The sequence below is a fragment of the Orbicella franksi genome, chromosome 14 (assembly GCF_964199315.1).
Source record: "Orbicella franksi chromosome 14, jaOrbFran1.1, whole genome shotgun sequence".
NCBI lineage: Eukaryota > Metazoa > Cnidaria > Anthozoa > Scleractinia > Merulinidae > Orbicella > Orbicella franksi.
The window spans coordinates 21,666,883-21,738,606 of record NC_138158.1 but is presented as its reverse complement, the minus strand read 5'-3'; the positions used below and the strand labels follow the sequence as shown (position 1 = coordinate 21,738,606).

Genomic DNA, 71,724 nt, shown 5'->3' with positions numbered 1-71,724 from the left:
ATTACAAGCTTGGAAGGATTGTCGATTTGGTAAGTCTGTGGTATACCCTGATACCTTGTCTTTCTTTCTTTAAATACGGTAAGGGCAGAGAACACGGGACGGGCAAAGAAGTCACAAGGTCCCGACCCTCATAATTTTTTTCCAGTTGGCAGGATAAGCCTTGTATGACCTCCGTAGTTCGGTTCACACGAGAAGTGAATACCACAACAACATGTTGCCGCGACTAATTCACGTGCTGTTCACACGAACATATGGCCATTTAAGTTATCTCCCACGTCAATGTTACCCTTGGCCATTTTTCACTGTAACCTTTCTGATACATTCAATCACAAGTGGACCAGTTCTCATCCTCTTTCTTTTTGTTTTAGGACATCAAAAATCAGGTCCTCACTACAGATGCTTGGATAATTCAGGTAACTCAGTACAGTCAAAAGAGGACAAGAACGACTTCTAACTTTTAAGCTGTAAATAAAACATATTGCTAAACTGATCATAGCTTAAATGTTATGATCAGTTTAGTAATACGTTTTATTCATAACGCTTTTCGTGAGCTTGCGAGTCGTATCACTAACAACATGAATATAGGGCGTTTTCACATCGTCATGGCAGCCATATTATGAAACGGCGGCCAATTTGGTGTACCAAACCAATCCTGTGGGAGTTGAACTCTTTTCTTATGTAAACACTTCCTTTTGTGTCAATAAATTTGCATGTGTATAGGCCATGTGAGTGAAAACGCTCAATAGGCACCAGGATGCTCTAATGCTGAACTACTTTAAAATTAAGCCATTATTTCTGTCAATATTTCTGTGGAAAGTGTAAGTCTTATCTCCACTTTTAAAAATTAAGAGAACTTAATAATAACACAGTAGCCACCATACCCCAGATTATTCCTTCTTCTCTACCCTCCCCTCCCTTCCCTCCCCTTCCCTCCCCCTCCCTCCCCACCCTGCGATCTCAACACGGCGCGTTGCACTAACACTCATCTTGTTTTCATTACAGTCGTGGGAAAACCCGTACCTTGGATGGAATGAGACTGAATACGAAGGTTTACACACACTGCATATGTCGCCTAACGACGTTTGGGTACCGGATATTGTCCTTTACAATAAGTAAGCTCCTTGAATCACTTGTTTTTGTTGTTGTTGAGGTTAAGTGTCATGACTTACATATGAGATTTACACAAGGTAAGAATGATCAAGACACCGCTTATGTGTGAAGCGATTACGTCTCCTCTATCCTTTAAAAAACGCGTTGCTGTTCCCCCTTCCCACACAATCACAATGTTGAAACTCAGGAGAAATTGCAGGTACTAGTTTTCAACATTGTACGTGGGGTGCGGGGAGAGGCTAGGTAGGGGTGAAGTTGTATTCGCGTCTGGCGTGTGTGCAAAAGCGCTAAAAGTGCAAATTTGTCCCAATAATTTTCTCCACGATTGTGGTTATCATCTGCTGTCTCTTATCGATCAATCTGTGAAATCTCCTTCCATCAGCGCCGACGAGGATGTGACGTTGGCGGGGTTTAAAGAGAAATTCAAGACGTATGTGATAGTGGATAGTTCAGGAGTGAACAAGTGGATGTCACCCGCCACATTCAAGAGTTCTTGTGACATGGTGGTCACATTTTATCCGTTTGACAAACAGAGGTGCGAAATGACGTTTGGTTCATGGACTTTTGACAACAGGCTACTAAAGATGGTCAGCAAGAGCAGTAAACATACACATGCAGGTTGGTGTGATTAACACCTACTTTCTCTTTACTTTATGGATATGTTCTAACCAGACAGCCGATGAGACGTAAGACACTGATCAACAAGAGGATATTGTTTTCATGTATCACGACATCAGAGAAAACTTACAGTTAAAGTAAACTATGGCAATCAATTGGCAATCAATTAGCAGAGGCGGGTCCGGGGGGTGGGGTTGAGTAGGGGGGGGCTGCAATCTCCCTTTGAGCAGCAAGTTTTTTTATTTGTTTTACTCATCATAAAAATACTAGAATAAAACAGTTTTATTCGTAGCTAGTTTCCCCCTCATCAACTGACTGATTGTCAAGTTAGGAAAAGATAATGAACATTTCGCGACTACCTTATTATCTTTGGTTTTCTGGCTAATGAAAGGGAAACTCCCGATTTTTTTATCATGCCTTCACAAACGTTTTCGAAGTGTCGGAAATGCATGAAATGGCGTTTTAGAAGTAAAATCGAAAACTTTTCTGGGGGACATGGCCCCGGATCCCCCCTAGAACCTTAGAAGTTTGCGCGCCTGCGGCGCTTGCCATTCGCACCCATGATGTCCAAAGATATTACGGTGTACAACCCCCATTTCAAGAATTCTAGGATCCGTCCCTGATTAGAGTGTTAAGAAGCGGAGCTTTAGAGAGAGCATGGAGTTCAAATGTAAAGTTAGTTGTCTATTTCGTTTTGACAAAAACTTGTAAATTAAAGCAAGCAGTCAGGCAGACAAAGTCGACCTGAAACATTCTTTACTTCAAAAGCTTCTTTAGGAAAAACTTTTCTGAAGAGGGTGTAGCTTTAAATCACTGATTGGTTCATTCAAATATTTATCGCTGATTATTTACCACTTTAAGATACCGAGGTTAACAAAAGCATGTCAGCTAAAATGTCGGACACTGTTAGTTGTTTAATTTGTAAGCATAAAGATATTCACTCTTTCATACTATTAAATTGAGTTGAAATGGTAGAAGAAGAGATAGCAGACTCCCTTTAATAATAATAATGATAATGATAATGATAATGATAATAATAATAACATTTATAATGCGCAAATTTCATAAAATGTGCAAATGCGCATGACAAGATTAAAAACGGAATAAAAAGGATAAAAAGCTAAAATTACAATTAAAAGTAAACTTACAACGATTTTAAAAAGCTTAAGGTTACCGTAAACCTTCGCGGGTGTCCTTAGCGAAAAAAATATTACCGCGCTGTCTTAAAGACAACCACTACAAATTATATATCAATGCAAAGGTTATAGAATGCTCTATTCGATAAAAATGTTTTGCCTCAGTTTTTTTTAATCATAAGGCGAGCGCGACCTAAAAGCGCGAAACGACCGACGTTCCATTGAGCGAATTTATCGGGTATCAAACTCGACCGCATCAACAAAGCTACTGCATTATATCATTCACGAGGCATCAATCATCAAAACCGTGTGGGGGATTTGCGTTTTTCACAATTGATCTCCTGCAATGGCCTTCGTCGTAAAACGTGTCGCGACATCAAATATTCCAAAACAACCAATAGGAATATCGACAAACCCTCACACGGTTTTGGCGCTTCTTATGTCAAATGGTAGCGCATTCCAAAGTTTCGGTGCAGCACAGGTAAAAGAACGGTCACCTAGTGTGGCTTTTGATTTAAAACGCGGATAACTGAGTAAAAGTTATCGCTAGAATTCCTGAGATTATGCTTGGATGGGAGCCTAAGAGAAATAAGAGACGATAAACAAGTAGGCGCTAAAAAAATTAAGAATCTTAAAAGTAATTAAAAGTATTTTAAACTCGATTTTGTATCCAATCGGTAACTAGTGTAATTCATAAATAACAGGTGTTACATGGCAAAAGTTCTGTTCTTTAAAAATCAGTCTTTAATCAGTAATTAATTTTCAACTCTTTTTTACTTTGAGTAATAAATTTTCAACTCTTTCCGCCAGAAAATTTTATAGCGAGTGGGGACTGGACCTTAGAAGATGTGACAATTGAGACTGTGGACAAAGTATACGACTGCTGCAATCATCCCTTCTCTGACGTCACATACACGTTCCATTTTGAACGGAAATCGTTATATCACGTGCTGTACCAGATGCTGCCTTGTGTTGTGATAGCACTTCTCGTCATCCTCAACTTCATCACCCCCCCTGACAGTGGGGAACGAATCAGCTTCTGTATAACAATCCTCCTGTCCATGAGTGTGTATCTGTTAATTCTGGCCGACTCCTTGCCGGTCACGTCAGATAACGTGGCTATACTCGGCATGTATTACATGGCGACCATATTTCTTATCGGGTTCAGCCTGGTGGGCACGGTTGTGGTGCTGCGATGTCACTTCGCAGAGAGCAAACCGTCTGCTTCTCTGGTTAAGTTCGCCAAGTTTGTGCTCAGGCGTCGAGATAGAAAGAAAACGAGCAACACAGTGTTCGCACGCTCAGCGTCGCTACCAGAAAACGAGCAAACAGAGGAGATTGAAATTAAAAAGATTGAAGACTTTGGCAGCGAACGCACGCTGCAATTTATTGCCAACAGTATACAGGAACAGAAGGAACTGAACGAATGGAGGGACTCGTGGAAAGAGATCGGGGAAGCGACAGATAGATTGCTTCTTGTTATTTTCATCATCGTTACTCTCATAGCTACAATAGCCATCTGGTTTCAAAGACCGTGATTGACTTATCGGATCCGAATTTGATCTTTTGAAGGCTAGTCACGCCATCTTTATAGAGGATATTGCGTGACAAGCATAGAGGGTTCCCTACTTGCCCCAGTCCTACGCTTTGTAAACTCGCCCCCACCCAGCATGTCGAGATAGAACTGGGTCTTAGGGATTATAGCTTTAGTACAAAACTTACAAAGTTTGTCTGAGATAAATAAGCTAAAATTGGCAAGAACTGCCAATTAAACTGATGTACGTTTTACTATTTTACGTCTAAACGAAACAGATATAGTTTACAAGCACTTAATGACTGATCCCAAGGGAAAAAGTGAGTTTTGTTTCCGGGAGGCGAAGCCGAGGAGAACATTGAGGGTCGAAGGGAAACAAAACTCGCTGTTTCCCTTGGGGCCTGGACTACGAGTAGTCCCTCTTTCGCTTAGTCTGTCGTGCGTGACGCGAAAGAAAACCGTGAGAAAAAAATGGCCGCGCGAAATCCTGGGGGGCGAGAAGCGCGCGAAAGGAAGAACTACTATTTCTTCCCCGTCACGCACGACGGACTATATAAAGCATAAAAGGAATCGAACTACTCGTAGTCTACGTGGGCCGGACATTAAGTGTTAAATATTCCAACTAAAAAATCATGTGGGACAAACTGCGAAAAACATAATTATTTGCCTGACACCGGATGGCAAACAAATTTCCCGCGGTTTGAATGTGGACGACATGATCACGTGCCAGTCGAAAGTTCAAGCCGTAGGAGAATTAGCGAGTTCTGACACATGACACCTTTTATCCTCCAATTGGAAAACATATTTGAACTGGGAGGTATAGCAAACATATTTTATCTTGTTTTCATGTCTTTTTTGCCTTTATTGGTTGAATTTCAATTTAGTTTTCCATTTTACTGAACTGAATCACGTAAAAAAATTCCTCTAACTTGCAAGGTGTAAACAAATAAGAAATAAACTTGAACAGTTCCTATTAAGAACAAATATCTGCCATGTACATAATTTATGTAGCATCTAAATCAAATTGTTTGAACTTGCACTTCCAGTTACATCGTTACATGCATCTTCACTTGATAAGATTCCTCGTAGAATCAACAGAACCATAATTTTTTTTAGACTTGATTACCAGCCGCAGTTCGGAAATCGAGCCTGTTTTTTTATGTGCAGCAGCTGGTTTTCAATTAAACTTCTTGTTTGTCTTTGTGACTCACCCAAAACGCCGCTAAAACGATATTGTGAAGTTACCATAGCTGTACTGTGATACCAAGGATATCGAATACGATACCTATAATGTCAGAAAACGCATGTGTTCGCTAGTATCTCGAACTTCGCATGTTATTTCACAGGGCGATACAGTTAATTTGATACTAGATATTTGGTAGTACTTTGAAAACAAATGCAACGCCAGCAACAATGATTTATTTTGCTCTTTTTTGCTTAACATTGATTCTCGTCAACGGCGGCAAACGTCAAATCTCTTTTGTGTCCTCACGCACCGTTCAAACGGCACTGAGGGCGAATTTTCTGGTCGTAAAATTCCCTATGTATTGACTATTCGGATCAAACATTGCTGCACCGCTTGTTAAAATGCCATTTTTTTAACCATATTTGCTAAAATTTACTGTTAGCGATTTGATATTTATTCAGTCTTTTCGATGATATGCTGCAAGTTTATTTGGTTAATTATTTTCGGAGTAATGCCGCTAATTGTGCGCGCATACACGGGCTTAGAAGCGAATTCCTCTTTCCACATTTATTGATATTTTTCCTCTGATTTCTCAGCAAAAAAATTATAATTTTTCTTATTCTACTCAATCAAATTAGAAAAGTGTGTTCATTTTGCATGTTAACAGCAAAAAACGATGAATTCTGCGTGAAATTCAGTGCCGGAGCAATTATGGAACTGATCAAAGCTTTGAAAAGGCGGTCTTTTTACAAAGCAACAATATTTTTCCTTCGTTTAAAGTTTTAAAATTTACTGTTAATTCCGTGTCAGTGATCGATATACACCAGTTTAAACTTTGCAGAAAATAATTTTTTCCATGTCTTATTAGTATCCGGAATTCCTATCACTGTAGAATCTTGCAACCGCGACCTAAAACTTTGATAACTCTTGGCAATGTACTAATTACTGTATATCCTTATCGCTTTAATTTATACTCATTTTAGTTTCGTTCATAATTTTGAAACTACAGCACTGACAGGTGTTCACGGTTTGGGATTTGCACGCTTCATCAAGACACAATTGACTTTTTGTGACTACGAAGGTGGCGCCGAAAGAAAATGATTTCTATTTTACCCACGAATCTCGCGACACTCTAACGTCATTTAGTTTGTTTCTTTTTGAATATGAATTTAGATGCAAATATAAAATAAAAGTTAAGATAAATATTTTTTTAATACTATCCGTCGTTGGTTCACGTTCTCAAGTCAACGCAGAATTGGGTCATTTCACGTTGTTGTTTTGCAGAGGACGGCAAAGAAATGTACCATGATTTATAACGCACGTGCACGGCCATTGTACTGCTCATTAAACCATTTGTTTAATTAGCTAGGTAACCTACGTTCTCATTGCTGTTACCGTTGTAGTTTTCTTAAACTCCCCACAGTTACTTTGTTCGAAATGTTTACGGCTAATTTGTAGTTGATTTGCTATCAACTTGATATTTGTTACTTCAAGAAAATATGTTGCTTTTTGATGATCTTCTATATCCTGTGCTATACTCTTGTTAACTGTCGGCTTTGCAATGTATAGAAAATATAACTTGAAAATAAATTTTCATGTTGATCACACACTTACAGTATTGAGAATCGCGCGGCACCTGCACAGCTTAAACCGCTTTAAGCCGAAAGTAATTATATATGAAGTCACTCACAAATTAGCATTTCTTGTTCGGACAATCGTTGCATATTGATTTTGCAATTTCCCTACAAAATCGGAGTGATTAACTGAACGTCGGAACAAAAACAAAAAATACTGATAACGTAACGATAGTCAATCTTTAACTACACACAACTAAAATCAACCGGCTCTATGACTCGGAGCCGAGGCGGAAAATTGAATTTTGAGGATTTGTTCCAAGACACATCCTGTCCGACTTCAGAAACAGTGGTTGCTGCAATTTCTAACTTTGTACTAATCCAGGGCTAATTTCTTACAGAGAGTGCTAATTAGGGGAAAAGTAACAGTGATTAACAGGATTAAGTAATCATGGTAACACGAGGTTTCATCACAGTCGAACCCCTACTAGTAAAAAACGGCCACCCTCGGGGAAATGGGAGGTGGCCGCCGCTTGATAGGGGTTGGCCGCTTAATAGGGGTTAGTGTATCTTGAATATTTTTCACCATCGGGTTAATTTCTTAGTGAACATGGAATCACTTCAAGACAATCATGACAAACATGTGTTCGAATGTTTTTATCACTCGTCACCTTCTATTTCGGACTCTTATCTGCCATTGCCTTTTCCAGAACAAAGTTTTTAAAGTATAGTAGGAGTAAAGAAAATAGAAAAACTATCATCGGGACAACCAAAAGGTGGCCGCAACCGGTTAATAGAGGTGGCCGGTTAAAAGGGGTTTTATTTACAGTATTTTACTGACAATAATTTCGGGACTTTGATAACTGGTCGCTTAGTAATAAGAGATGGCCGCTTAATAGAGGTTCGACTGTATTCAGATGTGATGGATAAAATGTTGCAGTTTATTAATCATTTTTCTACTGACGTCGCAATACATTCGTGATTTCCAGCAAATCTTTTCGTGAATGAGGTAAAATGATCTTTTTCCGACAGGCAGAAAATGAACGTAACTAATTTAACAATTGATGGTTCATCGTCAAAAACAAAAGGCTACTGCGTGCTTGTCGAACACCGAAAAACTGCTTCGCTCACGAAAACACAGCAATTGATTATTATCATTTGGGATTTTTTTTTTTTTTTGAAAAAAGTAAAAAAAAAAAAAAGAAAGAAAGAGAAATATTGTAGCATATTACAAAGACAGATCGCAATTTAGTTTCAAATTAAAGCTTGCAATCGCATTTTAGATTACTGGATGCAAGATCTTGCAAGTGAGTATAAACTACGACGTTTTTTTTTTTTTTTGTATTTTGCTGCTAAGTCCGGCAGATTTTGTAGCATTGTAAAACGATCGGGTCGTTAATTTTTACGTAAAGCTGTTTCTTACTCATAAAAGATAAGTTTTTAGGCGGCATTAACGTCTCTCTTGACTCATTGTTTTTTTTTTTCTTTCAGTTTGCGTCGCCACTTGTTTCTTTTTTCCTGAAAAAAGCGCAAAACACCGTGTGCGGAAACTTCCAAGATGGTGGAAAGAAATCAAAGACTGCCTTTGTGAAATGCGCTTGCGAGAAATAAATAAAAAGCACGGCATTAATTCCGAGAATTCAATCGCAAAAGAGTGCACAGCTTTGATCATATCAGCAAGAAAAAACGCTTTGAAACAAGGAAACCATCAGGTTCGTTTTATTAGTTTTTAGCGTATATTAACTTCAATATCTATAATGTCTGTCATAGTGGAAGCCACCGACTTTTGTAAGATGTGTCCGCGAGAAGTATTTTAAATTCGTCGCATTCATTGCAAAACTGGAAAAAAAAAAAAAAACCTGAACTTTTACCGGCTTGGTGAGAAACAACGCATTGAAGGAAGAAGTCGATATGGCTTGCTGACATTACTGTCAGCCTCACTGACTAACCGTTCTGGTTTTTAAGAGTGATTTTCTGAATGTGTCGAGAATCGGAAGACACTCACGAAAAATCGATTTTTCTTTTATTTCGCCAAAACATACCTTTGGGTGAACTTATTCATGGAAAAATAGTTTAAAGTTCCAACAATTTATTTTACGGCCAAAATTTAAGAAAGTTGGACATTTGCATATAATGGCGGTTTCCGCGGCTTAAAATGTTCAGAATTTCACGCTTCTTTACCAAAACAGCGGGGGCGTAAAAACAATCCTATGAAAACAAAACTTGGCACAAATATTATTTCATTCTTATACTTAAAAATCGTGTAATAAGTTTCTTGAAGTTTTGTTTGTAGCTTTGCAACGAAGGGTATTTTGTACAGCCGCCATATATGTCTCTTGGCAAGGAAGAAATAAAGGCCAACTTTGACTAGTATAAATGGCCTCTGGTATATATCATTTGGTCAAAATACCTACATTTTAGGAAACCTTGGTTATTGTTTTTTTCACCCGAAAAGGTATAGCTCTGGGAATTAAAATGTTCTCCGTCAGTAAAATAAAATGTTACGGCATGTAAGCGAGTTCAAATTTATGCAAATCACAAGGTTATTCTTTGGAAGTCAACGGTTTAAAACAGGAAACAACGACTCATCGTTACTTACGTTCCTTCTGCTGCTATACAAACGATTTTAACTTCCCAGTGTCCTTGTGAGCTGTTCTGTAAAATATTTCCAGTAAAACAGCGAGCATAAACGGCCATAAAATTCGACAAGGTCGACAATGTTTATATTTGAGATGAGACACTGAGTGGCACACACAGTCCTGGCTGTTTTCATCGTCTTGCTCAGTCGAGAGTCCTTTAAAAATGTGATAGAATATTCGCTTCAAACCGTAGCAAATTAGTTTCTCATATCCATATGCCTCATGTCGACTCATGAGTAACTAAATCAGTCCCCGTACAGTGAATTAACAACTCGACTGACCACTGAGGTCAGGAGGTCACCTGATATGTCATTATGTTACTTTTCCCCGGTTTCACATTACACGCGTAACGCCGTATTGAACATTACGGTATTTAGTTGAATTACGGTATTTCAAAATTGAAAAAGCAACATTTAGACATGATTGTTAGCTTCTAACATATCGTTCATAGATGCATGATACCCTGACATAATTTCAACACTGGATTGATTTCTCTGATGTCGACGTGATTCATAGTTTTGCGCTTAGTAACATTTGGCACACATCTAAACGTGCGCAAAGATAAATACTAAAAAATAAGAAACCGTTTATCTGCAGGAAAAGCTGGACCGCCGAAGATAATAATGTTTTAAATTCTGCATATTATTTATTCGAGTAACGCAAGCTACTTGCTTTCAGTAACGCTTCGTGTCGCTTAGCAAAAGTGACAAACTTACTATATGAAAATAAAGGTAAGGTAAGTTCAAGTCTGCATGCGAGCCAAGTGGCCCATCAGGCCGGAGCTTATCCCGGTTTCTGTAGCATGAAGCGACTAGGAGTATTTCTACTCCCCCCTGGATGGGATGCTAGTCCATCGCAGGGTCATCCCAGCATTAAGTTCGCGGTACCCATTTATACACCTGGGTGGAGAGAGGCACTGTGAGAGTAAAGTGTCTTGCCCAAGAACACAACACAATGTCCCCGGCCAGGGCTCGAACCCGGACCGCTCGATCCGGAGACGAGCACACTAACCATGAGGCCACCGCGCCTCCCTATGGAAATAAAGGCTTACTTACATTTGTTTCATTCTTTTATTTTTCTAATCTGAAATTTATGTTATATAGGCTTAAGATTTTCTTTCCAAAGTTACCGTTCAATTTCCTATTCCGGCCATATTTGAAGACATTCCTTCTCATTTGATTACTGTAAAACTTTACAATCACATATCTTGCGGAGGTTCAATATTTGGCTGTGTCGTTGAAGGCGTCAAAAAAGTGTCAGACATTTATTACTGACTTGTTAAAGTTGTACTCTTGATAGTTTTAAGTTGCGCTTGTTAATGCAAATCAAACATGTTCACTTCCTTATAAAGTTATTGCGATATCTGTCAAGAGCAGCATGACATTTTGTGTGAAAAATTATACAAACATTTAACACATGATCCTCAGTTACAGCAGCACAGAGTTAATCCGTTTTAATGGTAATATGGCTTTTTTAAGTATGTCCAGGTAGATTCGTTTAAGGCGAGTTCACAGGCTTGGGTGGCACTTCTAATTCCCTTTTTCCGTTCCTATTTTCTCTTCCCCAATATATGCCTGTTCGCAGGCTAGTGCCTCTCAATACAATTCATGCAGATTACACTCTGCTTTCGGGAGTATTAACCGTCACGATCGACTTTTGAAATTATTTTTCTTGGAAGTGGGGTGGGGGTGGATTAGCGCCACTTCTAAAACCTAATCATAACAGCAAAATTGAGCGTCATAAGTGACTGAAATGACTAAAACACAGAAACAAAGGCTGTTCCGTTTTAGTTAGCAAAGGCTGGTGATATACGAACAGCGAGAGCAAAGCTTATTTTTTTCGCGTGAGATTTGCGTATTCAGCTCGTTCCTTCCGTGCCTCTAAATAACGCATTCACTGCCAAGGGCATTATTCATCTCCACTTATTAGTCCGTGTAACTAACGATTTCTGGAGATCTGACCCGGATAGTCACTGCTTTAAAAACCACAGGCGGTGGTGCTATCCAGTAAGATCGTTTGCCTCCTTTGACTCACATTCGATATTTTTAACTATAAACCCCTGTAGACCATGCTGAATTTTCAAAATCAGGTCGTTTTCTACACGCTTTATCTCTGAAACGAAGTCGGTGACCCCCATTTCTTTTTCTTTCTTTTTTTTTTTTTTTGCATTTCTGACGCAAGTAACTCATTATCTGACTGCCGTAAAAATTAAGAAAAAATCTATCGACTGGAAAATTTGCGCGCGAGCGTCCTCAAATACGGCGTTACGCGTGTAATGTGAAACCGGGGAAAAATAACATAATGACATATCAGGTGACCTCCTGACCTCAGAGGTCAGTCGAGTAGTTAATTCAATGTACGGGGACTGATTTATTTACTCATGAGTCGACATGAGACATATGGATATGAGAAACTAATTTGCTTCGGTTTGAAGCGAATATTCTATAATATTTTTTAAGGACTCTCGACTGAGCAAGACGATGAAAACAGCCAGGACTGTGTGTGCCACTCAATGTCTCATCTCAAATATAAACATTGTCGACCTTGTCGAATTTTATGGCCGTTTATGCTCGCTGTTTTACTGGAAATATTTTACAGAACAGCTCACAAGGACACTGGGAAGTTAAAATCGTTTGTATAGCAGCAGAAGGAACGTAAGTAACGATGAGTCGTTGTTTCCTGTTTTAAACCGTTGACTTCCAAAGAATAACCTTGTGATTTGCATAAATTTGAACTCGCTTACATGCCGTAACATTTTATTTTACTGACGGAGAACATTTTAATTCCCAGAGCTATACCTTTTCGGGTGAAAAAAACAATAACCAAGGTTTCCTAAAATGTAGGTATTTTGACCAAATGATATATACCAGAGGCCATTTATACTAGTCAAAGTTGGCCTTTATTTCTTCCTTGCCAAGAGACATATATGGCGGCTGTACAAAATACCCTTCGTTGCAAAGCTACAAACAAAACTTCAAGAAACTTATTACACGATTTTTAAGTATAAGAATGAAATAATATTTGTGCCAAGTTTTGTTTTCATAGGATTGTTTTTACGCCCCCGCTGTTTTGGTAAAGAAGCGTGAAATTCTGAACATTTTAAGCCGCGGAAACCGCCATTATATGCAAATGTCCAACTTTCTTAAATTTTGGCCGTAAAATAAATTGTTGGAACTTTAAACTATTTTTCCATGAATAAGTTCACCCAAAGGTATGTTTTGGCGAAATAAAAGAAAAATCGATTTTTCGTGAGTGTCTTCGTATTCTCGACACTCTCAGAAAATCACTCTTAATTATTTGTATTTTTCCTAGTTGGCATGCCCTCGATGTGGTTTTGGATTTGTGGATGGCTTCTAGTTGTTTTAACAGTGATTGGAAATGGACTGGTAATTTACCTGGTCGCCACCAGGTCTCGCCTTCACACCACAGCAAACTGGTTTATCCTGTCCCTAGCCGCGGCTGATTTATGCTGTGGACTATCCTTCTTTCCCCCGTTGTTTGGAGCCAAGTTCGGTTTTTACACGATTGATCTCACCCACGCTGGCGTCTTTTTCAAAGTCAGCTTCACCTTCTCTTATTGCTCGAACGCCAGTGTCTGCGCAATGACGGTTGATCGTCTCCTTGCAATCACAAAGCCCCTCAGGTATGTCTCTCTGATGACGACAGAAACCATCCGGATTTTGATTCTCGCTGCGTGGATAACTCCACTTCTGCTCTTTGGCTTCCCCGCCATTTTTATGTACAGAGGCAACCCAGGGTACACCATGTTCGTGGAGTTTTCCAGAGTGATAATCTTTCAGATCTCTCCCCTCGTGATGTTTCTCATAGCCACATGTCACCTGCTACACCTTGCCCTGAAATCCCACCGCCAAACGAAAGCCTTGGTCGCGCAGGTTCAGTTCAATCACGCCTCTGGTGAAGCTAACATCCAAGTGCCTTCTCCAAGAACAAACGCCAGAGCTTCTATCGTTCTCATCGTCCTGATCATGACGTTCTTTAACGTCACCTACCTTGGAGGGAATTACCGGTGCATTTGTCTACTCACCGACATTTGCCCTTTCACTGGCACTCTGAGGGATATCATCTACCTTGTCCTGATCGCTAACAGCGCGGTCAACCCAATCTTCTATGCATTTCTCAAGAGGGACATTCGGCGGGAACTTCGTTGCATGTTCTCAAGTTAATTAAGTCATTAAAGGAGCTCAGTAATAGTTTACTAAGACAAACAAACAAAAAAACAAAACAAAAACAAACAGAAAAAGAAAAGAAAAGAGATAATAATAAACCATAAAGGAACAGGGATGGTTAAGGATGGAGCAGATTAACACGGATTACAAACGACGAACTTCAAAAATTTATACGAAACTTTTCAAGATGCGGAAACCGTGACGTAGCTTCTAAAAGCCGACTTTCTTGTGTTCAAACGAGATGTAATAGCACTAGAAGACTTTATCGGAGAGGGTAACATTCGACAGTAACAAAACTGATAAACTAATGGCCCTCGAAATAAACACTAAAAGGAAATTAATTAAAATCACTATGTACAACCTGAGCACTTAGCCGTTGATAGGGCCTCTCACATCTTCAAACATCTTCAAACATCTTCAGAATTCTGAACGTTGTCACTCATTGTGTTCAGTAGACTGCTTTCATATTTTAGATCACGCCACTACCAGCTTTCAACTCAAGATAAAGGAGGCTATTCATATTCAAAAAGAACTACCTTGCCTCAATCAGCAATTACACCATGTAAATCTAAAATTATCCTTTTAATGTACACCTTTTCACGTTCTGTTGTTACTATTTGTCTTAATTAGCATTTTTGCCTACTTATTATTCAACTTGCTTTGTAATCATTCATTCAACTGAAGATGACAGAAGTTCTGTCGAAACATGTCTTTCAAACTTAAAAAATCGGTCGTTTTCCTTAAAATCTTTAAATATCTAAGTAGTAAAAATGTAAAACTGCTAGATACTAATAAATGATTGAGTAGTAGATTGATTTTTTAAAATTGATTTGAGTGATCCTTTAAAATGTTTTGTGCTTAGACTACGCTTAAGATCGACATTTAGCTTGTTCCATGCTTGGATTGCTCTTACAGTGAACGTCCGGCCATCTTCCGTGCATCTCTTGTAGCGAGGAGAGCTTAAATTTAGATTGCAGTATCCAGTTATTATGGATATCAGAGTTTTTTATTAGTTGATTAGATCAAGGCTTTAAGATGCTCAAAAGATAGAAGTTTGTGTGCTGTAGTTCTAGAGCGCAGAATTGACTGCTGAACTAAAAACTGCTCCTGGCTCTTTACTCAGTAATAAGGTTTAGTTTGTAGTGAATATTTTGTAGTCAAGGTAGCTAAAAACCACGAGAAATCGTTTTTTTTCCGTTTATGTATGATTAGCGCAAGAACTAAAAGTAGAATACTTCAATAAAAGATAGCTATAGCTCCAAACCTTGTGAGAACCTACTGAAACCTTTAACGTTTATAACTCGTTTAACTGGATCGTGTAAAGATCACTTCATGTAATAAATAAACTGTACTGTATGTTAAACGAGTTGACCCTGCTGAACAGGGACTGTCAGTAACCGGGACAGAATACATTCTTACAGTGGGCTTATCCTTTTATTTTATTTTATTTTACTTTATTTTGTTTCAAGATTCTAAAAAGTAGCTGTACAACACCATATAATTTGGCAGTCTATGGTGCACTGAAAAAAGATTTGACGTTGAGATATATAATTGAACTCCGGAGGCTGGAAGCGCTTTGGGAGAACGAAGAATGGGTGGAAAGGGAAAGAATTTCTACGTACATACAATTGAAGGTTTGCGCACGCTATTAAGTGCCTACATATAATTAGATTCTTTCAGGGGTGCGGCGCATGTGCAAGCTATGATGTAGTCCACCCAATTTCATTGTTTATACACCAATCAGATGCAATTAGATAACTCCTGCATCCTCTCCAGAATAAAACGTCGGGCGAAATAACAAATTCCATGTTCAATACTGAGTTCGACATTTTCTGCGAAAATCCGTTGACATCTTCAGTGAATTTGGCGCATCAATAATTCTACTAGCCTTCGTGTAACCGAATGGCTCTAAAAATACTATCATATTCTATTTCAAGAAATTATAGTCTTTGATTACTGAAATACATGTGATTAACACGAAAACGAAGATGTCGGAAAATACGAAAGGAATGCTAATGAGAACTATCACCTATATCGTCAAGTTTTCGCGAGTGACCGAGAAATTTTCAAAGGCAAATTTCCCGCAAGAGTCATCCGCACGCTTCCAGTTGTTTTATAAACAATGGAATTGAATGATCAACGCTGTACCTTGCACATGCGTCGAGCCATGAAACCCTCCCTTTGAGCAATATATATCATTCAACATTCATCGCTAGGGTTGTGAAGATCTGACAGCATTTCCGGGGCAGGGAAGTTTTCTCAGTCTGCGTGGAAAAATTTCTTTTAATTCTCCACTCTTTTTTTTTAATTCGCGTGAATTTACTATTATTAATTCCACACGTGTACATTTTGTATAATCTTCTTGGATGTTATATAAAGGCAATAGACCCTTTTCGATATTTTAGAGTTCTAATTTGGCTTGAGGGAATAAAACAAAAATAATCGCAAGTCAGAATTAGCCAAGTTAGATTTTTAGTTTTCAGACTAAATCAGCGCAAAACTATAACCTTTAGGGCCACACACACCTTTTTAGCTCATATATGGGAGCACCCCACCCCAGGGGATTCAACTTTCAGTAAAATTTAAATTTTCTAAGTCAGAGTTAACGGAAGCATAACCAAGGAGAAAATAACTTTTCATCAAATGATTTCTTCATGTTGTCAATCTGTATTCTCCCGAGATCCAGGCCCGCCTTAGATTACCAATCTAGAGATCATCCTATTGGCTCGCGAAGAACTGTGGTAAACTGAATAATAGAACTCGACAATAAGGAGCTATAAAAAGATCATAAATAAATTATTTCTCTGTCGCTTTGGCTCAGACGCTGCACGGAGGCATTGAGGTAAGAATTATTCTTTATGTTCCTGCAAACTAAGTGCGGTCTCAATTTTATTTTTACCAAGAACGTTCATTTTAAATTAAACTAAAACTTGCTCAACCTGAATGATATCGAGCGAGCTGCAGTAGGTGTCCAGGGTTTGTTAAATTCTCGCCTTATTGCAACTGTACATTAATAATTACATGTACATGAATGCTTCGCTTTTCTTCTCCGTTCTCGAATCCTGTTGAATGACCTGTTTTCATATTTTTATGCATCTTTCTTGAAGTTATTATACGTAATTACCGCATGGACAAATATATCTATTATTATCACATTTGAAGAAATTTTCAAGATAGCTTCGAGCCACACCCAAATAAGTCTTGACTTAATTAGCATTCAAGCCGGCCTCGCAGAATTAACTGGACCTAACCGGTTTCAGCCGCCAGCTCTTCTCCCGAAAGCTCGGAGGGAGGGAATCTGTATTTTAGAGTTTTACCGTTGACATATGTATTCGTGTTCATACAGCCGCATGATTTTTCCCCAAATGTGTGGAAAACGACCTGGTTTGTTCATCGACCGATTACAGTGCAACAACGATTACTAAAATTTTGTTAATATTGTTTAACTTGGTACTTTGCATTTCATCGGTAGTACAAATGAATTAATAACTTTAGAGTTGGACCAAGAAAACACAATGGAAATTTGCTGCATTTTATTACCGAGATTTGCATGAGAATTTTGTCAAACGATTAACGAAGGCAAACAGCAATTTACGACGACAACATGATAGCTCGTGTACGTATGTGCAGTTGCCCGTGCTCCACGTGTTTTAAGGCTGAAATGGTGCTAAGTAATACATGGGTCTATAATTTAAGAGACAGGATTATCCACATTAGAGCACAGACGCCCCTTCCCCGAATTTCTCAGACGTCTGTAAAGAGGACACGAAGAATTAAATGTCTACGCGAGGGTCTCCAGCGTCGCAGTGTTTCGATAGCTTAGAATATGTTTACTTATAAGCAAAAAATCAGTTTTTTTGGCGGAGAGCCCATAAACAGTCTAGAATACATCTTACGCGAAAACCAGACTTAATTCATTGGTGTCTAGATGGGATTAAGGTAAACAATTGAAAGCGTTGTGCCAATTTATATTCGTCATGTCAGCATGGTATCGCCCACATAACAGATCGACAACATTGTTTTTTAAATTTATAGCCAAAACCAACCCAGTAGACCAGATTACAGCCAAGAAGAACCATTGTCGATGTAAAAATTTACATTCAGAGGAAGAAGCATATCACGTGATCTTTTGGCCGCGCGCTACTGAGTCGCACTTTTTCGGCCAAAATAGCGCGCATTTTGAAAGAAAAACACGGCACTTGAAACTGGAGTCAAAATTTAAGCTCTGAATCCGTTTATAATACATATAGAGCTAATATAAAGCAAAACAAAAACTTCGTGTCACATGCACTTTAATGATAATTCAGACATCGTTCGCGTCTATTGTTTCAAGACGTTTTGACACGTCTAGACCACAAAACATTCGTATCTTCTGAAGGTCCAACATAGGTTTTTCAATCGCGCACCCAGCACTATTTTTAGTTCAATCCCGCCATCTCATACCGCATCCCGCCGTCAATTTTAAAACTATCTCATCCTGCTCACCCCCATTGTCAAAATCAGCTTCCTACGCAGACACTCTTTGGGCTGGTCACGCAATGAAGATTGCGTGACGAGCCCAAAGAGCGTCTGTCAATATGAGCCAATCTCTCTCCCTCCAAAGTACTTTTATCCCGCCCACCATTTGAACCCCATTCCGCACCCCGATGCACGAGACGATGGTTTAAAAGTATGTGGCTCAATCATTAAGCTTGCAAGCAAAGCCGGTTGTGAAATGTAACTAAATTAGTTAGGGGCTTATAAATTATAATGCACTTAATTTTTTATTCTCAATTTTTGAATGTTAAGGAAACAAGACACGAGGATGAGTTCTGAGGTGAGTCCTGTTATGTTTAATTTTCCTACACAGACATTATGAATTTCACGATGATTTGAATTCCAACCTTAACGCAGTAAATTTCGCATAGAAACTGAAGAAATTTATCCCATGTATTTAAAGTGCCACTATGATCAAATTCTCCATACCCATTTTTTTAAATTTTCGCACACAATAGGTCTTTCCTAGATTTTTTTGCCAAATTTCAATCTATTACGAGCATTAGAACTCATGTCGTTTGGACCTTTATTGCCGAGAATTTACGGCCGCCATTAATTTTCCTTGTTCCAAGTCTCTGTTGAGAATTTGAGAAAATGACGTCATTTTCTCAAAAATACCACACGGGTTGAAATTATAATAACAATTAGCACAGCAATTCGCATAAAGAACAACAAAAACTTTGGCTCATATATTCGTGCAATTTTTTTACATTAATTGTCATCATAATTTCAACCCGTGCGGTATTTTTGAGAAAATGACGTCATTTTCTCAAATTTTCAACCAAGACTTGGAACAAGGAAAATTAATGGCGGCCGTAAATTCTCGGAAATTAAGGTCCAAAAACCAGGAGTTTTAATGTTCGTAGAAAATTGAAATTTGGCAAGATATCCAGGAAAGACCTGATGTGTACGAAAATGTAAAGAAATGGATATCGTGAATTTCATCATAGTGGCACTTTAAGTGAAATTCTCCAAAGTTTTGAGCGACGACCGCGGGATAGAGCGATTGTACGTGACGTCGCGGCAGCCATATTTGTGTTCTAAAACAATGAAACGGCGGCCATGTTTGTGTACCAAACCAAACCTGTGATAGTTGAACTCTTTTCTTATGTAAACACTTCCTTTTGTTCAATAAATATGCATGTTGTCGGCCACGTGACCATTCTAGTCCCCAGAGGCCGCTCTCCTCTTGGTCAGCGGCCAAGAGGAGTACGGCCTCTGGGGAGAGACAATATGGGATAAGTGACATTGGGTTGCTGTGATTTCAAGGTCTCGAAAGTAATCATACTTATCGCTTTTTTGCTTCAAGGATATCGTCGAGGACGAAGTCCTTCGCAAGGCTCAACGTGGTTTACTATTCGGTAAACCAAAGTTTGGAATTTTTGTGACGGCCTTCTACAAGGAAAGCCTAAATTTAGACGACCCCTCAGTGCACAGTGGAATTCTGGAAGCAGTCTGTGACGTCATCAAGTTCGCGCTAGAATTGGAGAAAGCCGAAGGAATCGGTAAGGAATTCTGCTTGTGCTAAGGGTTGTTTCATTAAGAATGGTCTGATCACAAGGTTCTAGCTCGAGGTAGGCGCGAGGAAATCCGCGGGGAAGGAGGTGCAGCGTGAAAGACGGTAGAGAACATTTTCGGTTCCAGGAAAATCTTTGGTCACGGGGAAATGGAATTGGTCCCCTGTGTCTTGCAATAGTTTCCTTTTCATATCGCAGTTCCACACGGCGTTATAAAACGCATATTTAGCGCCTTTTCAGTTTTTTGAAGGCTTGCAGAGTTTTAAGGCTAATTTGCAAGAACTTGATACTAAATAACTAAGTTCTGCGTATTTTAAAGAACGCTAACAAGGACGGTTAATTTTCCGCATTTTAATTTGGAATTGAACGCTGGCGTTACAGATTTAGCTTGAGCCAGTTTTGTGACCAATAGGCGCACTGAACAGAGTTAGGCAATTGTGAATTTGGAAGATAAAATATACATTCATTTTTTATTAGGCGTTGTTCTCGGGGTCGCCGTCGTTATTTTTGCTTGAGCCCCTATTGACGACGTACCAATAACTCATACATATGTGTGTTATTACAGGCTCGCGCACCAGAGCAATCGTCGCATTTAACCCAGACCAGTGGAGCAAGTGGTACAAAGATGATCCAAAACTGGCAAATCTTGACCTTCGAGATCCAGGAAGACGCCTAATTCCTGACTCTCAGAAGTTTCTGGACACTGGTGGAGATGTGTTCTTCTTACTCAAATCGGACGTGCAGGGTGAACTGGAGAAAGTTTTTACTCACCTTCACGATAAAATGAAAGATTATTGCAGGGAGCTTGATGTGACAAGATCCCAGCCCCCTAGTAAGGTAAGGGAATGATTCACTAGGGAAGGCCGGTGTTGGGTGTCGTTAGCTCAGTAGTGAAAACTACTCGTTCATTTAGTATTTACATAAAAATGTAAACGTTTGCTCTCTCTTGCATCGCTGACATTAATCACGTTGGCGTTTGATGACAAAACGCTCACTTCATTCTGTGAGCATTCAAAACCGTTCAGTTTAAGCAAGTGAACTCTCGATTCATAGTTACATTTAAAAGTAGTCAACCCTCTTTTCAACCGTTTGCATTACCTCTCTATTCGGGGGATTTGAACTTACTTTAGAGAGGCCCTGCTCTTACCAGCTATAGCTACTTGCCTTTACGAAGACGTATCGCATTTTTAAATGCGTCCCTTTATGGGTTGGCTCGATTACCAGCCGCTGTTCGGGAAAGGGGCCCGCACACCGGACTCTAGAGGGCGGCGGGAAATAAAGGGAAATTATGGTATGTGAAATGTTACCTTATTACCAGAGGTTACAGATATAGGTATTTGTAAGCAACCTGAATCATGACTCCAATTTTCGGATCTAGGAATGTTACGATGCAGCCCGACGTTTCGACATGTTTCATGCTTTCTCTTTGCTTATCTCTCTCAGCGGATCCTCCAAAATTCCTTTACGGATGGAGTGGCAAATCCTGGTGATGCGGCAAGTATCAAGAGTTACATTGTAAAGAATGAAGGGGCTACGTCAGGTTGCCCTGGCTCAACATACCTACTGTCGCAGAAGTTCGAGTTCAACTGGATGGTCCTTGGAAACATGGACAAGGTACAGTGACGTTTTTTTCTCTCTCTTCATTTACCACTTTTTAAAGTAATATATCGAACAACTCTCCCCGGGAGGGGGGAGGGCTCCTTATAATGGCCTTTACGAGGCTCCACTCAAAAGAAGTACCTTTTTCAGGCTTCATGCAGGTATATGAAAGGGTGGGGATTTAACAAGTTGAAGTGTATGAAAGGATAAGGAAATCTGTCATTTAGAACATTTCAAATAGACGCACCTTGGCTGTATCATATCATTTTAAAATTATCATATCATTTTTAGATTTAAATTAAAATTTATTAAACACTATATGGAAATGACCAGAAGATTTCCTTTTTAAGCGATTTATTCAAATTCATAAAGCACGTGAAAGGGGAACCTAGAACCTTTTTCCAATTAAAGGTATAGCAAAGTGGTACCTTTTCCGTCAAAATTGTATACAAAAGGGTAAGGCGTTGGACTTTGGGACGGAGCCTTCCCGTGTAAAACTTTGAAGACCCCGGGGCGAACACCCCACCCGGCTCCTGATATAGTAAACACGAAAGGCTGTGTTTTACTACATTTTAAAACACCGAGAAGGGAGTTAAGGACGCGCAGTGAAGTAACGTTTTAGACGAACTTTATGGTATTTAGAAATGTGGTTAACACTGTTTCGAATGTGTGCTCTCGATTGAAGTCAAAACTAAGGAGATAATGGAGAAACAAACTTGGTACGATCTACGCTAATTAAATCAATTTGTCCGATGCAAATTTAAACTTCTCAAAAACGTAAAATTTACCATTACAGATCCAAAAAGAAGATATGATTGGAAGAAAATCTGCCACGGACACTTTCATTCCTCACAAAGACAAGCGTGCCCACATCGCCCGTGTGCATGTGGTGCCGGAAGTTCCACCAGTGAACGGTCTTCTCAGGCATCCCCGCGTATTCCGTGTTTCAATGCCGTACGGTCACATAGAGAACCAACCAGGTCGAGAGGAGGGACTTATGTACATGCACATGTGTAACACCACAGAGGTGTTCAAGACGATTCTGAAAAACATCGCTGGAAGTGACAAAGAGTCTAAGCTAGGTGAGGTAACCCCCGATACCTTGATCAGTGCTGTGCAGCCTCTCCAGGGAACCTACTGGTATGTGCCCAGTGCTGAGGAATTGAAGTTACCCACCCTCAAGGAACGAAGGTAAAAGTTCTTTATATGTAACTCGCTGCTTAGAGCGTTGCGTGTCGCTTTGCTCAAGAAGAATTGCATAACGGCCTAAAAAGCGATTGAGAAAGATTTGACCTTTATAGATATAATTTCATACTATGGCTTAAGACTGAGGTAGTTTAGAGCATGAATACTCCTGGTCATTTTCCCTATATTTTCCCATCTGATCGGCTTGCTAAAATATAATTACACTAGAAGGAAGGACATAAGCGATAATTTTGCATTTTAGCCAGTTTATTTGTAGTGATTTTCATTTCATCGGCAGGAAAGGGACATTCCAAAAGTGATACAAATTTTGAACAGCCCGAGTTATCCATTTTTCAACTGATTTCATTCCACAATTTCCACAGGTTTGACATCTTAGATTTCTGGAACGTACGAAGTCCTACAAACGACTACTTGTTTTACAATCAGAAGGAATACCTCCACCGTATGACAACTGGTGGATACAGCGCTGGGGATCCGCCGAGTGACCGAGTACTCCGCCTGTTGGACTACGCCTTCCAACAGTGGAATGACCAATGGTTCAAACGGCGAGAGATGCCCAAATTTCCTCATCTCCTCAAAGTCGTATCGGTCAAAAAAACGAGCCGTTTACTGCAGAATGCTTCCATCATCCGGAAGGGATGGGCAATGAAGGTCTCTCTGGGACGATTGTTCACCACAAACAAAACCGCTAAGCTGGAAGATCCAACCTTCTTTGGTAGAAAAGCTGACACATTCAACCTTCATCCGGATGAGCTCATTGTGGGAAGGATGCCGCCGTGCTTCTCCCTTGGACTTGGAAAGGCCGTTATGCCTTACCTCCGCGAAGACGAAACGATGCCAGCTTTCTTCAAGGGACTGAGTGAAGCTGCAGGAATGGGGCACGTGATACCAGATTTTGAAACGCTACTGCAGAAGGGTCTCGGCAAAATGATTGAAGAAATGAAAGCCAACATGGGCGAAACCGAAAAGCAGAAAGAATTTGTCCGTTCCTGTATTCTAGCTGTGGAAGGAGTTCAGAAGTACATCAAGAACTTCGGTTACCTGGCGGGTACTGTGCACAGAAAAGCGACTTTGCACTCGCTGAAGCGCAGCGGTCAAACTTGAAGAAGGTGAGACTTAAGGAGCTCAAAAAGGTCAGCACTACAACGTTACTGATTACTTTGCATATCCAGGTTGTTTTAACATTTAAAGTAGCTTCGTCGTTTTCTATTCTTAAAAAATTTGGCCTAGTTTCCTCAGATTCTTCGTTTGTAATGCGTGATCAATCTTTTCCATCTTTTTTCATCCTTGCTCCTCAATGGTTTATTGTTATCTCCTTGGTGTTTGACTATCTTGATAAACTAATGTTTTAAAGTTTCCTTCAATTTAAAAGTATTTTTTTTACGTTTCCAAAATACGTAACTCAAAATACCGTGGCCGAGCTCCTTTAAATTGTAATGTTTCTGTCCGCAACGGCAGATTGAAGCTAGAATGAACAAGATCTCTACTGATCGTCCAGAGACGTTCATTGAAGCTGTTCAACTGCTGTTCTCGTTCCACTGCTGCCTGCACCTGTCAGGGGAACCCACGTCTATCGGGCGACTTGATCAGCTCCTGGAGCCATTCCTCAAGGGGACCCCTACTGAGGAGGCCCAGGAAATCATTGACTGCCTCTTTGTCAAGCTGTGTGAACACGTGCATCTCAACTCGAGGCTTTTGAATGATCTGGGTGCTTGGGGAATGACCGCTGTGGTGTATTGCAGCACGGGAATGTTTCCTAATGGTGATACTATCAACCAGTGGGTTCAGCAGGTGAGGATAATTCGAGTTTGCTTATATACGAGGGGTAGACTACCATTATGGAACCAACTCTCTTGCGCGCACGTTAATATATTTTTGTCCAGATTTTCAAAAAACACTGATTTTAATTGATATACTTGGTTAATGTAAGAAAGCTTGAGGCCCCTAACTGGTCCGAAACAAAATTTTTGCCACTAGATGTGAAGGTTTTTTTCAAAAAGACAAATTTTAGAAAACTTTGCAATCAGCCTTTGATGATGCGTTGTCTTCATAGTTTGTTTGAAAGATACGTAGTTCACCTCTGGCCCTCTCTCAACCTCGATCCCAAGTTCTCACTCATTTGCCTCCCTTGTCGTTGAGAAAAAAGATTATTTTTCTTTCTCTTCAATGACAAGGAAGGCAAAGAAGAGAGAGTCTGGCCCTCGAGTTTAGCCCTCTCTCATACAAACGCTTCACGTCATCAAAGATATAGGCGGAAATATACAGACGTCCGAAAAGCAAGACGGTGCTAATGTTTTGGGGAAATATTGGTAATGAACTTGTCATAAATGCGTTTGTTTCTGTTCAGATCACTGTGGGCGGATACAAGGCAAACGATGCAGAGGTTCCACAAGATGCCTGCAACGCCATCACTATCATGTGCTTGAAGGCCTCACGCAGGCTTCCGCTTAATGCTCCATGTTTGTCCCTGCGAATGCATTTGAATATGCCCCAAGAGGTAAACTTAACTAATACTTGTTAACTAAAGAAAGACTTAGGAATCTAGAAGTTCGCCAGCCTTAATGTACCCTGAGCTGACAGTTTTTGTCTAGTTACTGATCTGAAAGCTTGGTTTCTTATTTTCTTGTGTCACAGTGTGTAATTTAAATTTGTAATCTTCCAGTAAGCACTTAATAACCGGCTCCAAGACTCTCAATGTTTCCCAACGCGAAGTTTTGTTATACCTCCCAACTCAAAAATGGAAAAAATCTGCGAAGAAATCGCTTGCTTGACGTCGGCTGGCTCACAAATTTGCCGCGGTTTCAAGGAGCACGACCTGATCACGTGCGAGTCGAAAGTTTAAGTTTTGTTTCCCTGGGGAGTTAGTGAGTTTTGTTCGCCCTAGGGAGTAAGTGAATTTTGACCCACGACATGTGACACGTTCTCCTCCAATCGGAAAACGTATTTGAGTTGAGAAGTATAACAATGACGTTTAATGACCTAAACCTTTCCCTTTAGAGGCGGTATTATTTTATCTTCTCAGTTTAAAGTAAGATAATGTTTTGTTATACTCTTCCAAAAATAGAAAGAAAATGTTCGATGGGACTGTGTACATAAATTTTCCGCCGTAAATATAAAGCTAAGGCACTCAAATTGATCAAAAACCATTTGATTCTATACAGGTTCTTCAGGAAGCCGCTAAGACTGTTCTCAGCGGAGGGGCCCATCCGGTCCTTCCCCATGATGACCACCTTGTACAGGGCATTACTGAAGCCGGAACGCCGGACCTCCCAGTGAGTCTGAAAACCGCGCGAAACTACGCCTGTGACGGGTGCTATGAACCTATCATTCCCGGCGAGACAGACTTCTCATTGGCTTATGTGGCTCTGTTGCAAGTGCTTGAGATGTCAATCAACCATGGGTCTACATTTTCTCTCGCTGGGCCTGGATTCTTGGAGGGGGTACCTCAGTCTCTGCCTACACCTCATCCTGAGGAAATCGTCAGCTTTGAACAGGTATTGGTTAATGTCCTCGCTGAGCATCTTTAGTGATATTAGTTTAAGTATATTTTGCCTAAAATCAAACTGATTAGAATGCAATCTTGTCTCCGTAAAATTTTCTAAATATTAGGGTAAATTTTCAGAAAATTATTTTGTATTCATAGAAGGTGTACTCTTAATTTCTTGATAACTAGTTAAAAGTTGCTAACCAACGTATTGGTAAAATATCGCCGTTCAGTCTTTTCTTTTACGGAGTTATCGAGCTGGATCCGTTCTGTCAAAACTTATAGGAAATGAATGATAATCCGAGAATGTTCATTTTGTCGACATTCAGAAAAACAATTGGCAAACCTAGAGGTTATGTTTCGGTAAAAGCTATAACATCAAAATACCATGTACCATGTATCATCAAAACCCTATAAGAGCAATATTCTTACAGCATGTCCATTTTGTTGGTTGACATCATGTACGAACCTAACAGCTGCCAAACTATAGAACGTCTCTCGTCAAATATATGTTCATAATGTCGATCGAAGGGATATAGCGAGAACTATTGACTAACTCAACCCACAACATTTAGCAATTATTGGGAATATGTTCTAATCCTCAGTAAGATAAAAGATGGCGACTGGTATATTTACTATGCATGATTCATAGGGCACGAAAATGTGAAAAACGCTCATAAAACCACGCAGAAATGTTCTACCATCTTCAAACCTGGCGTACACAATGTCTATAGCACAGAGAAAAATATTGCAAGAATATGACTAGTAAAATATACAGCCGCCATCGTTTTTTCTACGGAGAATCGCATCCAGTCTCACTCCTTGGAGGCGTGGGCTTATCAACAGGCCACTTTCGACATATTAAAATTCAGTTTGATAGTGAGGCCTGGAGGACACAAACAAAAGAAATGAATAAACATGGTCATTCAATTTTCTTTGTTTTCGTCCTCTAAGACTCACTGCCAAGATGAATTTTAATCTATCGAAAACAGTCTATTGCATCATCTGTTGTGTTATCTCTCTTTTTTCCTTTCTCAGCTCAAAGAGCTCTTTGCTCTTCATCTCCGTGTGCGGACAGAATACAGTATTTTCCTTCTGCTCCTCAACTATGGCAACATTGTCGAGTATTGCCCCAGTCCTCTGCTCTCTTCCCTCATCCGTGGCTGCCTGGAAACTAAGCGGGATATTTATGACGGCGGTGCCAACTACACTTTGATTGGTGTCCAGTTCATCTCGTTCGCCAACACCGTGGACGCTCTGTACGCCATCAAACGGCTTTGTTTTGATCACGACTCGGCCGTTATTTCCCTGGCCGAGCTTGTCCGCTGTCTCAAGTGTGACTGGGGATACAACATGCAAGAGCCCTTTCATGACGAAATCGCAGGAACCACGCGTGGTCAGCGCCTGTCTGACACGTACAAGAAAGTACGCGAGAGGGCGCTGAGCCTGCCGAAGTTTGGAACTAGCGTGGGCGCAGAAAACAAAGACATTCAAAATATCACCAGGTTAGTTGAATCAGGAGTTAACCCAGACGAGACAGTTGTCAGAATTTGCTTTTTTATGACCTTTGATTTTATTACCCAACTAGGCTATTTAGTTTTCCCTTTGGTTAAATTATCACTCTTGGTGGTCATATGCACTTTCCTGTTCTTTCCCAGTTAACGTTCCTCTTCCCATCAAAAGGTATAAATGGGTTATTGACCGAGTGTGAGGTCAAGATGGCTGGATATTGGTCAAGTTCTTTTTTTTGCGTGTTTATGGACCGAGACGGAGTCGGTCCATAAACTCGCAAAAAATGAACAAGGCCAATATCAAGCCATCTTGACCGAACAAGCTTGGTCAATAAAGGATTTATTATATGGCTTTCGTGGAAATTCTTTTTGCAGGACACGGCGGGTAGTCCCGAGCGGGCGAGACGGCACCATCTTCCCCGCTCGGGTAGCCAATCACAGCGCAGGATTTGATTCATCTTGCCCGGTCACGGAGCTGGTCATATAATAATACCAGTTATTAGTGAATTTTTAGGGAATTACCTGGTGGTACGGTTAAGAGTAACCTGCCACGAGCATCCCACCTTAGAAGAGTGGGAAAACTTTTGGTCGCTTCATTCTGCAGAAATTTTTGATGACTAATTGATCTGGCTCGTCGCTGAGATTCTCCTTTTCCACCGATTGGAACATAAATACGTTTTCTTTATAGTCTATTCATTGAGTGAACTTCCCATTGTGAGGTAGCGTGGCCCAGTGGTTAGTTCGCCGGACTTGAAATACGGAGGTCGCGGGTCTAGTCTTGCTTTGACCACTAAGATGGAGTTGTTTCTCGGTAGACCTTAGTTCAACTCAGTTCAACTCCTCGGTCATGTTTGTAAAGAGCCAACTGGTCTCTCTCCAGCCAGTTGGAATTTATAAGCCTATTATGTTTAGTTGATATATTTGTTTCTTTCAGTTTAAGTGGAATGCCTACGAGCTAGCTAAGTGTAGCTAAGCGCATCAACCAGGCACTATAAACAACATCATTTAAAAACATTTTTGCAAACGCGTCTTTCTTGCAGTTGGTTAGCTGAGGAAGTTTCAACGGTCACCAAGAAAGTGACCCGCGATGCTCCAGATGGACAACCGCTGAAGGGACTGATTGACGGCTTGAAGAAGAAGTACTCGGTTCCCGGAGCACCATGGGACGTACTTCTGCCTACAGGATCCGGGACATTTGAAGGATACGTTGGTTGGGGAGGAGGATGCGCGGCATCCGCTGATGGTCGACGCGCATGCTCACCAATTGCTTCTGACTTCGGAGCCGCTCCAACTCCACTGGATAAACCTGCCACACCTCAGAGCTTCGATATCTACAAGTACGTATAGGAAGAACGTCCCTGCAGTGAAATCCCCTCAATTCACGGGAGAACCCCCTCCCCCCTCCCCCAAATATAGAAGGCTCTTCAAAATGTGGTGCTTTAATGCTGAATTTGAATCCACGTGATATGTTTCATGGTTGAGTCACTTGATTGCGTTTTCATTCGTACTTAGGTCTCTTAAAAACTGGGATATGCGCTCGATCAACGTTGGCTTCTCCAACGGTGCGGAGCTTGGTTTGAAGATTGACGAAAACTTCAAAGAAAGTGACATGGTGACATTTTTGAAGAATTATGCTGACCACAACGGCGTTGGAGGGAATATCTTGACAAGTAAGTTGTGAGGCACTGGTCAATACTGCACTGAAAGGCCTTGCTAGGAAAAAAGTTCTTAGCCTACTTGAATTTAGAAAGCTGACTTTTTGAGAGAGAACTCGTCGTTAGTGCCTCATCAGACCAAGATTCACATTGCTAACCCTAAAACGCTAAGGTGATTAATTACCCTATAAAAAAAACTTTATAGAAACGTTTCTTCAAAAAAATGTATTGTTTTGTTCAAAAGCTACCTGAAAGTTCCTTGGTGGTTATAGTTTATTGACGTAGACACTTGTTCTTATATTTTAAAGCTGTACAACTATTTTCTTTATGGTATTTGTCCATTTTTAGTTTACCGTTTTGTTTATTTCCAAAACTTACTTACCTCTTCATTACCACCCGCAACGGAGCTTACGCTCATCCTCTAAACTTCTTTTCACTGTCCCTACTGTGAACTCTGTGACATACGGTCAACGTGCCTTCTCTTTCTCCGCACCTATATTATGGAACAGTCTACCGGATTATGTTAAAAATACAACATCTCTTTCGTCTTTTAAATCTGCCCTCAAAAAATTCTTGTTTCGGAAATCCGACTTCTGATTTATTTTATTTTATGAGAAACTGTATTTTAATTAATTATTTCATTTATTTTATTTACTGTTATTAGAAATATTTTATAGGATTAAACTAATTTATCTTTTATAGTAATGTAAGCGCATTGAGTTTTTTTAAATGCGCCCAAAAAACTTTTGTTATTATTATTATTATTATTATTATTAACTTAATTAATTCGCATTTGAAAGTAAATGAAAAATGAAGGGTGAGAAATATATCACTACAAATTACAAAAATTTTACTATCTGCCACCCAATCTCCGATGAGTGAAACTAAATCAAAAACACTCTTGTTGAAATTATCATATATCTATTTTGTTTATTTTTTCTAAACCAGTCACCTGCGCCAACCCTGACACCCTTGCTAAAGCTCAGCGGCATCCAGAGCAGTATGATCTCATCCGAGTACGCACAGGGGGCTGGAGCGAGTTTTACATTGCTTTCTTCACCGCCCATCAGAAACATCAGGAGAGGAGAATTTACTACCACACCACATGAAGTACAGAACTCTCGGTTCTTAGGTTCATGGGTTGCGTCAGACTATAGTTCACGTCGATGAGAAATGTATTCTGTGTGATGCAAAAGACAAAATAAACACAGTCACAACCTACTGTGTTCTCCAGCTATTTTTTTATATCCCAGGGGTATAGGCCTCGGGGGAAGGGGTAGAATTCTCGAGAATTGATGGCTGCAGTGTGATGCCTTATTCTAAGAAATATTCGCGATACCGGCGGACCTGTTAAGGGCTTTCTGAATACGGGATACTTACATGGATATTTAGCTAAAAAATTAAGGAATATTTAGAACCCTATATCCTGCGATATCGAGTGGCAAAATTGCTGATTTTGAAACTGGAATTAACGGAATACGAGATGACTTAGGCTCAATTACCAGCCGCTGTTCGGGAAAGGAGCCCGCGCTCCTCTCCTGAAGCTCCTCCCTTCTCAAGGAGTAAAAGATCCCGGACTCGAGAGATAGCGGCGGAAATTGAGCCTAGGGATATGAGGGCCAAACAATAGTTATGGAATACTCGGACCCCCTAAGAGACAGACCATTATTTTTTGTGTGGAGGGAGGGGGGGGGGGGGGGTGGTGAGAACCCACATATTACACCGAGCTGGAACCCGGGCCACATTGGTGAGAAGCGAGCGCTCTCACCACTGCGCCATCCCTGATGTCCAGGGGGCAACAATAATAGACCATTTTACAGTTGTCTGCTCAGTTACCTGGCCTTTGTATGGCAGCGAGGCTAGATTGACCTTGTTTTGATACAGACCTCACTGCTTTTGTTGTGTAAAACAAGTTGTTCTGATGCTAACTAGGTGCATTTACATGACAAAAGCAGTGAGGTCTGTATCAAAACAAGGTCAACGCTAGCCTCGCTGCCATACAAAGGCCAGGTCACTGAGCAGACAACTGTAAAATGGTCTATTGACGGATAGTAGTAATTTTATCTATCCTTTGAGCGCGACTTAAAATACCACACCCAACTAGGCCAAGATCCCATCAGGATCTTACGAGGACACTCGCGTGGGAACACTCAAGGAACACACAGTTTGCCGTGCTAGGACAGACAGAAAAACGTACAAAGAAAACAACACAATTTTAGCACGATCTTACAACGAGTAAGAAATAGAAACCCTATGTTGAAGAGAAGTGCCGTGGCGCGAACATGGACAGAATCCATGCTGCTTTCTAAGGGGTGCATGAAATGGTAATAATCATTGTATTCCGCACTAGCATCAAAACCCGGACAACACTTTTCGGCTTAGGATGAACCCTTTAAACTAAACCGGAGACTTTTTTTCGCATGAATTCTACAAAATCGCAAAATTGTCTTGGAATCAGCAAAAAAAAAAAAAGCAAAACAAAACAAAACAGGCGATTGTATGATTTATTCAGTCAAAAGGTACATTTTCCAACCACTTAAACTATGACTCTAATTTAAAAAACATCTACAATTTGTGGTTAACTTTTACTTTTATAGACTACCAAAGGGTTTGATAGTTTGCAGCTTATTAAGTCGGGTATTAAAAAGACAAAATGAGAAAAATGCTAAATATCTAAATTTGAAAATTACAATGAAAATTAGAATGAATTACTTAGCCACAATGTGACTTGAGTTTTAGATATGCTTGATGTCTCGAGAATTCACAATATCAGATTTAATGAAATCAGCGAAATCGAAATCAGGAGTAATAATTTACACCTGACAGAAAGAGGTCTCAGTTTTTGCTTTTTAGGTCTTCAAGAAAGACTATCGTTGAACAGAAGTGAACTTGCATAAGTTGACAAGGTTAACTAAATACTAATTACTGCCCAACTTGCAGTTTAAGTTGCTAAACTAAACAAGAAATGGAGGGAAGGGGAAAAATTAGTCGTGTGAGTATTGCAAGTATAGTTAGTAGCCATATAAGTATTGTAAGTAGTGTAAGTAGATGAATATTATCAGCATCGTAAGTAGCGTTATCAAGTAGTGTCTGTAAGTAGTACTGTAAGTAGTTAAAGTAGCTATAGAGCGGCTTTCAATTGACTGTGCCGTAAAACCAAAACCCAACCAATTACTTACCAATTAGACTACTCGGCTAATTTCAAACCGTAGTAAAATCAAAACCAAAGTAATTTAAAGATATATAGAGAATTGCCTGATTACTTTCGACTCTCAATTGAAAACTGCATGCTCTCTTAGTATTGAAAGTATTTCATTTATGTAGCCATATTATCATTGTAACTATATACGTGGTGTAAGCAGCGTTATTTGTACGTATTCTAAGTGTGTGTTAATTAATGTGTGTGGTAATCACTTAACAATTAGAGTGCAATCATTGCTTTAGTTTTAAAACTGCCATACCTTAAGAGATGACAAAATTTCAAAATTCGTGAAATTGGTATGTCATTACTAACTGTACGTGTTTATTTTATTTTATCCTTTAAAAAAAACCAGTAACTTGTTCGGAAGAGACTGTATACATGCACACCTATTCCTAGAGTTAAAAAAATTATTTAAAAACTTCCGAAGTGCTATCGTAAGTAATGTGTTGACGGTAGTTTTGTTTTCCTTCATGGCCCTAAGAGGCAAACGTTTTGTACTTCATGTAGTGTGGTAGTACATTCTCCTCTCCTGATGTTTCTGATGGGCGGTGAAGAAAGCAATGTAAAACTCGCTCCAGCCCCCTGTGCGTACTCGGATGAGATCATACTGCTCTGGATTCCGCTGAGCTTTACCGAAGGTGTCAGGGTTGGCGCAGGTGACTAACGTAGGAGAAATAACAATCATAAACATAGGAGAATCAGACTTTGTTGAATGCGATTTTTGTAGTTCGCGATGCTTTACAATTTGCATACAACTTATGATATTTAACATTGTTGATGGACTCGATTGATGTCATGATTGTCAGGGTGGATCCAAAGTAGTACAAGTGATTTCCAGAAATCACTTAAATGTTTCCAAACCTCTAAGAATGCAGGAAAAATGCATTTTGAGAGCACTAAATTTCAAATTTTCTTGGGGGAGCATTCCCCCCACCCCCACCCCATTATTAAGTTGGCGCAAGTCACTCATGTAAATTCCTGGATCCACCCCTGAATTTGTTGTTGGGTTTTAAACATGTACCGAGGTCATACGACATGTTTCACGTCGTACGCGACAGTCACAACTAATTGAGTTCTAGGTTTACTTTACACGAAACAATTCGAGCCACAGACTTCTTGTATTCCTGTAACTTGCAACAATGCCGTCCTGTCGGCTATTCAACGTACATTTTGCAGCATTAAAATTCCACAACATGTTATTTCTATCATCTCTGTCACTCAGTTCGATTCAAACTAAATTTCATCTAATAAAAAGAAAATCTTCCGCTTCATCTAATAAAAAGAAAAGATCCACTCAGATCTTTCGTTAACTTTGTCCGTTTTTCAGTATAAACCAAAACACAAACTTTGATTCGTTTTACACGTAACAGAACTACCTAAGAAGGCTGAACATTTGATAAAGCGTCAAGCTTGTTTACTCACGTGTCAAGATATTTCCTCCAATGCCCTCCTTTTGTTCAGCATAATTTTGCAGGAATTTTACCAAGTCGTCTTCTTGGAAAGTTTCGTCAATTTTCAGATCAATCTCCGCACCGTTAGCAAAACCAACGTTTATGGACTTCATATTCCAGCTTTTAAGCGACCTTGAACACAAATGCATGGAAACAGATGGTATCTTAAATCAGGGCGGGGAACAAGAGAAGGATATGGGATAGGGGGGCGGTTAACTCCTGTATCTGCTATTTGCAGTATGAAGTCAGCAGCAACCAATACAGATCATTTGTATTTTAGTATAAGTGTACTAGCGTTCTACCACTATCACGAATGCCTTTCTATCCTTTTGTAGATAGTTAGTAGCCTAGCAGTGTGTGGTTGTTGACAAAATGGTGGGCCCTTCTTTGCATTTGAACGACTAGTAGATTTATACCATAACAACATTTCTCTCACGCTTACTTGTAGATATCGAAGCTCTTCGGTATGGCAGGTTTATCCAATGAAGTTGGAGCAGCGCTGAAGTCTGAAGCAATCGGCGACCCAGAGCGTCGACCATCAGCAGATGCCGCACATCCTCCTCCCCAACCAACGTATCCTTCAAATGTCCCGGATCCTGTAGGCAGCATTACATCCCATGGTGCTCCGGGAACAGAATACTTTTTCTTCAAGCCGTCAATCAGTCCTTTCAGCGGTTGTCCATCTGGAGCATCGCGGGCCACTTTTTTGGTGACCGTTGAAACTTGCTCAGCTAACCAACTGAAAGAAAGATACATTGTAAATTAGAATTTTAAAGACTAGATTTGGGCACAGGCTAGCTGTCATAGGATAACCTTGGTAACAGTTTATAACAGATCAGTTAACCTACGAAAATCTAATATCGCAACCATCGTGAGGAGGTCACTTCATATGGTCACTTCATGTTTCAGAAACTGAAGTTTATCGTATGCGCATGCGCCCAAACTATGGGGAAAGTAAGCTCGTCTATCCTTTTCAGAACAAAACGTTTAGCTTAATTTTGAATCTCTTGGAGCGCTGAAAAATCCACTCTGAAAACTGTCTCGTTACAAAGTTTATTGTTTAACTAACCTGGTAATGTTTTGAACGTCTTCGTTTTCTGCACCTGCGCTGGTTCCAAACTTCGGTAGGCTCAGCGCCCTCTCACGTACTTCCTTGTACGTGTCAGACAGCCGCTGACCACGCGTGGTTCCCGCGACCGCATCGTGGAAGGGCTCTTGCATGTTGTATCCCCAGTCACACTTGAGACAACGGACAAGTTCGGCCAAGGAAATAACAGCCGAGTCATGATCAAAACAAAGCCGCTTAATGGCGTACAGAGCGTCCACGGTGTTGGCGAAGGATATGAACTGGATACCAATCAAAGTGTAGTTAGCGCCGCCGTCGTAAATATCCCGTTTGGTTTCCAGGCAGCCACGAATGAGGGAAGAGAGCAGAGGACTGGGACAAAACTCGACGATGTTGCCATAGTTGAGGAGTAGAAGGAAAATGGAATATTCTGTCCGCACACGAAGATGAAGAGCAAAAAGCTCTTTGAGCTGAGAAAGGAACAACGTGATAACGTGAGCGACATAACTTGCTGATGATGAAGGAATGGTGTAATTAGTAGACCCTCGCCTTCAAGGAGTTTGACAGGGTGCGATTAAGTAAGGTATAATTACTTAATTGCATGCTCAATGTTGTAAGTTGAGTTTGTTAATGGTTCTATATTTTCCCTGATTTTCCTTCCATTCTGGATCTTCAAAACCAGCAGTACTAGATTTTAATTAAATCTTATTATTGTTATCTTATGTCAGTCAATTTCTTACGCATGAAAAATAAAGCAACTTTAAAAAAACGTACAGCTAAATCATGAGAAGTTCTTAACATTTGGCAGTCCAGTACATAAATCTTGACAGCAAAAAAAAAAAAAAAAAAAAAAGACGCAAACTGGAAAAATATTGAAAGGCGGTATTTCCTAATACTTTGCTTAGCAGGCTTTAACTTGTTAGCATGCAAGATATCAGCAGTACACCTTTATGATTACAAAATAACTTTAGAAAGCTTATTATGTCTAATATCTGGAAACTATTGGGCATACCATGGTTGGCTTGATTTTAGATATCATAAACTTAAGATATCGAGGTAAGCTAATACCTGTTCAAAACTGACGATTTCCTCAGGATGAGCTGTAGGCAGAGACTGAGGTACCCCCTCCAAAAATCCAGGCCCAGCGAGTGAATATGTAGACCCATGGTTGATTGACATCTCAAGCACTTGCAACAGAGGCACGTAAGCCAATGAGAAGTCTGTCTCGCCGGGAATGATTGGTTCATAGCAACCGTCACAGGCGTAGTTTCGCGCGGTTTTTAGGCTCACTGGCACGTCTGATGTTCCCGCTTCAACAAGGCCCTGTATCAAGTGGTCGTCGTGAGGAAGGACGGGATGGGCCCCTCCGCTGAGAAGAGCCTTAGCGGCCTCTTGAAGAACCTGTTTGTATCAAAGGTAATGGTTACATTCCGTAGCTGTAAGGTTCGGTGTCTCCTACCAGGCGCCAGAATAAGCTACCTCTCCAGAAACAACGGCTGTGTAACTCTTTTTTTCCTACGCTTAACGAGGCATTAACACAAAGCAAGAAAATAAGGATAATTAACGGCTCCAATTCATATAACACTATGTAAATAAATTAACTCTGTCATTAAACTTTCTTTTGAAACTAGAACTGTGTTTCGATCGTAGAGCGAAATTGAATCCAGTGCGAGACCTTAGGTCAGAACTCCCTTAAATTAGGCGTACCAAGAGAAATCGAGGGAAGTGAGCAGGTTCCCGTGCATGATGGTAAACATTTAAATTCTAATAGCTTGTCCTGAGTTATTTTCAGTCCGTTTCCTTGTATGTGTCTTCACTTACATTAAAGTAACGGTCTAACAAACTAATGACGTAAATAGCAAAACAATATGAGAGAAAACTAATAAAAGATTTCAAAAAAAAATTAGATTTGAAAGGGTTTATTAATGAGGGACCTGTCTTTCTTATTTTCTCTTAAACTCACCTCTTGGGGCATATTCTTATGCATTCGCAGGGACAAACATGGAGCACTAAGGGGAAGCCTGCGTGAGGCCTTTAAGCACATTTTCGTGATGGCGTTGCAGGCATCTTGTGGAACCTCCGCATCGTTGGCCTTGTAACCTCCCACAGTGATCTAAGCCGATGAAATACATACTGTCACCAATATATTAATGAATTTCAGTATAAGTAAGTGGTCTTGTTATTTCGCCGCTCATGTATAGGGAGTTTTAGCAATGACGACGGTGACGCCGAGGACGACGCCTTGTTAAAAAAAAGCAATGATTACTTTTTACGTTCGAATGTAGCGACTGTGTGTACCTGTTCAGTAAGCTTAGCGGTCTAAAAACTTGCTCAGGCTAAATATGATATGGCAACGTTCAATTCCGCAAGAAGATACGAAAAATTAGCCATTGCGGTTCAGGTTCTCCAAAATACACAGAACGCGGTCACATCACGTTGCTCTTTTGCAGATGGCGGATAAAGCCCCGGCAAAATGATTGCAACATTACAACGCAACATATCGCAACACTGTTAGGCGCAACATGTTACGCGCGTTTGCACACTCTGTTGCGACATGTTGCCACATGTTGGCCAGGGTGTTGATGGCTCAAATTTGACCATTTTCAAACTTGAGACAACAACACCCAACATGTCGATATGTTGCGTTAGAATATTGCAATCGTTCGGGTGGGGCTTTAGAAATATGCAGAGATTCAAAATTCACGTGCAGAACCGTTACTTTGTTCATCATACCCTCTGTTTGGAGCCGTTTCCGTTAGCGCCGCCGTCATAGTTTGCTAAAGCTCTCTAATATCTATCCGGTAAGCGTTTATACTTTAACTGTGTATCAGGTACATTCCAGTAAATCTCCCTTTATATATTTGTGTCAGAATTTTTGGCATTTAATTTGCAAAACAACGTGGGCCTTCAGACGGTTTTTGAATAATGAAACGGAATCAAACATTATGTATGTTAGAACGTAAAAGTGACCGCTGCCCAGAAAAAGTTTGCGTCAAAACTCTAAAAGACCGACATTTTATACCCTATGCAAAACCGATAGCTAATTTTTTTTAAATATAGCAAAGCAGTGGCTCAATCAATGTCAATATTTGGAAACGATTTATTCTTGGCAACTGTATATAAAATTATGGAACTGTCCTCACCTGCTGAACCCACTGGTTGATAGTATCGCCATTGGGAAACATTCCCGTGCTGGCATACGGTACAGCGGTCATTCCCCAAGCACCCAGATCATTCAACAGCCGTGAGTTGAGATGCACGTGTTCACACAGCTTGACAAAGAGACAGTCGATAATCTCCTGGGCCTCCTCAGTAGGGGGTCCCTGGTGAAAAGGTTCCAGGAGCTGATCAAGTCGTCCGATAGATGTGGGTTCCCCCGACAGGTGCAGGCAGCAGTGGAAGGAGAACAGCAGTTGAACAGCCTCAATGAAGGTTTCTGGTCGGTCGGTAGAGATCTTGTTCATTCTATCTTTAATCTGTTGTGGAAAGAAAACATTTTTTCGTCAATAGCTAGTTCTCCTAAAGGCGAGGTCTGTCTATTAGGCGGCTTACTAAGGTCAGTGCTTAACTACAACTAAAGAAAATACTAGCTCTCCACGGATTGTCGAGACACTGAGACATCACTGATTAGGCGTAGGCTACCCCTTTCGGAAAATTTGTGTCCGATTGTAGTTTGACAGACGTGCCCATTTTGACTAACATGTAGCACGGTGAGAGTCAAGCGTCTTGTCTAATAGCAATAAGCAGTGGCCCTGACCAAGACTTAAACTTGGACCTCCTGATCCTAAAACTTCATCTACCATGGTACACTGACTATTAACCCTCGTAACCTCTCTCACTTCAGTAATCAAATTATATTACTGGGAATTGTTACATGACTCACAACACTAGATTATCCACCAATAAGACACGCGAAGTAACCATGAAGGTGTTTCCATTCAGTTGAAGGCCCCCAGCGGTGTAATTCTCTAGGATTTTCTTTCTTGACTTTGGGGTCAAATAAGAAAGATCTAAAGACACCACTTGTCCGCGCTTAACGCTGTCCTCTCCAAGATATTCCTATAGCTTAGAAATACTTATCAATAATAAAATATTGCACCTCATCCCGAGAGATACAGGCCCTTGCGAGAAAGGAGAGCTCTTGGAAGAGTGTACCTGGATGAATGCATGCAGATGATGTCTAATGCAAGTAGTCATACTTCAAGTGAAGATAAACAGTAACACATTTCCCCCCAAATAAAAATGATGTCAACATAGGGCTGTCCAAAAACGCCATTAACTACCTTAATAAATGGCACCATATACTATTTAAGTCTTACCTTCTTCAAGTGTGATCGTTGCGCTTCAGATAAAGCAAAGTCGCTGTTGTGAGCAAAGTATTCTGCCAGGAAACCGAAGTTCTTGATGTACTTCTGAACTCCTTCCAAAGCGAGAATACAGGAACGGACAAATTCTTGCTGCTTTTCGGTTTCGCCCATGTTGGCGTTCATTTCGTCAATCATTTTGCCGAGACCCTTCTGCAGTAGCGTTTCAAAATCTGGTATCACGTGGCCCATTCCTGCAGCTTCACTCAGTCCCTTGAAGAAAGCTGGCATCGTTTCGTTTTCGCGGAGGTAAGGCATGACGGCCTTTCCAAGCCCAAGGGAGAAGCACGGCGGCATCCTTCCCACAATGAGCTCATCCGGATGAAGGTTAAATGTGTCAGCTTTTCTGCCAAAGAAGGTTGGATTTTCCAGCTCGGCGGTTTTGTTTGTGGTGAACAACCGTCCCAGGGAAACCTTCGTTGCCCATCCCTTCCGGATCATGATGGAAGCATTCTGTAGTAAACGGCTCGTTTCTGGGTCCGATACGAATTCGAGGAGATGAGGAAATTTGGGCATCTCTCGCCGTTTGAACCATTGGTCATTCCACTGTTGGAAGGCGTAGTCCAACAGGCGGAGTACTCTGTCACTGGGCGGATCCCCTGGGCTATAACCACCAGTTGTCATACGGTGGAGGTATTCCTTCTGATTGTAAAACAAGTAGTCGTTTGTAGGACTTCTCACATTCCAAAAATCTATGATTTCAAACCTGTAAAATACAAAAAGGTATTGCTTTAAAATAACTGAACCCGTCGTCGAGAAATTCACACGTGCAGCCAGATTCTTACAAATTGATATAACTAAGATAGAAAGCAACCGAAAATACTTAAGCATTAAAGACATAAAACGAATCTCACTAGATAAAAATTAAGTTACCTTCGTTCCTTGAGGGTGGGTAACTTCAATTCCTCAGCACTGGGCACATACCAATAGGTTCCCTGGAGAGGTTGCACAGCACTGATCAAGGTATCGGGGGTTACCTCACCTAGCTTAGACTCTTTGTCACTTCCAGCGATGTTCTTCAGTATCGTCTTAAAAACCTCCGTGGTGTTACACATGTGCATGTACATTAGCCCCTCCTCTCGACCAGGTTGGTTCTCTATGTGACCGTACGGCATTGACACACGGAATATACGGGAATGTCTGCGGAGGCCGTTCACTGGTGGCACGTCTGGTACCACATGCACACGTGCAATGTGGGCTCGCTTGTCCGTGTGAGGAATGAAAGTGTCGGTGGCAGATTTTCGTCCAACCATGTCTTCCTTTTGGATCTGTAATAATTAAATCGAAAAGTTTGTATTTTTCGAACGTTTAATTTCTCTTGACAAAACTTGGTTTCAATATCAGTCAGTTAATTTCAGCCCACAGTTTTCAGTATCATGTTATAATTACACTGAAAATTCCAAGAAGTTAGTTTCTTAACGCCTTTCTTTCGTTCCCTTTCAATGTGTTTGCTAATAGCCACGGCGAGAATTAACACCGAAATTAGCTTTTAACTTCTGGAACTTTTTCAAACTAAACCGGGTCAGGTCGCAGCTCTCGTAAGATCTCACATGAATGCCTTGAAACCCTTTGAGAGGACAATAGAACAAACAACAGAAACAATGCCCCCCTAGCCCCAAAACAATAACAGCTGCTAACAGTGAAGAGAATTACAAGCTTACGAGAGCTGCTACACTACTGACTAAACCCGCCATGGGATAAAGGAGGTGAGTCACTTAAACTGATAATGGCGCGGTGCGAAAGTGCGATTCTCTTATTTCTTTATCGTTCAGATTTGAAAAGTATCTAGCAACTTTCCAAGAATGCAAATGCTGCGTGCCCGTTTTTTGTTTGCAAATCCTATCGATAGAGACATACAAAAACTCATAGACGGTGTTTAACTTCGATTTTGGCTCCCAAAGCCTTGACATCAATCTCTGCATGCCATCCTGATTTTCTTCCCTCAGGAAAGCTAGCCAAAAACAAGCCCCTCATGCACTCCACCCCATTGCAATTGAATGTCAATTTTGTCACGTTAATGCATGTAACCTCGACCTAGGAGACCAATCCTAGATCAGTGGTAAGAGCGGTAAGAGACAGTCTTTCGTCTCCCAAGAGGGAGGAATGATGAGCACAAATCTGTGTAGAAGGCTACAGTGAAAATAAGCTCGTGGAGGCGGCTAACATCTATCTTATTTCCTGTTTCTAAACCTGGGCGCGGTTGTTCAAAACCGCGATTAAACTAACCTCCGATTAAGCATAATCGTCGATTAAATTTCCTAATCGTGGGTTAGAAAACAGTTGTTCAAAAGGAGATTAATCCGCCGATTAACCATTCCGCGATTAAGCGTAAAGTGGATTATTTTAATTGATTATAATGTATTCTTACGCTATTTTACGTCATAGAATTGCGCGACATTTTTGTTTTCAAATGGTTTTCCTGGCGAAAAAACTGCCCGTGAAACTCTGGCCTTGTTTACTCCAACTGTATAGCTGATAACTTGAAGAAAGTTGTCATTAGCATAAAATCTTACTTCTAGCAAGAGCATGGCCATCCTTCGTTTTTCTCCGCAAATCCGCCTCTATGAGGTTTGTGGTGTTCAATGTACGCTCTCCCGAATCGCTAACGAGTCCGAAGCTGTTTCTGGATATGAACCAGTATGTTATGATTATATCGATAACATTTGTCTTACGCGAGGGAGATGAAACAACAAACCGGACATTTTTCTTCAAGTTTAATCGGCAGATTAGGGAGTTAATCCTCCTCCGGAGGTGTATTAAATTTAACCCGCCGATTAGAGTTTGATTAGCGCTAATCGGGCTTTGAGCAACGCAATCTAATCGCAGATTAAATTTTAATCGTCGGTTAAGAAATTTAATCCCCGATTAGCGCTAATCGAGGTTTTGAACAACCGGGTCCTGGAGATTAAATTGGGCGTACGACTTTCATTTACCTTGTCCATGTTTCCAATGACAGTCCAGTTGAACTCAAACTTTTGCGACAGTAGGTATGTTGAGCCAGGGTGACCCGACAGGGCGCCATCGTTCTTCACAATATAAGTTTTGATGCTCTCCGCATCACAGGGATTAGCTACTCCATCAGTGAAGGAATTTTGCAGGACCCTCTGAGGGAAACAATGCAAAAGGAAAGAACAAAACATCGGAAAAAGTCCAGAAATAGTCTGTTCTCTTTACACTGTCAGAATTTTAAGAAAGAAAAAGACAATGCATTTGATTTTAACGTTTGATTTTTAAAGACGGCGATTCGATGTGCGTGGTTATAACCGGATGTGCAAGTTTCCTTGGTGGTGCATTCAACAGTTGGTATGTTACATCTGCGCTTAAAGAGCACTGGGCTTCGCCAAGGTTGAATGTATCAGTATGGTTGTTCTAATTTTCCATATTAGAAGAGGTTGGTAATCAATTATAACCGACAAAAAATAAGAGTTTGGTTGCTTTTTGCTGCTTTGAAATGGTTCTGCTTTCCGAAAGGAGAGTGACTTTGGGTCATGCACCACTCGCGTTTTACTCTACGATATGTAAAATCGTTGTTTTCTTCTGCTGCCAAATATGAAAGTATATATGCTTCACCGTTGTGTGTTAGTACGTTACCGTGGAGAGATTCTAATGTAGAAAGGTTGAGGTTGCTCGTCGTCTCGCTTAAAGGTGTAAATTATGGATTTTAGTCTCTCTTAGGGTGTTCAGGGCAATATGCCATAGTTCTTAGCTTTTACGGCACTTTAGGGATGCATTAGAGGAAACTAGAGGAAACGTTCTCTGTCCGTTTCAAAGTGGGGTCTTTTAGGGTTCAGTAAAACTCAAGCCTTATTTTTGAGCTTCATTAAAACATTCATAGCCTTACCTTACTGGGGGGCTGGGATCTTGTCACATCAAAGCACCTGCAATAATCTTTCATTTTGTCCTGAAGGTGAGTAAGAACTTTCTCCAGTTCACCCTGCGCGTCTGATTTGAGTAAGAAGAATACATCTCCACCGGTGTCCAGGAACTTCTGAGAGTCAGGAATAAGGCGACGTCCCGGATCTCGAAGGTCTAGATTTGCCAGTTTTGGATCATCTTTGTACCACTTGCTCCACTGGTTTGGGTCAAAGGCGACGATTGCTCTGGTCCGGGATTCTGTAACAATGAATTAACGCCAATATATTTCACTGATTTTGCAGGCTTACTTGCTGGCAATAGTTGTTTTTGTCAACCCTTCTGCCAAAACTCTCTCTACTAGAAAATCTCTACTTCTCATTTACCACTCCTGGACTGAATTTGTTCCTGAAATTAAATCCGCCACTTTCAAGTCACAACGTAAATTAAAGACATTTGTTGGAAATGCAAACTTAGAAACTTCGTAGTTAGAATCCATTAGTTTACTCAACTCACGTCATATGGCTTGCCAGTTTAGTTGTTGGAACATTTTTGTCGTAATAAGATCATATTGTTCGCTAAATTATCCTCGAACTTCTCGCAAATTCCAAGGCATCGAAAATCGGAAGTGGTGCTAATTTTTTTCGATTATTTTTTTTCAATGTTTCACGGCTGAACTCTGTGAAGGAAACTATTGAAGGCCACACAGCAGTCCAACGCAAAATTCAAAATGGAAAAGGAAAGCATGCTTGTCAGCCTTTCCGCTTTGTCATCTCTCCTTGCGCCTTCCTTCCCCACTTCCACCCCCCTTCCCCCCCCCTCCGCCCCCCTCCGCCCCCCTCCGCCCCCACATCTCAATTTATCGCACACCTCCTGCCTTTTAAAAGCCTCTGCGATATTTAAGATCCACAAGAGAAGTAAATAACTCTTTACCATTTCCTTCGGCTTTCTCCAATTCTAGCGCGTACTTTATGACGTCACAGGCTGCTCCCAGAATTCCACTGTGCACTGAAGGGTCGTCTACATCCAGGTCTTCTTTGTACAAGGCCGTCACAAAAATTCCAAACTTTGGTTTACCAAAGAGTAAGCCACGTTGAGCCTTGCGAAGGACTTGGTCCTCGACAATATCCATCTAACAAAGAATAAGTTTTTAAAGCTTGATTGATTGATTGATTGATTTATCGATTGAAGCTTGCTTGCTAATATTAATACAGTAACGTGACTCGCGTTGTTTTTTTGATTTGGCTCCAGCCACGATAAATCCTGATGTTTACTGACATTATTCTATGTAGAACTAATCATGAGAGTAAATGGCCCAGCCTTACAAGATCAGCAAATTTTTACCGGATCTTTTCTGTATACGAATAGACAAATTTATGATCAGGGGAACAGTTATTTTACCTCTAGCCTGTGCATAAACTGATGAAATGAATAAGTAAAACACAAATTGTTTGGTAACAGGACAGACTGTCTTACCTCAGAACTCATCTTGCCGTCTAGTTTTCTAAACATAAAAAATGACTATAAACAAGAGTATTATATAATTCTATTGTTCGTATAATTTAGAAAACTTTACGGGCAAGTTTGCCACCTTATAAAGGGGACTAAATCAGTGATTATGGAAAGCCATTAGCCGCTAGCCGCTAATGAAAAATAAGTCAAGATATTTTCCAACATGGGTGCCATGCAAATCTTGCCATCTCTTTAGCAATGACAATAGCTACTAGGATTGCATGCGCGAAGGAAAAAAAAACATCCATCCAATATTTTGTCAGTCTCTTCATACGGCTCCACTGAATGCGACGGTCAGTGCAAAAATTGCCTTAGATTACCTATCAATCCGAAACGAAAATAGAAAACTTATCTCAGCTCTTATTCTCTGCAACTAATAAAAATATTCTCACTTTAGTGTAATAGCAGATAAGGCAGATGGGAGATTAAATTTTTTTAACGGTAAGCTGATTAAAATCTTTTTCCTATTAAGGATATATGAAACGCGGCCATGCGTGGTGAGGGCAGACGTTTCTGCAGGTAAACAGAGCAGATGTTTCTACGACAGTAAGTGATTTATTTACGCGAGTCAAACAAACTGAATGATCATGTTTATTCATTAATCTTGTTTGTGCCTCGATCTGGGCCTCGCTATCAATGCAAGCTGAATTTTAAGATATCGAAAGTAGCCCATTAGGGCCTGTTGTTTGACGGGCTCTCCTCTTGTCACGCTACAACTGAGCTATGTTTCTTTTTGTTGCCCTTTGGCTTTGTAATTTTCCATTTTCAGTATTTATTTGCGTGAAGAAAGAAAATAAAGTGTTGTTTTCTCTTGGTTGTAAAGAAAGCTGTTCAGATAACTGCTTTCTAATTCGCTTCTACGACGTTTTATCAACATTCACAATGTCTAAAGTCAGGCGTCAATCTCACGCTGTGATTGGCTTATTTTGATCGTCGAAAAATTTTGTCGGATAGCTATACAGGAAAAATTCCGAGTGATCCATTTTTCTTGAGGTACTAAAACGTGACTTGTCCCATTAAGCCAAACTAACCTTTGACCCACTTTTTCAAGTACCCATTGTAATTTGTCAAACTGTGGATTATATATTGTGAAAGAAAGACATAAGGCTCATTTGTCGAAAAAAAAAAAAACATTATGGAGGCTGAATAATAACATCAGGCAACTCACTGACAAATTTTGTCTTATTCGACTTCCACATATAAGTTATTAAGCTTTTTCAACTTCCATCTTGCCTGGTACATCGTTTAATTTCTCTGTCTGACTGCAGCGACGGCAGGCGCAGAGGTATCCGAGAGCAAGGTAGAGAATCTTATTACCAACTGTAAATTATCTTGGGCACGTTTGGAATTCTAGAACCAGATCACATGCTAGCAACCAGAGATTAAGATTGCCTCATCAGTCATCGAGAACATCATGATCTGGAGTTTATTCGACCCCTTCGTGGTCGTGTTTGCAAAGCAGATACGCATGGTTGGACTATCGTGGGCCGATTATACAAAGACTTTGTGAATTAGCCACTAGACCGTTTGCCTGCCAGGTTTTCTTTGATCTGCTCAATTGGGTATTTCTGTTGGGGGTCAAACAATGCTAAAAACAAAGTCAAATTCTATAGCTATATTGTTTTCCTTTAGGTTTAGTAGACAGCAGAGGGCCAAGATATGCATAATTAACTATCGTTAAGCTAAGAGGCAATTATTAAAATATCGAATTTGCTACTTTTGGTGAATAAGCAGTTCCGCTAGAAAGAAGTACCTTTTTATGGCTGGAGGTGTACAAAGGAAAGGGTGTACCCACTTCACGAACTGGAGTGTAGACAAGAGTACGGAAAACTACCATTTAGTTATTCCAAAGGCTCTTTCAAAACATCTCGAACAATTGCAGCTAACGGCTGAGTGCCCCAGTAATTATCATGAGGGGCTAGTCGAGCTTTTGGAAAAGGGATGTTCCGCACTTAGTGCGGGTATGTGAAAGAAGTACTATTTTCCATGGAAGATATATGAAAGGGTTATCTTTTCTGTCAAAAATGGTTTATAACTGATGTTAAGGATTGGACTTGAGGACGTAGCTCCCCATATAAAACTTTGTCGGGTACCCTATCCCCCAAGCAACTCCTCTTACACCCCACGAGTGCGTAGTCACGTTGAATAAGCACTGAAGAAGAAGCATGCCCGAAATGTTTCCTTAACTCGTTTCTCGTTTCAAGTTATGACTAAAGAATAAGCAGAATTAACCCAAATTTATACTCCGGGGTTTTATTCCTTTTGTGCTCCAAACTATTTACAGGCTCGCAAATGACAGTGACTGACCTCAGTTTATTGCGTTTGACACCCAACATTGAAGAGCTTATTTTTGGATACGCATATTCTCACGTACCAATTAGATACACTCAACTGAAAAACAACAGTTATTTAAATCTTCACTGTGTTTTCTTGATGTCGCACCCTTTATCGTTCTCTTTTCTACCCTGAGGAAATGTGCTAAACGATGTTATTTTCGAATTTTTTGCCACGTCAGTCGACTTCCGATATATCGATGATAACAATATTACGGCTGTGTTCATTCGGCGCAAAGTTAATTGCGGTGTAAAAGAACTTAGCTTGCAGTTATTTCAGCAACTTTGTACACATATGCAAATCTTCCCCCATTGAAATATATCAACACAGCCTGGAAACTGTGCTGTGATGACTGTAAAATGTAATTCGATCGTGTTAACACGTTTACGAAATTGTGGTATGACTTGTGGCGAAAGCTAAGGGGTAATTTCTTTTCAAAGTAGGAGTTTCATATTTTGATCTTATATTGAACGTCTGTCTCAAAATTCCGGGGGGGGGAGGTAGCCCCAAATTTTTTGTTGGGTTTTGCGGCCCAAACCTTGAAACCTGTACTCTTTTTCAGACCTTTTCAGCGAACAATCAATGCCCCATTTCAGACATCTAACGCTAGTACACAGTTCTAAAATATGACCGCTGCTAGCCATGAATGCCTTCCATTTGAGTAAGGGCTGCAAACATTTGAGAAGGGCTGCAAATTTTCCAACGTTAATGAGGAAACAATAGTTCCTTGAAACTGAGAATACCCAATGCTAAGCCTATTTCAGACCAAAATGGTCAGAATCTATGCCCTTTTTCAGACCAAAACCGCTGAAAAACCATACCCTTGCGAGTCACACATACCTATATAGCCCATACAAGGGAGTACCCCCCCCCCCGATCATATCCTCCGAGACCCAGGATTGTGTGGGCGTTTCTGAGTATTCAGTCATTTGCGACAAAATATCAAGTACAGTGTATATTTTGGGCTAAACAGACTGACCAGTTTTATCGCGGATTGGTAAGAAAAGTAGACATGGAGGAATGGCTGCAATTAACAAAAAGCTGGCTACATTCATCCTCTACTAGTCAGCATAAGCCATTCATACCTGTACAAGCTCAGAAGACCAGATGCTCCTCCTTAAATCAGCCGTGGAATGGTTCATTATAGAACCGTAATGGGTTTTATTTATTTAGAATTTAAATGGCCTGCTGAAAGGCAATTTGATTGGTTGAATCCAAGTGGCGCCACTGACTCGATGTATTAACTCCCTGTAGTTGTTGACCAATATTAATAGTTCCGAGAAATTGATTCGCAATCACAAGGATCCGCCATCAAAGTTTACATTAAAGTTTGGCATATAAATGTCTCTTAAGTAGAAGTCCACCTGAAAATTCATATGCAATTAAATTAAACTTTAAGTATGTGTTACCACAATTGAACGTGAAAAATGCCACGTCTGCGCAAACAAGAAAGGGTTCGCCTGTGAGAATTTAATACTCTTTTGTCCAATACGAATTCTCCCAAACTCTCTCGAGTGTGGTCAGCAGTCCGTAATGTAAACAGGAACTGGCCATTGTTCATATATTCTTTTATAACATGAATAAAAGCCACTGACGTGACAAAGATGCAATCTGCGTTGACATAACCTCACGTAAAACGACTACACAACCAATCAAAGCACGGGCTATATATAGACCCGTAATGAATTTATTTTAGCGCTCTCCTTAATTAAACAAGCTGTGAGGCGCGGTGCGCTCGTCTTTGGATCGAGCGGTCCGGGTTCGAGCCCTGGCCTGGAACATTGCGTTGTGTTCTTAGGCGAGACACTCTACCGTCACTGTGCCTCTCTCTAACCAGGTGTATAAATGAGTACCAGCGAATTTAATGCTTGGTGTAACCCTGTGATGGATTAGCATCCCATCCAGGGGAGAGTAGCAATACTCCTTGTCGCTTCAAGCTACAGAAACCGGGATAAGCTCCGCTGATGGGCCACTTGGTTCGTTTGCAGGCTTTACCCCTCCCCTGCTTAAAACAAGCGCCCCTCCCATCAAGCGCCCCTACACGTAATAAACGCCTTCATGTCAAAAGTGACATACAAGACCTTGAAATAGCTCAGACTTATTAGTCTACTTTCTCGTCTAAATATGATATGTACGTTGCATTGATTTGGAATAAACAAGAGATCAAATGCATGGTGGTAAAAAAAATACAAACAAATAAAAATAACCAAAGTAAAAATAATAAAACAGTAATAACTAAAAATAACTAAAAATGATCATACTTACAAAACAAAGAACGACTATTCACAAATTCTGTAAAAAGATAGGTCTTAAGGGCCTCTTAAAACTATCAATCGCATTTAATCTGCGCAAAGCTAATAAGGGTAAAATATTCCAAAGTCTTGGGGCAAATACAGAGAACGTTAACGCTCTATCTCCGTAAGTCGTAAATGCACTACAATCTTGGACAAAATGCATGGAACATCTGGACCACCCCTCCCCCCATTTCAATGATGCCAAAATGGCGCGTTTTTGCTCCTTCGCGCCTTCATCATTGCTTTGGGGGGGGGGGGGATGGGGGATAATTGTTCCATTTTATTCTGTCTAAGATTGTAGGCTGATCTAGATGCATATTAGTAACAGAGCGCATTGATCTTAAGTGAGTACAATAATGTAAAAAAAAAATAGATAGATAGGCTGGAGACATACCATTTGTAGACTTAAACACTAATACTGAAGATTTTAAAAACTACACGATAATGAACGGGGAGCCAATGACGGTCAAACAACACCGGGGTCATCGCTGAAACGTAGAGACCTGCGACACAGGTCTGTGTTTTCTGAACATATTGCAATTTCCTTAGCTGACACTTTGGAGAACCAAAGAGTAAGGAATTACAATAGTCAAGTCTCGATATCACAAATGCATGGACTGCAATTGCTGATGACCCCTTTGAGGGGTGTTTCCTTTACCCATCCAAATTCCTCAGATGGTAGAATGACGAAAAAAAACAATGTTACTGAAAAGTTTATTCTCTGCTATCCACGAAATCTTGAACCAAATCTGGTGGAAATGCCATTGCCATCATAACGACTCAATGCATTTTTAATCAACAAAATTCAAAAACGACAGCTGGAAACTGGAATTGTGATCAGCACGCTCAGAAATAGAACCTCTGAACATGAGAGCAGCAGACAGTTTATTAAGCAGCGGTGGTGATGACAGTTTTCTGAAAAGCCATCACGCAAAAACGGCATGGAAAAACATGTACTTTACAAATCCATCGGGCGTTTACCAAGGCTGAGCCCAAGATGGAACTAGCCGTGGGACGGGAACAGTTCAAGAAAGAGCAAGGAAAACTACCGGAATGGCGCCTAATGATCAGAGCCTTCAGACCTACCAGTAATCTGATAAGCACTCGTAATTGTCTCAAGCAAGTGTTATCAAACAGGAACAGTTTGCAGTGTGCAAAACCTTCGTGGTTATCAAAGGAAAAATAGACTCGCCAACTCTTATCGAGCTATATACTACACTTGTAGAACGTGGAGTGTTGTTGATAGGTGCAACTTGCACTGGTCTCGACAGCGTTTAACACAGGCTAGAGTTGAAGGATGATTCAACAAAAAAACATGTGATTTTCGATACTTTATTTCAGACCTGACCCAAAAACCGATACCATATTTACGACCTCTAAAATTAGTAGACTTCAGTTCTCAGCTCTAGCTACTTTGGCCACCGCTCACATGTAAATTTTATTTCCTTACGGCTTTATATTTCTTAACTTCTTACCATTTTCATTTACTTTACCTGTAAATTGTATTTGAAATGCCCAGTATAATGTAAATATATAATTGGATTGGATTGACTTGATACATGACCTCGGCTAATATATAACCAGGTATGCGCTTAAATGCATTTGCGTAAACATCTTATAGGAACTTCATATTTCCCGGAAAACAACATTCCTAATCCTGACCTTATTTTCAGGAGGGGTAGAGGCTATAAATATATGTTTCAAGGGGGGAGGGGAGTTGGGCGAGTACGTGACAATTTATTCTTCGTGCTTCATGCTCATAAATACAAATGAGAGATGAATACAGTCTGGGTCATAACCCGAACTTGATATGAGAAAACGTGGAATGTAAAATGAGAATGTGGAGATGTGGAATGTGGAATGTGGAAACGCGAAATGTGGGGATGAAACACGTGGAAACTTTAATGTGGAATGTGAAAATGTCTAATGTGAAATGTAGAATGTGGAAATTCGGAATGTAATAATGTGGAGTATGGATAATTAGGAGTGTGGAAATGCAAAGTGTGAAAAAGAAGAGTGTGGAAATGTAGAATGTGGAAACATAAATTGTGTAATGCGGAAACGTTGTGTGTGAAGGTGCAAAAGGATGCACACAAACAATGAAAGCGGACGTCCATAATTTTGGGATGTTTTTCTAAATTGTAGAATCGCAATAATTGAGTGCTATAAATGAGAAAATAAGCTTAAGGCTCCTATCAACGCCTTGATCCTTAGTAGGACGGTGGGGGGGGGGGGGGGGGGGGAGGGGGGTCTCCCAAGTTCGGAAGCTGGAATATACAGTCTCCCTCGTTTTTATTTTTTATTTCAGTCTCCGTGTTTTTGCTCGCCTCCAACCCACCGAGTGCCTGGAACAGTCTTGAACTGTACATGTATTTACTGTCTAAACAACATTCTTAAAACTTTTTCTGATTTATTTTCCTCATTTTATTATACCATGTACACATCTCCTCTCTTAAGAGTTCTGTTTTCTTTTAAATATTTATATAAACCTTACGATAACAAGAGACTGACTAGAAAACTTTCAGGTTATTTTAGTCTCCAGACTAACATTGTAAATTTTTTTCCTGTCCTTCTATTTAGATATATATATATATTTTGGAAAACTGTAAACAAGTATGGAAAAAGTTATTGTTGTTGTTGTTGTTGTTGTAAGAGCCTGGAAGAGTCTAGAACTGAATTAAGGCATCTGGTTTGTATCACCCTTTACTGTGAACCCTAAACAGTGTCGTTAAACAATCACCAAGAGCCTGGTGCTGAACTAAGGTATTCGGGACAACATTACATTCATCGTAGTTACGAAACGGCATAACGAAGACACTATGGTCCACGGGTGTCACACCACTTTTCTTTGCAAGCATCCCAACATAAACATCATCTATTCTGTATCGCTTAACCACGTCAAATAACGGAACTAGACACTCGATAACATCATATGATATAACAAAGCCACCACCACTACAGAAGTTGGGATAGTATTTACCACTATACTCTATGTAACTGACCCGCCATTTGCCTTTACCACGTTGTACTATGGGATTGTGGTTAACTTTGCCCATATAAAGGCCTTTCTTAGGCGTTGATTTCAAACGCAAGACATCGATCAAACGTCTGGTGTTGACGAAAACGTCATCATCTGTCTTTAAAAGAAACAAGAAGCTACAATATCTAGCTGCCCATTCAAAGGCCATCTGAATCTTCAAACTCTGGTTCCAGTAATGTTCGTAGTAGTTTCCATGTATTACGTCACCGTATTTCTTACTTTCTGTTATGATCAAATCTGACTGTGCGTGATTTCGTGTCTTCCCGAGAAGAAAGAATGTCTTCCAGTTAGGGGAAAAGTTGTCGTAGGCACCCCATGTTTGACGAATTAAATCTCTTCTGTCAAAATTTTCCGGTGCCGATGAAACTAGGATAAGTAAAAAGTACTGTCGTCTACAAACTGTCTTGGTTATCAAAGTAGTTTTGTGCTGGGAGGTTGTCCTCCAGGATTTACAATCGTTATGAGGAGCAGGCTGACCCGAAGAGCGCTTGCGCCCAAAACGGCTGGAAGTCAAGTTTTTTTGCAGAGGGGTAACCACTGTCAGTAGTTCGCGTGCGCCATTTTCGTAGGTGGGAAGGTAGTCGGAACTGCTGGAAGTGAAGTCTCTTTGCCGAGGGGGAACCACTGTCTGGAGCGCGCGTGCACCCTTTTCGTAAGTAGGAAAGAGGTCAAAACTGTTGGAAGCCAAGTCGTCAGTAGGAGCCATAGTAAGGGGAAAGCGTGTACCTTGACCTTGCAGGGACTTGATGTCAAAGCCAGCCAATAATGTTGTTATTAAAGCAGCGACTGTTACGGTGACAAAAAGAATCTGCCGTCTTCTGCTGAGCAAACGAAGTTTCCAAGGAAATAGCAGACAGTGTTTTATCTGGTGAAGCATATTTCCTGTTGAATTGAAATGGCTTCTTCCAGGGTTCGAGCTCCTCCTAGAAATGTATTAATAAGTACCTATTCAGTGACCGCCCTTAGAGAAGGTGCGAGTTTGCTAGTATCGCTAAAAATGACATAAATTTACTCTACTCGAAAGATCATAATGTGATATTTCATATATTCACCTGCTTGAAGCTAAGTCGTGGGCGCATCATTTCAGAACAATATCGAAAAAAAAATGACTTTTTTCAAATTTGTTTTAATATTCATGAATTTACATTTGCAATAGCAATTGCTAGCTCGGTCATTGTGTAATGACTTAAGATCTTCTAAAAGACGCCCAAGTACGCTTGACATAATTGACTTTTGCATTGATCTGCCTAATTAAGTGTCCACTCATAACTCTGAATAGCTAGCGACAACCGCACAGAAATTAAAAAATTAAAAAAAAAAAAACTCGCTTAAAAAGGCTTTAATTTCTTTCAAGCAAAGACACCAAACGTCCGAATGTAATCCGTTTTAATCTTCTCCAATTTTACCCACTCATTTCCCACTTTCGTTTTTTGTTGTTCTTCTACAGCTAAGAGCCATCATCACGTTGATACATAAATTGTCTAAACTTGCGTGACCTAGCCATTCCCATAGGACTTCTTTCTCGGCTCACGTTAGAAAATATAACCGCTTACGGGGCCAAAAGGGACATTTTTACGGTATTTTCGCACTACAGACTAATGAATCATGTACGGATCAGAAATAAATTTACCATTAAGATATCCGTCATCTTTGCCGAACATGAACAAATGTACTTTGCACTGTTTTAGGATTACACACATTCAAATTTAGACCTACAATCCACCACAAAAGTCCTTGGCACACCTGGATCAGATCACAAGAAAATGCGTTAACAAGGCATTTTCGGGAAAATCAGGGGGTGAGAGATTGTCGCCCATATCAACTTTCTTTTCTCCGGTAAGTTCTCGCGCGTTTAGAGATGCACCGCACTCGCGTTTTAGGTGCGGGGATCCGAACCAATGCTTACCTAACTTTTTAAAGATGCTACTTTTAGCCCTCGCCCAAATCTGCATACGTGTATTTCACTTGTGAAAGTCTATCGATTTGGACAGTGCTTGGGTAACAGATTCTCACCCATATCAACTTTCTTTTCTCTCGTAAGTTCTCGCGCGTTTAGAGATGCGCCACACTCGCGTTTTAGGTGCGGGGATCTTAACCAATGCTTACTTAACTTTTTAAAGATGCTACTTTTAGCCCTCCCCCAAATCTATACACGTGTATTTCACTTGTGGAAGTCTGTCGCTTTGGACAATGCTTAGGTTAAAAAATTCTGGCTCATTTATATCTGTTTTTTCACTCGCGAGTTTTCGCGCGTTTAGCGATGTGGCACACTCGCGTTTTTTGTGTGGGGATCCCAAACTATGCTTACGGGGCTCTTTAAAAATGTTAGTTTTGGCCCTCCCCCAAATCTACACAAGTGTATTTCACTTGTGGACGTCTATCGATTTGGACAGTGCTTGGGTTAGATATTCTTTCTCATGTCAATTTCCTTTTCTCCCGCGTGTTTTCGCACGTTAAGCGAGGCGGCACACTCGCGTTTTAGATGTGGAGATCCCAAACTTTGCTTACCTCGCTTTTTAAAAATGCTAGCTTTACCCCTCTTCCAAATCTCCCACATGTATTTCACCTGTGGAAGTCTATCGATTTGAACATTGCTTGGGTGGATATTTTTAACGATGTCAATTTACTTTTCCCTTGTCTTTTCTCGCGCGTTTAGGCTATACGGCACACTCGAACTTTTGGTGTCGGGATCTTAAACTATGCTCACAGGGCTTTTTAAAGATGCTAGTTTTGGCCCTGTCTTAAATTTACACGTGTATTTTTTACTTGTGGGAGTCTTTCGATTTTCAAAGTGCTTGGGTAAGAGATTTTCCCCCATATTTAAATTCATTTTCTCTCGTAAGTTCTCGCGCGTTTAGAGATGCGCCACACTCGCGCTTTTGTTGTGAGGATCCCAAAGTATGGTTACGGGGTCTTTAAAAATGCTAGATTTGGCCCTCACCCAAATCTACACAGGTGTATTTTACTTGTGGAAGTCTGTCGCTTTGGACAATGCTTGAGATGGAGATTCTCGCCCATGTATATTTTTTCTCTCGCGTGTTTTTGCGCGTTTAGAGATGCGAAACACTCGTGATCTCAATTTATGCGTACTGGACTTGTTAAAGATGCTACATTTGGCGCTTTCTCAAATCTACACACAAATATTTCACTTGTGGAAGTCTGTCGCTTTGGACAATGCCTGGTTTAAAGATTCTCGTCCATTTATATCTATCGATTTGGACAGTGCTGGGGTGAGAGATTCTCGCCCATATCAACTTTCTTTTCTCTCGTAAGTTCCCGCGCGTTTAGAGATGCGCGACACTCGCTATCTAGGTGCAGGGAGCCCAACCAGTCCTTACCTAACTTTTTGAAGATGCAACTTTTAGCCCTCCCTCAAATCTACACACGTGTATTTCACTTGTGGTAGTCTGTCGGTTTGGAGAATGCTTGTGTTGCAGATTCTCGCCCATTTATATTTTATTCTCTCGCGTGTTTTTTGCCACACTCGCGATCTCGGTGTCGGCATCTCAAGCTATGCTTACTGGACTTTTTGAAGATGCTAGATTTGGCTTTTTCTCTAATCTACACACGTGTATTTCACTTTTGGAGGTCTATCGATTGGGACAGTGTTTGAGTTGGAGATTCTCGCATATATCAACTTTCTTTTATATCGTAAGCTCTCACACGTTTACAAACGCGCCACACTCGCGTTTTAGGTGCGGGAATCTCAACCAATGCTTGCCTAACCTTTTAAAGATGCAACTTTTAGCCCTCCCCCAAGTCTACACATGTGTGTTTCAGTTGTGCGAGTCTACTGATTTGGACAGTACTTGGGTAGGAGATTCTACCCTATTACAACTTTCTTTTGGCTAGTAAGTTCTCGCGCGTTTAGAGATGCGCCACACTCGCGGTTTTGGTGTCGGGATCTTAAACTATTTCTCTTTGGACTTTTTAAAGATGCTAGATTTGGCCCTTTCTGAAATCTACACACTAGTATTTCACTTGTGGAAGCCTGTTGCTTTGAACAATGCCTGGGTTAGAGATTTTCGCCCATTTATACTTTTTCTTTACTCGCGTATTTTAGCGCGTCTAGCAATGCGGCAAACTCGCGTTTTTTGGTATGAGGATCCCAAACTATGCTTAAGGGGCTCTTCAAAAATGCTAGTTTTGGCCCTCCCCAAAACTACACAATCGTATTTTACTTGTGCAAGTCTATCGATTTGGACAGTGTTTAGGTTGGAGATTCTCGCCCAAATCAACTTTCTTTTCTCTCGTAAGTTCTCGCGCGCCGCACTCGCGTTTTAGGTGCGGGGATGCCCACCAATGCTTACCTAACTACTTTTAGCCGTCCCCCAAATCTACACACGTGTATTTAACTTGTGAAAGTCTATCGATTTGGACAGTGCTCAAAGTCGCCGAGACCGGGCTACGCGCAGCGTGATTTTGACCAACTTAACGTCGATTTCTAGGAACTTAGGCGATAATATCAAGTCCTAAGGACTAAACTAATTCGAGAAAACTTTGCTTTTCAGTGAATGGGACAGAGGAAAAATTTTTGAACGCTTGGTTATGAGCAGTCTGGCCGAAATTTAGCTACCTAGTGACTAGAAAGTCGCCGAGAATGGGGTACGCGCAGTGTGATTTTAACCAGGTTTGGGTCGATTTCCAGGAACTAGAGCGATATTTCCGAGTCCCAGGGACTCTAAACTAATTCGAGCAGACGTTGGTTTTTACTGAAATGGACAGAGGAAAAATTTTTGAATGCTTGGCTATGAGCAGTCTGGCCGAAATGTAGCCCCTCTATAACTAACTTAGTGACTAGAAAGTCGCCGAAACTGGGCTACGCGCAGCGTGATTTTGACCAACTTTGGGTCGATTTCCAGGAACTTGGGTGATATTTCCGAGTCCCAGGGATTCTAAACTAATTCGAGAAGACTTTGGTTTTCAGTGAAATGGATAGACGAAAAATTTTTGAACGTTTGGTTATGAGTAGTCTGGGCGAAATATAGCCACTTAGTGACTAGAAACTCGCCGAGACTGGGCTACGCGCAGCATGATTTTGACCAACTTTTGGTGGAATTCCAAGAACTTGCGCGATATTTCCAAATCCACGGGACTCTAAACTAATTCAAAAAAACACGCGAGTAAAAAAAAGATATAAATGGGCGAAAATCTTTAACCCAGGCATTGTCCAAAGCGACAGACTTCCACAAGTGAAATACACGTGTGTAGATTCGAGAAAGGGCCAAATCTAGCATCTTAAAAAAGTCCAGTAAACATAGTTTAAGACCCCGACACCAAAACCGCGAGCGTGCCGCATATCTAAACGCGCGAGAACTTACGAAAGAAGAGAAAGTTGATATGGGAGAGAATCTCCAAGCACTGTCTAAGTTAATAGACTTCCACAAGTGAAGTACGTTTGTGTAGATTTGGTGGAGAGCTAACACTAGCATTTTTAAAGAGTCCCGTAAGCATAGTTTGGGATTCCTACACCAAAAACGCGAGTGTGCCACATTGCTAAACGCGCGAAAACACGAGAGATATAATTGGGGGAAAATCTTTAATCCAGGCATTATGCAAAACAACAGACTTCCACAAGTAAAATACACGTGTGTAGATTTGAGAAAGGGCCAAATGTAGCACACCTAAAAAGTCCAGTAAGCATAGTTTGAGATCACGATACCAAAAACGCGAGTGTGCCGCATTGCTAAATGCGCGAAAACATGAGAGTGAGAAAAAAAAAAATCGGCGAGAATCTTTAGAAATTCTCCAAAGCGACAGACTTCCACAAGTGAAATACACGTATGTAGATTTGGGGGAGGACAAAGAGTAGCATCTTTAAAAAGTTAAGTAAGCATTGGTTAAGATCCCCACACCTAAAACCCGAGTGTGGCGCATCTCTAAACACGTGAGAAGTTACGAGAGAAAGGAAAGTTGATATGGGCGATAATCTCTCACCCAAGCACTGTCCAAATCGATAGACTTCCACAAGTGAAATCCAAGTGTGTGAATTTGGGGGAGGGCTACAAGTAGCATTTTTGAAAAGTTACGTATGCATTGGTTTGGATCCCCGCACCTGTAATGCGAGTGTGGCGCATCTCTAGACGCGGAAGAACCTACGAGAGAAAAGAAAGTTGTAGGGGCAAGAATCTCTCACCCAAGCACTGTCCAAATCGATAGACTTCCACAAGTGAAATACACGTGTGTAGATTTGGGGGAGGGCTAAAAGTGCCATTTTTAAAACGTTAGGAATGCATTGGTTTGGATCCCTGCACCTAAAACGCGAGTGGGGCGCATCTCTAAACGCGCGAGAACTTACGAGAGAAAAGAAAGTTGATAGGGGCGAGAATCTCTCACCCAAGCACTGTCCAAATCGATAGACTTCCACAAGTGAAATACACGTGTGTAGATTTGGGGGAGGGCTAAAAGTGCCATTTTTAAAACGTTAGGAATGCATTGGTTTGGATCCCTGCACCTAAAACGCGAGTGGGGCGCATCTCTAAACGCGCGAGAACTTACGAGAGAAAAGAAAGTTGATAGGGGCGAGAATCTCTCACCCAAGCACTGTCCAAATCGATAGACCTCCACAAGTGAAATACACGTGTGTAGATTTGGGGAAGGGCTAAAAGTAGCATCTTTTAAAAGTTAGGTATACATTGTTTGGAATCCCCGCACCTAATTAGTGAGTGTGGCGCACCTCTAAATGAGAACTTAGGAGAGAAAAGAAAGTTGATAGGGGCGAGAATCTCTCACCCAAGCACTGTCCAAATCGATAGACTTCCACAAGTGAAATACACGTGTGTAGATTTGGGGGAGGGCTAAAAGTGCCATTTTTAAAACGTTAGGAATGCATTGGTTTGGATCCCTGCACCTAAAACGCGAGTGGGGCGCATCTCTAAACGCGCGAGAACTTACGAGAGAAAAGAAAGTTGATAGGGGCGAGAATCTCTCACCCAAGCACTGTCCAAATCGATAGACCTCCACAAGTGAAATACACGTGTGTAGATTTGGGGAAGGGCTAAAAGTAGCATCTTTTAAAAGTTAGGTATACATTGTTTGGAATCCCCGCACCTAATTAGTGAGTGTGGCGCACCTCTAAATGAGAACTTAGGAGAGAAAAGAAAGTTGATAGGGGCGAGAATCTCTCATCCAAGCACTGTCCAAATCGATAGACTTCCACAAGTGAAATACACGTGTATAGATTTTGGGAAGGGCTTAAAGTAGCATCTTTTAAAAGTTAGGTATATATTGTTTGGAATCCCCGCACCTAATTAGTGAGTGTGGCGCACCTCTAAATGAGCGAGAACTTACGAAAGAAAAGAAAGTTGATAGGGGCGAGAATCTCTCACCCAAGCGCTGTCCCAATCGATAGACTTCCACAAGTGAAATACACGTGCGTAGATTTGGGGGAGGGCTAAAAGTGGCATCTTTAAAAAGTTAGGTATGCATTGGTTTGGATCCCCGCACCTAAAACGCGCGTGGGGCGCATCTCTAGACGCGCGAGAACTTACGAGAGAAAAGAAAGTTGATATTGGGGATAATCCCTTACCCTGGCCTAATGACATTGTTAGAATAGGGAGGCCCCTTCCCCCCCCCCCCCCTCCCTCCGACAAAGTTGTAAGCGGGCAATGACAACTTCATTACGATAAACAACAGTAAATTGTGGGGAAGGGCACGAACTGATAAATTTCTCTGACAGATATTGCAAAAGTGGAAAGGTGTGCCAAGACGTTTGACGGAGATTGCAGATCTCACCTCTCACCAGCACCTCCCTCCCCCCTTTCCCCACCACCCCTTCCTACCCCCAACCCTATCTCCATACGGTTTTGGAACGATTGAATTGCGGATTCTTGTGGTCAGAACCGTGGTCGTTTAGAAAGTATTTAGAAGCTATTTTTGATACTAACAATGAATCGCAATGTGGCCGCAATGTGGCCGAAGAGCCAGTGGGCAGGCTCATTTAAACTCTCAAATTCGATGTATGCATGTATGCAGTGGCTGAAAAAAACAGTTGGCAGTGATGGTCATCACTCATCTAGATACTCAGCCCAAGGGTATGTTCGAAAACCGATATTTGGAATGTAGCATTAAAAGGTGATAAAGGTTTCAGTGTCTCTTTTATGAAAGCTCTTTTCATCGCTGATGTTTGCGGACGTAGAGGCAGATTATTCAAACCTCTGAACTACATGGTCGAAAATGTGAACTTACAGAAAACGTCGCTGGAAAGCTTTCTATCAAATCTGAGATGTTAACTCACGCTAACCCCGCTCTCTCAACTGATTTTTCCAAAACCGGAGCTCGAAGGGTCTCGAAGCTTTTATAATTTCATTGCTTCGTGGGCAGCAATTAAGAGTGATCCACCGTACATAAGCTTTTCGCGTCACTATTCTGCACACTGCCGCTTTAAAAGAGCCTAATTTCGAAGAGTTGCTTTGAAAATTTGTCCATAGGTTGGAAATGCAGTGTGTTATGCAGTCTGATTGTATGAAATTTTTTACAAGACATCAGGACCGGGTTTCAGTAAACACTATCCTCTTCCATTTGTTTATGCCGTTGGTGCACGCGCACGCAATCGAGCTTACAGCTAAAATAAATCACCTACGGTTGGAATTAATGTTATGAAATATAGTTACAAGCATTATGTCTTACCGTATTGGAAGTTTCTCGCCCGTTGAGCTTTAATTTCTTTTGAAATCGTTCAATTCCGTCAGTAAGCTTTAAAGCTGTGCCGCAGGTCAGGTCTCCGACGAGAACTTAATACTTTCAACATCGGCTGTCCGTTGTTTAGAATTGCCTAGTTTAATTTCGAAAAAATTAATAAAAAATGATCAACGACTGAAAGGGATCATGCTCACTAGGTACAGAAAACGATTGAAGGAATATCAAAGCACTGGCATGAAAATTGCTGGAATGACAGCAAGTATAACGTCGACTATAAATGAAATTGGAAAACCCGTTAAAGGAGAATCAACGAAACATGCATATTTCCCAACTGAGACAGATGCATGCCATTTGGCAGGAACTTTATGGAGCACTAGTTCTACAACCATGAACAAATTGTGTTGGAAAATGTGCAAAAACAAGAAATCATAACCGTAATACCTACAGAATAAGTGTCAGCCCCTCCCCCCCCCCCCCCCATTCCCGATTACAATCTTGGAAAATGGTTGAAATGATTGATATGATGAAAGTGTTTTGTGGACATTGCACAAGGCTGCGGAGGGGCAAAGTGCGATTAGAATGAATTTTTCCAACCCTTGTGACCAAGGTTGTAGAAACTGCAAAATACCACCGGAAGTAACCCTTAGAGACGACCCACCAGTTGTCTGAGAAGCCAGCCTAAACTAAGGGATTGATTATTAAGGGGGGGGGGGGGGCATGAATCTAAGTGAAATCTTAGGAAGTTTAAAGAGGGATTAAAAGCTAAAAAAGTTTTGGAACACCACCAGACAGTTGAACGCTCCACGAAAGGGCACCCCAGGTTGGTGGACAACTGTTTGGTGTACGTCTACCAATTTTTGACTTCAGATTCTAATTTTAAAACATCATCAGATCTTCAAAGTTTCTTATTTCCATAAATTTTACTAATCCTTAGAGAAAAACTATTTATCTCCAAATGTACCCAAAAATCACCAAAAAATTTACAAAACAGCCCAAAACGTAGTTATTTGGGATGAGCAGAGAGATTTTTGACTGCATAAAACATTAACGAGATATTTGCGTTAAAAACATGATACCCAACCAAAATACGGCCTTCATCATGCTATCCCCGCCTTAAATTGTGAGGGATGTGGGAGGCGGGAAATTTCTCTCTGATCAATATATATCGATACTTTTTTCCATTTTTTCGATGTGTTTCTTTTGCGTGCCTTTTTTTCCAGGTGTTTTTATTTTTTCATGTTTGTCATTTTTTTCTTGTGCCGGATCTTTTTTTGGGGGAGGGGGGGAGGGGGCAAATGCCCAGCCCCCCTCGATATCTTATCAAATCAGAGTTATCGAACACGAACAATTTTGCATGATCATCGCGCGCCGTGATCATTACCAAAGGAAAAATCCACACAACACTCAATCATAGCAATCGGAAAACAGCTGAAACAGCAGTAGTTCAGTTGAATTTAGTTTCAATTTCGTCGTCTTTCACTGGCATTTCTTGAATCATTGCCTCGTTTCCTTTGTACTTGATCAAACAACATTGAATACGAGCTTATATAAATAACAGCAATAACGACAGTGGTTACAGACGCAACTAACACTCCATGACCGGGCATGTACTAAAACCCGACACAACGAAACGAAACGAGCGAAACGAAACACCGAAACGACCGAAACGACTGAAACGACCGAAACGAGCGAAACGAGCGAAACGAGTAAAATAATAAGTAAATAAATGAAAAAGTTAAAAAAAAACAAAAAAAAAACAGCCTTGATCTCTGGCACGATACTATGGCAGCCGGATCTCGTACCCAGATCCACATGTGTGCCATCGTTACATCTCAAACCTGAAAGATGGATGAGCGCAAGGGTGTCGACGACGACCACGAAGACATCGAGAAAAAGGTGAGTAATTTTCACATTTTGAATGGCATTCTAGCTAAAACAAGAAATGTAATTTCAAAGAAAGGTTTTCTGGTCGTATCGTGGATTCCTAGGCGGTGGCGAATCGACAACGCCGAGCCCAGGATGTACGGAAACGCAATCTCAAGAATATCCGTGAAGAGCTGAGCGGCCAATAAGAAATTACTTTGAGAACTGCAGGAGTCACGAAGGCCTGACGTTAATATGATTTAAAGCCTGTTAAGTCGCCCTCGTTTTTCTTTAGAGATATATATATTTAAGAAAGTCCTGGTTCGCACGAAGAATACTGCAAAGTCATTCTCGAAAAGACCATTCGATTCGCCACTGTGTAAGAATCCACGATACGGCCAGAAAACCTTTCTTTGAAATTAGATTTCTTGTTTTAGCTAGAATACTATTCAGAATGTGAAAATAGCCACCTTTTTCTCGATGTCTTCCTGCTCGACAGGCTTGCGCTCATCCACCTTCCAGGTTTGTGATGTCACGAGGTCACACATTTGGCTTAGGAGCAGGATCTGGGTACGAGATCCGGCTGTCATAGTAACGTGCTAGAGATCAAGGCTTTTTTTAACTTGTTTTTATTTATTTACTTACTATTTTATTCGTTTCGGTCGTTTCGCTTGTTTCGGTGGTTTCGTTTCGATGGTTTCGTTTCGCTCGTCTCGGTGGTTTCGTTTCGTTGTTTCGGGTTTTAGTACATACCCCATGATCGGAACCTAGTTCATCTAATGTCAAATGACCTCTAAGGGAACTTGCAAACTTGCAAACTTGCAAGCTTGCTAACTTGTTATTAGGCAAATTTTAAGACCTACCTTCGGATTTAAGGTAAATGCGGTTATGTAGTCTTGTCAAACCTAGTGACGTAAACGTACTGACCGTCATAACTGGGGTTTGCATGATCCACGCGTACCCAGTAATAAACAGTCACTCATGAACTGAAAAAGCCCATTGTCCTATAGCAAAACACAGCCAGGCAAGGTCAAAGCCTGTCAGCTCGAAAGACAGGGGAATTTCAGATATAATTATAACACAGGAAATTTTTGAACCTTCCATTTCAAATCTTTACCACAATTGCTACTAATCTCGCAATCTGATTGGCTAATTTACCGTTGTCGATAGGAGTCCAGACAACGCTGCTAGCGTTAATGTGTCACGCTCTTGGTCACGCTCTGAAAAAACAAAAAAAAAAACATTTTCCTTGACGTTGATATTGTAGTAAAAAACAAATCGAATGTGGTTTAGCGTTGTCTGCACTCTTATCGACAACGATATGCGGTCAAAATTTGAAGTGGACTCACGAGGCGCATATCGTTCTCGATAAGAGTACAGACAACGCCAAATCACATTCAATTTGTTAACTTTGGCCTGCGTGGACTACTCAGTTGCCTTTATTGCACGCCGGGAAGGGTGATCGATACGTTACCTAAGCCTGGGTGGGGGTAGGAGGTCGGGGGAGGGGGGAGTGGTTGGCGGGATCAGTTCGATATTCGCCCATTCTCAGGTATCACTTTCAATTTTAGCAAATGTCCCAGTATCAGAACATTTTGGCAGGCCAAACAGCGATTCATCTGGCATTTAAAATTTTGATTAATTCGCAGCTATCGGTAAGGTGTTAAAGCTCATTCACACCCGAGCAGGCTACCTAAACCTAATACTAATATCATTTTGAGTCAATTAGCGGTGCTATATAGTTAATGTTTTCATGAATTCTACCACTTGAGATAGTCGAGGGCGCCAATTCGTCAAGCACTGTTCCGTCGACAATATTTTCATTATACAAACGCGAGTTTTGTACTGAAAAATACGCCATCAAGAAAGTGGTCGAAACTTAATCCGGGACCCGGGTGGCATATTTTCTATATTCGACCTCACTAGTGAAGATATTGAAGACGTTATTTCTCCCTTTTTCATGGTTGTTTGTGCAAGTCCGTATTGGAGAAATAATGGTCCTGAGCTAACTCGAGCGAGGCGCCAAGAAAGTGACTTTCTCGTCTCGCGGCTTCGCCGCTCGATTTCGCGCTCACCGCTACGCCGCGAACGCTTGTGCTCCACATTGAGCCTGCTCGCAGGCTAAACAGAACGAGGCCAATATTCTCAAATACGGACCGAACAATCTAGCTCAATAAAGTATTTACTATAATGGCTCTTTTTCATGATTTACTTATATTAAAATGGATGCTCACCGCGAACGGGGGCGCGAAAGATAAAACGTTAATTTACTTTTCTCATGTTGCTTTTGTCAGAACATTTAATTGAAGCTGTCCTCCAGACATGAAGGACAAAGATTTATACTGAACAAAAAAAGTTTCCTCTTTTTGCGCAATGAACTGAAAAAAGCAATTCGCCGAAATTAATTTGTGAGCGGACCGATCCATCTTAGTGGTCCGGGTTGCAAAATTCAGCCATGTAATAAATGTTTTTTTTTTTTCTCTCGTGTTTGAAAACAGAATTTTACTCACTGGTTACGCTCGTTTAATAAATCTTGTCTCTATCACTCCAAAATAAAATTCTTACTTTCGCGCCGCCCTGTAATGTCTTGAACTGAGCTGAACGGGGAACGCCTTGAAAACTTGGCAAATCTAACTCTGGAGAGCAGTGCTTGGCCTGTGGGATCATGGGAACGGAAACTCGTCACGATTTCCTGGTACACGAGGATCTAATTCAATTGTCTTCTCTACGGGAGCCAAAGCAGCGACATAAGAATATAAGAATATCAAGGCTGAAATTTTAAGAATATTTTAGGAATATTTTACGAATAAACCTGAAGTTGATGCTGAAATTTGAAAAGAATGTAATTTTGTGTGTTGAAAATTTGTAAACTCCGAATACCTTGATTATCCGTTTTTAACTAAACTGTACAAAATTCGTCCTTTCTCTAAACAGCAAAAGTAGCTAAGAAGCAACCAAAACAGCACTAGCTGTATGCCATAGAAATTGAGAGCGAATAATCTAATTGTTTTAGTTTAAATCTATTAGTCGTTCAAAAATTTAATCTAAATCCTCCTCAAAGATACTTCGAAAACAAAAAGAAGCGGCCCCTAGAGCTCGCTGCTATGCTACTCTCACTATCTACAACAGGACAGATAGATAGTGCGTAGCGTAGCTAATCAGAGAACGCCATTCGTGATAGAACGCGAGTAGATTTATACCAAAAGAAGTTATTCAATTTACATTATAGCAGTCTTTCGTGCCTGCAGGCTGGCTCTAAAATTACTTTTAACACCATCCAGACACCAACTACATTCGAAAGCAGACATGTCATAAGCTATAATCTAAGAATATTCACAACAATATTTTCAGCCTAAACTCGGCTGAAAAAAAAAAGACTATCCAACGTCGGCCTCAAAAACAATTTTCTTATAAAAAAAAAAGGGTGTTCTAAATCAAACTACAACTATGATCAAGCACAAATGGACCGATGTACAAAGGGACAGCAATGTTTAAAGTACTATTTTCCAACACAATAAAATGAAAGTCCTATTTGTTAATTGAACAACTACTGTTAGCTTTTCTAGAATTTTCGGCAACAAATAAATGACTGAGCTACGGTTAATACTCTCTCTTAGTTGGCGAAAATAGTAAAAATATTTATTTTACGGCATGACATAAGCGTTAACAAACTTTTCACGTGCCAGAGAGAGTGACAACCGAGAGTTATTCTTGCATTTGCGACAATATAATAGTCAGGTAGTCTGAGGATTAAGTTCATTAAATTATAAACTACCTGTATTCTGGAACAGTGATAGCAACTTATTGTACACTCCTTTTTTTCTAAGAATATATCTTATAAGAATATCTAAGCTAAAATTTGCGAAATTTTATAGAATATTTTAAGAATAAACCCGGAGGCTGTAATTTGAAAGGAATGTAATTTTGTGTGTTGAAAATATAAAAATACAATTATATGATTTTAACTTAACCGTATAAAATTCTTCCTTTCTCTAAACGGTAAAACTGGCCAAAAAGCAACAAAAACAGCGGTAGCCGTATGTTCCATGCAAATAACATTTCTGAAAGAAGTTATGTGCGTCATATCAGACTTACATACCTGCAGGCTGGCTCCAAAATTACTTAAACACAATCCAAACACTAAATACATTCGAAAACAGAAATGTCATACGCTATAATCTAAGTATATTCAAAAGAATACTTTCAGCCTAAAATCGGCAGAAGAATAAGAATGTGTTCAGCCTCGGCCGGAAAAACAACGTTCTTATGAAAAAAGATAAAAGAAAAGAGTGTATTTCATGATATGAAACAAGAAATTTTTACAGCATTGGCTCGATTTCAGAAAAAAAGTATATTTTTCGCTTAATTATTGAAGAAGTATTCCTCAGTAATAATTCGTCAAATTTAACAATGGAAATAATCGCCCTAATGAAACACAGTCTCTTTTGTTTGATATATATTATTAAGTATTTAATTTATAACGTAATGTACACAGTTTCAAAAGCTTCACATGGGAGCAAGCTGGGGGTTGCAAGTAAACAGTTTTAAATTTTGAGAATGAGTAAGCTGAAGGTAAGTCAATATAATCATAATAATGAGTCTGTACTTCCAGCAAATTAAAATTTTACCACTACATTCGAGATATTTCCATGTTATATGTCCTGAATTGATGAAAGTACGTGCGCATCAGGCAAGTTACGTCGGTTCATGGGCTGGCAGCGTAACTAATGAAAGCATCAAGCACCAATTACTGGCGCAAGAGGACTCGATGGAGGTCTGTAAGTTTAACGCAAAGATTTTGAAGGTATTAGTATCTATAAGAAAATCTTCCAATGTATCTTAGATTTTGTAAATTGCTAGTTTGCCAGCACCTTCCGTAAATTCAATGCGCTAACTGGAAATTCAATGCTTCAAGTTGAAGTATTATGTTTTCGCAACAGAACGCTTATATGTTTCACTGCTGGATATAGGGTGATTTTGATTATTTTATATGTTTGTTTTCGTTTTCACAGATCACGATGAATGGAGAAAGATTTTCATTTAGACTGCCATCGATGTATTTCCTCTTCCTTCAAATAACAATTGCTTCAGCAACAACAGGATGCCTACAATATAAATTCCTTAAAGAGCACGATGTTTCGCTAGAAAACCACGTCATAAAGTCAGTACCAGATCTATTGCCTTACGCCTGTCGCTCACTATGCGTCCGTGCCACATTTTGTTTCTCAGTCAACATGAAAAGAAAGCAAGGGTCCAATTACGTAACGTGTGAGCTTAATAACTCAAGCAGAGTCGCTGACCCTCAGGACCTCATATCTGAAGCTGGTAGTGAATATCATCAAATGGCAGTAAGAGCTTTGTTTTGTTTTGTTTGAACGCGCTCCAAACTATTTTGTGTTTTTCAAAAATAATTTTCTCCGTGATAAATAGTACTGTTAGAGGCAAACGAGAGAATAACGTTTTCTTTCATGCAGAAAAATAACAAACATCAAAATCATAATATCTAACTTAATACCATGAATTTTTACTACACAGCTTTTACCCCATATCCACGGATAAAGAAAATAGGACGCACTAAAAGGAGAAAACCTTAGGACTTTTTGCTGACTGCTCAACTTGTAGGAATTTTATTGACAAAAACAGCTCCCTTTTTATGACAGCAGAAAGGAACCCTGGAAAATTCATCCATTTATTTCTCATAGCCATTTATGATTCTACGATATGCCATGTTTCATTCCAATTCTCTTTCAATGCGAAAAACTTTACCGATGATGCAAAAATTCCGCAATCCCTAATGGTCCATGTTTACCTTTTTTTTTGATCTAATAATACACATTTTTTTCTTTTTTTTTTTCACAATTGATATGGAAACATACGGAAGCGTGACGACCTGTTCAGTACCAGCTCATTTAGAGACCACTAAGGATTAATTGTGCGATTTTACATGGGAAAGTTTGAGAGTAAAAAAAACTGGAGGAATTCCACGTACAAGTTATAAAATAGTATTCAAATTTTCAGACCACCATAAAATTTCACACTTTACCGTTAGCTGTACCAAATTTGGCAACCTTAATAATTCTTGCAAGCGCTTTCCGTCACTGGTACCTGTTTGGAAACTTAGTCATTTTCTGACAGCCCGTGCCAGGTAGCATTTTCCAGCATGTCTCGTGATCGCTGTGGCATATCGGCATGAACAAGAAAACTGGAGTAACTTCTGACAAATACTAAACATAGTGACCTTTTAATTTGCAGGAAATTGAGCATTGTACCACAAGCTTGTGTGTGAGTAAAGAAGGTTAGAACCGTTTTATATAATTTTCATGACTTAGAAATAAAAAATAAAACGAAAACTAGTAATTAAATAGCTTGATGAGCTCGAAAGTTTGATGAGCCCGAAAGTTTGGATGTTGTTACGTAACATGGGAAGTGATAAACCGGTTTTTACTGGAATGTAGTAATTTCAGGAGTAATCCATATTTGCTTTCGACTGGATATGCATTACTACTCTTGGTGATTGGTTTAAAAATCTTGCGCCACTGCTGTTCTCATCCAATCCGAGCAGTAAAACCAAAACCAATCGCCGCTCGCTCATAGCTTTGTGTCAGGCGCATGTATTTGTATCGAGTTTGATTGGTTCACTGGATTAGGAGTTGAAAACTGTGTTTTTGTACCGCTAAGGGTGTTTCATTTCAAAATGTCACAGTTGTTACGCATTAAGGTACCTGGCGGGTAACGTTTTCGATTAAGTGACCGAATAAAAAGCAAGTTGTACATCCCAGAAGGCCGGTCCGAGCATACATTGGGAAAAAAGGAAATTTTTTCAAAATTCTGAATAGGCTCTGTATCACTTTTAGACGGAAATCAAATGCACTCGAACCTCACCTTTCCCCCTGCTCCCACTTCTCTAAGTTCTTAGGGGAGCTTTGATAAAAGGCACTGTTCCTTCTGTTCTTCATAGCCCTCCCTGATCGTTGGTATCGTTTCGGCTCCAAGTCACTGAAGTTCTTTTCTGAGAAGAAAACTTGGGAGCAAGCACGGCAGTTCTGTCAATCACTCGGCGGGGACCTGGTGTCTATCAACAGCAAGGAGGAAAATGACTTTATTCATTCGTTAGTGGAAAAGACGGTCGAGCGTCAAGGTGAGTAAAATCCCGGGGGAAGACTCACATAAGAAAAGGTCAGTCAGTGTTGTTGAGTGCTATTGTAGATACGTTTCTGTCCTCTGTTATTTTTTTCTGTCCCAGAGGCCTCCTATAACTTGAACGCAAGCTGACAGACTAGTTTGAGTGATATGTTAAACTATCGATGCATTTTCACACTTACCTTATGAGAATAACCAGTATTAATCATCAGACTAGTTTCAGACCAGTATCAACTATAAAATATGAAAATTTCAAGTTTTGTTAAGATTGCAGATATTCTTCAGACATTGAGAGCTGCTGGCGTCTGGATGGTTTTGACAGCGATGTAACGTAAGTTAAAATAAAAGAAAAGGAAAAAGATCTAGACCTCTAGGCTTTATTACTATTACTATTATTATTATTATTATTATTATAAAGTTTGATTTTTAATTATAGTTATTATTATTTTATTGATTATTGTTATTATTATTATTATTATTATTATTACTAGTACTACTAAAATTACTATTACTATTATCATTATTATTATTACTATTTTTACTATTATTATTAGTATTAGTCATTTTTCATATTGAAGGGAGGGGGGGGGGGGAACAGCTTAATGAATACCGCTTAATCAAGACTCCGAATCGAGTGTTCTGGGTCGAAGCCCTGGCCGGAATCTTTTCATTGTGTTCTTGTGCAAGACACTTTCAGTACTCTCATAGTACCTCTCACAATAGGTACCGGTGAATATAGTGCTGGGGGTAGCCCTGCGATGGACTAGCATCCCACCCAGGGGGTAGTAGAAATATATCTAGTCTACGAAACTCGGGATAAGCTCCCGCGGTGTGGAACGTACTTAGCCCGGCGCAGATTTTTACCAAAACCTTTTCGCCTAGATTTTTCCTAGACAATTATCTAGACAAAATCTACAGTGCTTACCGATTCTGGAGAACAAACAATTGCTTATACAGCGACTAATATCCCCACTCACCTTAAAGATCTCAATGCCTTCAACTTTTCTATACAACTGAAATGTTATTTACCGTCTTAACAACATTCTGAAAACTTGTATTGATTTTCCTCATTCTATTATACCTTGTACACATCTCTCTATTAAAGTGCACCTAACCCCCAAAATTTTTTTTTCGCTAAAACGAATCTACTTGTTATTTGAAATAGTTCTGCGAAAAAAATTTTGCATTCCGTTAAATCCTCGATTTTCTGTGCCCCGACGAAATCGCGAAAATAGTTCCAAAACACCGTCATTTTGTTTCACGACCGAGTTTGAGGAGAATGGGTCTAGCGGCTCTTGTGACGTCTACCCAGGAAGGTTGAATATCTCACGTCCTCTCATTTCCTTCAGGATGGTGCAATACACATTCGAAAAGTGCGCAGAAACGCGTTCCAGAGGTGCTATCGGCGGTTGCAGCAATATTCCAGATTTAAAGAAAGATACACTGTACAATTAACTGACGTTGATCGGCTAAT

At 40.4% G+C, this 71,724-nt stretch overlaps 5 protein-coding genes across 6 annotated transcripts in view; 3 read left to right on the top strand and 2 right to left on the bottom strand.

Moving 5' to 3' along the window:
* LOC145468329 (neuronal acetylcholine receptor subunit alpha-7-like) overlaps positions 1-5,492 on the top strand; it is a 10,869-nt gene extending 5,377 nt beyond the window's left edge. Inside the window, exons 2-6 of the mRNA XM_081452033.1 lie at positions 1-29; positions 369-413; positions 1,003-1,112; positions 1,493-1,728; positions 3,675-5,492. The exon at positions 1-29 is cut by the window's left edge and continues 120 nt beyond it. Of these exons, the coding sequence (XP_081308159.1) occupies positions 1-29; positions 369-413; positions 1,003-1,112; positions 1,493-1,728; positions 3,675-4,402 (1,148 nt within the window). The 3' untranslated portion in view covers positions 4,403-5,492. The remainder of the gene's footprint in view (positions 30-368; positions 414-1,002; positions 1,113-1,492; positions 1,729-3,674) is intronic.
* Positions 5,493-11,188: 5,696 nt separating this feature from the next.
* On the top strand, positions 11,189-14,176 carry LOC145468302 (octopamine receptor beta-2R-like). Its single transcript, XM_081451995.1, has one exon. The coding sequence runs from the start codon at positions 13,115-13,117 to the stop codon at positions 13,979-13,981; it is 867 nt and encodes a 288-aa protein (XP_081308121.1). The 5' UTR covers positions 11,189-13,114; the 3' UTR covers positions 13,982-14,176.
* A 6,317-nt stretch (positions 14,177-20,493) lies between these two features.
* Positions 20,494-30,713, top strand: LOC145468249 (putative dehydratase YbiW). Its single transcript, XM_081451923.1, is given in 12 exon segments — positions 20,494-20,874; positions 21,481-21,651; positions 22,433-22,827; positions 23,205-23,887; positions 23,890-23,951; positions 24,301-24,633; positions 25,190-25,339; positions 26,004-26,336; positions 27,365-27,831; positions 28,878-29,174; positions 29,350-29,507; positions 30,441-30,713. Coding segments are annotated over 12 exon segments (3,498 nt in total). The 5' UTR covers positions 20,494-20,586; the 3' UTR covers positions 30,602-30,713.
* A 1,244-nt stretch (positions 30,714-31,957) lies between these two features.
* On the bottom strand, positions 31,958-48,430 carry LOC145468247 (uncharacterized). Of its 2 annotated transcripts, XM_081451921.1 has the most exons (14): positions 48,359-48,423; positions 44,904-44,931; positions 44,361-44,559; positions 43,417-43,688; positions 42,509-42,679; positions 40,449-40,843; positions 39,531-40,281; positions 38,355-38,687; positions 37,175-37,324; positions 36,280-36,612; positions 35,215-35,681; positions 34,588-34,884; positions 34,117-34,277; positions 31,958-33,354 (listed from the first exon to the last, which is right to left on the bottom strand). In XM_081451921.1, the coding sequence occupies exons 2-14, from the start codon at positions 44,913-44,915 to the stop codon at positions 33,194-33,196; spliced, it is 3,702 nt and encodes a 1,233-aa protein (XP_081308047.1). In that variant the 5' UTR covers positions 44,916-44,931; positions 48,359-48,423; the 3' UTR covers positions 31,958-33,193. The 2 variants fall into 2 exon arrangements, with proteins under 2 accessions (XP_081308047.1, XP_081308046.1); XM_081451920.1 differs by lacking the exon at positions 44,904-44,931 and having other exon boundaries at positions 48,359-48,430.
* A 3,801-nt stretch (positions 48,431-52,231) lies between these two features.
* On the bottom strand, positions 52,232-53,484 carry LOC145468282 (beta-1,3-galactosyltransferase 1-like). The gene has a single exon (XM_081451972.1). It carries the CDS (start codon positions 53,482-53,484, stop codon positions 52,264-52,266), a length of 1,221 nt encoding a protein of 406 aa, XP_081308098.1. The 3' UTR covers positions 52,232-52,263.
* Between the last annotated feature and the right edge of the window lie 18,240 nt (positions 53,485-71,724).

Coding starts and splice junctions, on each gene's coding strand:
- LOC145468302 (XM_081451995.1), top strand. CDS start 13,115: ATGCCCTCGATGTGGTTTTGGATTTGTGGATGGCTTCTAGTTGTTTTA.
- LOC145468247 (XM_081451920.1), bottom strand. CDS start 48,415: ATGAACCATTCCACGGCTGATTTAAGGAGGAGCATCTGGTCTTCTGAG. Junction 44,560..48,358: donor GGTCTTCTGAGCTTGTACAG/GTATGAATGGCT, acceptor ATTCTTTGTTAG/ATGGATATTGTCGAGGACCA. Junction 34,885..35,214: donor GACGTTCAAAACATTACCAG/GTTAGTTAAACA, acceptor TCTTTCTTTCAG/TTGGTTAGCTGAGCAAGTTT.
- LOC145468282 (XM_081451972.1), bottom strand. CDS start 53,484: ATGCTTCACCAGATAAAACACTGTCTGCTATTTCCTTGGAAACTTCGT.